Here is a 72089-nt window from a genome sequence, read left to right on the forward strand (position 1 = left end):
CATAGCGTGAGACTCCATAGCGTGAGACTCCATAGTGTGAGACTCCATAGCGTGAGACCCCATAGCGTGAGACTCCATAGCGTGAGACTCCATAGCGTGAGACTCCATAGTGTGAGACTCCATAGTGTGAGACCCCATAGCGTGAGACTCCATAGCGTGAGACTCCATAGCGTGAGACTCCATAGTGTGAGACTCCATAGCGTGAGACCCCATAGTGTGAGACCCCATAGCGTGAGACTCCATAGCGTGAGACTCCATAGCGTGAGACTCCATAGTGTGAGACTCCATAGCGTGAGACTCCATAGCGTGAGACTCCATAGTGTGAGACTCCATAGCGTGAGACTCCATAGTGTGAGACCCCATAGCGTGAGACTCCATAGCGTGAGACTCCATAGCGTGAGACTCCATAGCGTGAGACTCCATAGCGTGAGACTCCATAGCGTGAGACCCCATAGTGTGAGACTCCATAGCGTGAGACTCCATAGCGTGAGACTCCATAGCGTGAGACTCCATAGCGTGAGACTCCATAGCGTGAGACCCCATAGTGTGAGACCCCATAGCGTGAGACTCCATAGCGTGAGACTCCATAGTGTGAGACTCCATAGTGTGAGACTCCATAGCGTGAGACTCCATAGTGTGAGACTCCATAGCGTGAGACTCCATAGTGTGAGACCCCATAGCGTGAGACTCCATAGCGTGAGACTCCATAGCGTGAGACTCCATAGCGTGAGACTCCATAGTGTGAGACTCCATAGCGTGAGACCCCATAGTGTGAGACCCCATTGTGAGACCCCATTGTGTGAGACTCCATAGTGCGAGACCCCATAGTGTGAGACCCCATAGTGTGAGACCCCATAGTGTGAGACTCCATAGTGTGAGACCCCATAGTGTGAGACCCCATTGTGAGACCCCATTGTGTGAGACTCCATAGTGCGAGACCCCATAGTGTGAGACCCCATTGTGAGACCCCATTGTGTGAGACTCCATAGTGCGAGACCCCATAGTGTGAGACCCCATAGTGTGAGACCCCATAGCGTGAGACTCCATAGTGTGAGATCCCATATTGTGAGACCTCATAGTGTGAGACTCCATAGTGTGAGACTCCATAGCGTGAGACTCCATAGCGTGAGACTCCATAGCGTGAGATCCCATAGTGTGAGACCCCATAGTGTGAGACCCCATAGCGTGAGACTCCATAGTGTGAGATCCCATATTGTGAGACCTCATAGTGTGAGACTCCATAGTGTGAGACCCCATTGTTGGAGACCCCATAGCGTGAGACCCCATAGCGTGAGACTCCATAGCGTGAGACTCCATAGCGTGAGACTCCATAGCGTGAGACTCCATAGCATGAGACCCCATTGTGTGAGACTCCATAGTGCGAGACCCCATAGTGTGAGACCCCATAGTGTGAGACCCCATAGCGTGAGACTCCATAGTGTGAGATCCCATATTGTGAGACCTCATAGTGTGAGACTCCATAGTGTGAGACCCCATTGTTGGAGACCCCATAGCGTGAGACCCCATAGCGTGAGACTCCATAGCGTGAGACTCCATAGCGTGAGACTCCATAGCGTGAGACTCCATAGTGTGAGACTCCATAGTGTGAGACTCCATAGCGTGAGACTCCATAGTGTGAGACTCCATAGCGTGAGACTCCATAGCGTGAGACTCCATAGCGTGAGACTCCATAGTGTGAGACTCCATAGCGTGAGACTCCATAGTGTGAGACTCCATAGCGTGAGACTCCATAGCGTGAGACTCCATAGCGTGAGACTCCATAGTGTGAGACTCCATAGTGTGAGACTCCATAGCGTGAGACTCCATAGCGTGAGACTCCATAGCGTGAGACTCCATAGCGTGAGACTCCATAGTGTGAGACCCCATAGCGTGAGACCCCATAGCGTGAGACTCCATAGCGTGAGACTCCATAGCGTGAGACTCCATAGCGTGAGACTCCATAGTGTGAGACTCCATAGTGTGAGACTCCATAGCGTGAGACTCCATAGCGTGAGACTCCATAGCGTGAGACTCCATAGCGTGAGACTCCATAGTGTGAGACTCCATAGCGTGAGACCCCATAGTGTGAGACCCCATAGTGTGAGACCCCATAGCGTGAGACTCCATAGTGTGAGATCCCATATTGTGAGACCTCATAGTGTGAGACTCCATAGTGTGAGACCCCATTGTTGGAGACCCCATAGCGTGAGACCCCATAGCGTGAGACTCCATAGCGTGAGACTCCATAGCGTGAGACTCCATAGCGTGAGACTCCATAGTGTGAGACTCCATAGTGTGAGACTCCATAGCGTGAGACTCCATAGCGTGAGACTCCATAGTGTGAGACCCCATAGTGTGAGACCCCATTGTGAGACCCCATTGTGTGAGACTCCATAGTGCGAGACCCCATAGTGTGAGACCCCATAGTGTGAGACCCCATAGTGTGAGACCCCATAGTGTGAGACCCCATTGTGAGACCCCATTGTGTGAGACTCCATAGTGCGAGACCCCATAGTGCGAGACCCCATAGTGCGAGACCCCACAGTGCGAGACGCCACAGTGCGAGACCCCATAGTGTGCGACTCCATAGTGTGAGACCCCATAGTGTGAGACCCCATTGTGAGACCCCATTGTGTGAGACTCCATAGTGCGAGACCCCATAGTGCGAGACCCCACAGTGCGAGACGCCACAGTGCGAGACCCCATAGTGTGCGACCCCATAGTGTGCGACCCCATAGTGTGAGACCCCATAGTGTGAGACTCCATAGTGTGAGACTCCATAATGTGAGACCCCATAGTGTGAGTGTCCATAGTGTGAGACCCCATAGTGTGAGACCCCCATAGTGTGAGACTCCATAGTGTGAGACCCCATAGTGTGAGACCCCAAAGTGTGAGACCCCATAGTGTGAGACCCCATAGGGTGAGACTCCATAGTGCGAGACCCCATAGTGTGAGACTCCATAGTGCAAGACCCCATAGTGCGAGACCCCACAGTGCGAGACTCCACAGTGCGAGACCCCATAGTGTGCGACCCCATAGTGTGAGACCCCATAGTGTGAGACCCCATAATGTGAGACTCCATAGTGTGAGACTCCATAGTGTGAAACCCCATAGTGTGAGACCCCATAGTGTGAGACCCCATTGTGTGAGACCCCAGTGTGAGACCCCATAGTGTGAGACCCCAGTGTGAGACTGCAAAGTGCGAGACCCCATAGTTCGAGACTCCATTGTGCGAGACGCCAGAGTGTGAGACCCCATAGTGTGAGACTCCATATTGTGAGACGCCATAGTGTGAGTCCCCATAATGTGAGGCCCCATAGTGTGAGACTCCATATTGTGAGACCCCATAGTGTGAGACTCCATAGTGTGAGACCCCGTAGTGTGAGACCTCGTAGTGTGAGACTCCATAGCGTGAGATCCGATATTGTGAGACTCCATAGCGTGAGATCCGATATTGTGAGACTCCATAGCGTGAGACCCCATAGTGTGAGCCTCCATAGTGTGAGACCCCATAGCGTGAGACCCCATAGTGTGAGACCCCATAGTGTGAGACTCCATAGTGTGAGACCCCATAGTGTGAGACTCCATAGTGTGAGACCCCATAGTGTGATAGCCCATAGTGTGAGACCCCATAGTGTGAGACCCCATAGTGTGAGACTCCATAGTGTGAGACCCCATAGCGTGAGACCCCATAGCGTGAGACCCCACAGTGTGAGACCCCATAGTGTGAGACCCCATAGCGTGAGACCCCATAGTGTGAGACCCCATAGTGTGAGACTCCATAGTGTGAGACCCCATAGTGTGATAGCCCATAGTGTGAGACCCCATAGTGTGAGACCCCATAGTGTGAGACTCCATAGTGTGAGACCCCATAGTGTGAGACTCCATAGTGTGAGACCCCATAGTTTGAAAACCCATAGTGTGAGACTCCATAGTGTGAGACCCCATAGCGTGAGACCCCATAGTGTGAGCCTCCATAGTGTGAGACCCCATAGCGTGAGACCCCATAGTGTGAGACCCCATAGTGTGAGACTCCATAGTGTGAGACCCCATAGTGTGATAGCCCATAGTGTGAGACCCCATAGTGTGAGACCCCATAGTGTGAGACTCCATAGTGTGAGACCCCATAGCGTGAGACCCCATAGTGTGAGACCCCATAGCGTGAGACCCCATAGTGTGAGACCCCATAGTGTGAGACTCCATAGTGTGAGACCCCATAGTGTGATAGCCCATAGTGTGAGACCCCATAGTGTGAGACCCCATAGTGTGAGACTCCATAGTGTGAGACCCCATAGTGTGAGACTCCATAGTGTGAGACCCCATAGTTTGAAAACCCATAGTGTGAGACTCCATAGTGTGAGACCCCATAGTGTGAGACCCCATAGTGTGAGACCCCATATTGTCAGCATCCATAGTGTGAGACCCCATAGTGTGAGGCCCCATAGTGTGAGGCCCCATAGTGTGAGTCCCCATAGTGTGAGACCCCATAGTGTGAGGCCCCATAGTGTGAGTCCCCATAGTGTGAGTCCCCATAGTGTGAGACCCCATAGTGTGAGACCCCATAATGTGAGACTCCATAGTGTGAGACTCCATAGGGTGAGACCCCATAGTGTGAGATCCGATAGTGTGACACCCCATAGTGTGAGACTCCAAATTGTGAGGCCCCATAGTGTGAGACTCCATAGGGTGAGACCCCATAGTGTGAGATCCGATAGTGTGACACCCCATAGTGTGAGACTCCAAATTGTGAGGCCCCATAGTGTGAGACCCCATAGTGTGAGACCCCATAGTGTGAGACCCCATAGTGTGAGACCCCAGTGTGAGACTTCATAGTGCGAGAAACCATAGTGTGAGACCCCACAGTTCGAGACCCCATAGCGTGAGACCCCATAGTGTGAGACGCTAGAGTGTGAGACCCCATATTGTGAGACTCCATAGTGTGAGATCCCATAGTTTGGGACCCCATAGCGTGAGACCCCATAGTGTGAGACCCCATAGTGTGAGACCTCATAGTGTGAGACCCCATAGCGTGAGACTCCATAGCGAGGGACCCCATAGTGTGAGACCCCACAGTGTGAGACCATATAGTGTGAGAACCTATAGTGCGAGACCCCATCGTGCAAGACTCCATAATGCGAGACCCCAGACTGCCAGTCCCCATAGTGTGAGACTCCATAATGTGAGACCCCAAAATTTGAGATTCCATAGTGTGAGACTCCATAGTGCGAGACCCCAGAGTGTGAGACCCCATAGTGCGAGACCCCATATTGCGAGACCCCAGTGTGAGACTCCATAGTGCGAGACCCCATAGCCTGAGACTCCATGATGTGAGACCCCATAGTGTGAGACCCCATAATGTGAGGCGCCAGAGCGTGAGACCCCAAAGTGTGAGACCCCATAGTGTGAGACCCCATAGTGTAAGACCCCATAGTGTGAGTCCCCATAGTTTGAGACCCCATAGTGTGAGACTCCAGATTGTGAGACTTCATAGTGTGAGACCCCATACTGTGTGACCCCATAGTGTGAGACCCCATAGTGTGAGACTCCATAGTGTGAGTCTCCATAGTGTGAGTCTCCATAGTGTGAGACCCCATAGTGTGAGACTCCATAGTGTGAGACCCCATAGTTTGAGAATCCATTGTGTGAGACCCCATAGTGTGAGACTCCATAATGTGAGACTCCATAGTGTGAGACCCCATAGTGTGAGACCCCATAGTGTGAGACTCCATACTGTGAGACTCCATAGTGTGAGACCCCAGAGTGTGAGACCCCATAGTGTGAGACCCCATAGTGTGAGACTCCATAGTTTGAGACTCCATAGTGTGAGACCCCATATTGTGAGACCCCATTGTGTGAGACTCCATAGTGTGAGATCCCATAGTGTGAGACCCAATAGTGTGAGTCCCCATAGTGTGAGTCCCCATAGTGTGAGACCCCATAGTGTGAGACCCCATAGTGTGAGACCCCATAGTGTGAGACTCCATAGTGTGAGACTCCATAGTGTGAGATCTCATAGTCTGAGACTCCATAGTGTGAGACCCCATAATGTGAGACCCAATAGTGTGAGACACCATAGTGTGAGGGCGCACAGCATGAGACTCCATAGTGTTAGACCCAAATGTGTGAGACTCCATAGTGTGAGATTCCATAGTGTGAGACCCCATAGTGTGAGACCCCATAGTGTGAGACTGCATAGAGTGAGACTCCATATTGTGAGGCCCCATAGTTTGAGACCCCATATTGTGAGACCCCATTGTGTGAGACTCTATTTTGTGCGGCCCTATAGTGTGAGACTCCATAGTGTGAGACTCAGTAGCATGAGACCACATAGTGTGAGACCCCATAGTGTGAGACCCCATAGTGTGAGACCCCATAGTGTGAGACCCCAGTGTGAGACTCGATAGAGCGAGGCCCCATAGTGCGAGACTCCTTTGTGTGAGACGCCAGAGTGTGAGACCCCATAGTGTGACAGCCCATAGTCTGAGACCCCATAGTGTGAGTTTCCATAGTGTGAGACTCCGTACTGTGAGACCCCATAGTGTGAGGCCCCATAGTGTGAGACCCCACAGTGTGAGTTTACATAGTGTGAGACTCCGTACTGTGAGACCCCATAGTGTGAGACCCCATAGTGTGAGACCTCATAGTGTGAGACTCCATAGTGTGAGACCCCATAGTGTGAGACCCAATAGTGTGAGTCCCCATAGTGTGAGAGCGCATAGCATGAGACTCCATAGTGTGAGACCCCATTGTGTGAGACTCCATAGTGTGAGATTCCATAGTGTGAGACCCCATAGTGTGAGACCCCATCATGTGAGACTCCATAGAGTGAGACTCCATAGTGTGAGACCCCATAGTGTGAGACCCCATAGTGTGAGACCCCATAGTGTGAGACTCCATAGTGTGAGACTCCATTGTGTGAGACCCCATATTGTGAGACCCCATAGTGTGAGACCCCATAGTGTGAGACTCCATAGTGTGAGACCGCAGAGTGTGAGACCCCATAGTGTGAGGTCCCATAGTGTGAGACCCCATAGGGTGAGACCCCATAGTGTGAGACTCCATAGTGCGAGATCCCATAGTGCAAGACCCTATAGTGCGAGACACCATAGTGCAAGACCCCGTAATGTGAGACGCCAGAGTGTGAGACCCCATAGTGAGAGACTCCATATTGTGAGACCCCATGGATTGAGACCCCATAGTGTGAGACCCGAGAGTGTGATTCTCGATAGTGTGAGACCCATAGTGTGAGAATCCATAGTGTGAGACTCCATAGTGTGAGACCCCATAGTATGAGAACCCATAGTGTGAGACCCCAGTGTGAGACTCCATAGAGCGAGACTCCATAGTGCGAGACTCCATTGTGCGAGGCGCCAGAGTGTGAGACCCCATAGTGTGAGAGCCCATAGTGTGAGACTCCATAGTGTGAGACCCCATAGTGTGAGACCCCATAATGTGAGACTCCATAGTCTGAGACTCCATAGTGCGAGAACCCATAGTGTGAGGCCCCATAGTCTGAGACCCCATAGTGTGAGATCCCAGTGTGAGACTCCTTAGTGCGAGACCCCATATTCTGAGACTCCGTAGTGTGAGACCCCATAGTGTGAGGCCCCATAGTTTGAGACCCCATAGTGTGAGACGCCAGAGCGTGAGACCCCATATTGTGAGACCCCCCAGTGTGAGACCCCTTAGTGTGAGTCCCTATAGTCTGAGTCCCTATAGTGTGAGACCCCCCAGTGTGAGACCCCCCAGTGTGAGACCCCTTAGTGTGAGTCCCTATAGTCTGAGTCCCTATAGTGTGAGACCCCATAGTGTGAGACCCCATTGTATGAGACTCCATAGTGTGAGGTCCCATAGTGTGAGACCCAATAGTGTGAGACCTCATAATGTGAGACCGCATAGCGTGAGACTCCATAGCGTGAGACCCCAGAGTGTGAGACCCCATAGTGTGAGTTTCCATAGTGTGAGACTCCGTAGTGTGAGTCCCCATAGTGTGAGACCCCATAGTGTGAAACCCCATAGTGTGAGACCCCATAGTGTGAGACCCCATAGTGTGAGACTCCATAGTGTGAGACTCCATAGTGTGAGATCTCATAGTGTGAGACTCCATAGTGTGAGACCCCATAATGTGAGACCCAATAGTGTGAGACACCATAGTGTGAGGGCGCACAGCATGAGACTCCATAGTGTGAGACCGAAATGTGTGAGACTCCATAGTGTGAGATTCCATAGTGTGAGACCCCATAGTGTGAGACCCCATAGTGTGAGACCCCATAGTGTGAGAACCCATAGTGTGAGACCTCATAGTGTGAGACCCCATAGTGTGAGACCCCATAGTGTGAGACCCCATAGTGTGAGACCCCATAGTGTGAGACCCCATAGTGTGAGACTCCATAGTCGGAGACTGCATAGTGTGAGAGTCCATTGTGTGAGACCCCATAGTGTGAGACCCCATAGTGTGAGACCCCATAGTGTGAGACCCCATAGTGTGAGACTCCATAGTGTGAGACCCCAGAGTGTGAGACCCTATAGTGTGATGCCCCATAGTGTGAGACCCCATAGTGTGAGACGCCAGTGTGAGACTCCATAGTGCGAGACCCCATAGTGCGAGACCCTATGGTGCGAGACCCCATAGTGTGAGACTTCATATTGAGAGACTCTATAGTGTGAGACTCCATATTGTGAGACCCCATAGTTTGAGACCCCATAGTGTGAGACCCCATTGAGTGAGACTCCATTTTGTGCGACCCCATAGTGTGAGACTCCATAGTGTGAGACTCGATCGCATGAGACGCCATAGTGTGAGACCCCATAGTGTGAGACTCCATCGTGTGAGACCCCAGATTGTGAGACACCAGATTGTGTGACCCCATAGTGTGAGACCCCATAGTGTGAGACTCCATAGAGTGAGACTCCATAGTCAGAGACTGCATAGTGTGAGACTCCATTGTGTGAGACCCCATAGTGTGAGACCCCATAGTGTGAGACTCCATAGTGTGAGACTCCATTGTGTGAGACCCCATAGTGTGAGACCCCATAGTGTGAGACCCCATAGTGTGAGACTCCATAGTGTGAGACCCCAGAGTGTGAGACCCTATAGTGTGATGCCCCATAGTGTGAGACCCCATAGTGTGAGACCCCAGTGTGAGACTCCATAGTGCGAGACCCCATAGTGTGAGACCCCATAGTGTGAGACTCCATAGTGTGAGACTCCATTGTGTGAGACCCCATAGTGTGAGACCCCATAGTGTGAGACTCCATAGTGTGAGACCCCAGAGTGTGAGACCCTATAGTGTGATGCCCCATAGTGTGAGACCCCATAGTGTGAGACCCCAGTGTGAGACTCCATAGTGCGAGACCCCATAGTGCGAGACCCTATGGTGCGAGACTCCATAGTGCGAGACCCCATAGTGCGAGACCCTATGGTGCGAGAACCCAGAGTGTGAGACTCCATATTGAGAGACTCCATAGTGTGAGACTCCATATTGTGAGACCCCATAGTTTGAGACCCCATAGTGTGAGACCCCATTGTGTGAGACTCCATTTTGTGCGACCCCATAGTGTGAGACTCCATAGTGTGAGACTCCATAGTGTGAGACTCCATAGTGTGAGACCACATAGTGTAAGACCCCATAGTGTGAGACCCCATAGTGATAGACCCCATAGTGTGAGACCCCAGTGTGAGACTCGATAGAGCGAGACCCCATAGTGCGAGACTCCATTGTTTGAGACGCCAGAGTGTGAGACCCCATAGTGTGACAGCCCATAGTCTGAGACCCCATAGTGTGAGTTTCCATAGTGTGAGACTCCGTACTGTGAGACCCCATAGTGTGAGGCCCCATAGTGTGAGACCCCATAGTGTGAGACCCCATAGTGTGAGACCCCATAGTGTGAGACCCCATAGTGTGAGTTTCCATAGTGAAAGACTCCGTACTGTGAGACCCCATAGTGTGAGACCCCATAGTGTGAGACCTCATAGTGTGAGACTCCATAGTGTGAGAACCCATAGTGTGAGACCCAATAGTGTGAGACCCCATAGTGTGAGAGCGCATAGCATGAGATCCCATATTGTGAGACACCATTGTGTGAGACTCCATAGTGTGAGATTCCATAGTGTGAGACCCCATAGTGTGAGACCCCATAGTGTGAGACCCCATCGTGTGAGACTCCATAGAGTGAGACTCCATAGAGTGAGACCCCATAGTGTGAGACCCCTTAGTGTGAGACCGCAGAGTGTGAGACCCCATAGTGTGAGACCCCATAGGGTGAGACCCCATAGTGTGAGACCCCATATTGCGAGACCCCATAGTGCGAGACCCTATAGTGCGAGACACCATAGTGCAAGACCCCATAATGTGAGACGCCAGAGTGTGAGACCCCATAGTGAGAGACTCCATATTGAGAGACTCCATAGTGTGAGACTCCATGTTGTGAGACCCCATAGATTGAGACTCCATAGTGTGAGACCCCAGAGTGTGAGTCTCGATAGTGTGAGACCCATAGTGTGAGACTCCATAGTGTGAGACCCCATAGTATGAGACCCCATAGTGTGAGACCCCAGTGTGTGACTCCATAGAGCGAGACCGCATAGTGCGAGACTCCATTGTGCGAGACGCCAGAGTGTGAGACCCCATAGTGTGAGAGCCCATAGTGTGAGACTCCATAGTGTGAGACCCCATAGTGTGAGACCCCATAATGTGAGACTCCATATTGTGAGACCCCGTAGTGTGAGACCCCATATTTTGAAACCCCATAGTGTGAGACCCCATAGTGTGAGACTCCATAGTGTGACACCCCATAGTGTGAGACTCCATAGTGTGAGACCCCAGATTGTGAGACACCAGATTGTGTGACCCCATAATGCGAGACCCCATAGTGTGAGACCCCATAGTGTGAGACTCCATAATGCGAGACCCCATAGTGTGAGACCCCATAGTGTGAGACTCCATAATGTGAGACCCCATAGTGTGAAACCCCATAGTGTGAGACCCCATAGTGTGAGACCCCATAGGGTGAGACTCCATAGTTGAGTCCCCGTAGTGTGAGACCCCATAGTGTGAGACAGCATAGGGTGAGACTCTATAGTGTGAAACCCCATAGTGTGAGACCCCATAGGGTGAGACTCTATAGTGTGAAACCCCATAGCGTGAGACCCCATAGTGCGAGACTCCATAATGCGAGACCCCATAGTGTGAGACCCCATAGTGTGAGACTCCATAATGTGAGACCCCATAGTGTGAAACCCCATAGTGTGAGACCCCATAGTGTGAGACCCCATAGGGTGAGACTCCATAGTTGAGTCCCCGTAGTGTGAGACCCCATATTGTGAGACAGCATAGCATGAGACCCCATTGTGTGAGACCCCATAGTGTGAGACCCCATAGGGTGAGACCCCATAGGGTGAGACCCCATAGTGTGAGACCCCATAGGGTGAGACCCCATGTCGTGAGGCTCCATAGCGAGAGACCCCATAGTGTGAGACCCCATTCTGTGAGACCCCATACTGTGAGACCCTACCTTGGGAGACCCCATCGTGTGAGACCCCAAATTGTGAGACTCCATAGTGTGAGACTCCATAGTGCGAGACCCCATAGTGTGAGGCCCCATAGTGTGAGACCCCATAGTGTGAGACCCCAGTGTGAGACTCCTTAATGCGAGACCCCATATTCTGAGACTCCATAGTGTGAGACCCCATAGTGTGAGACCCCATATTGTGAGACCCCACAGTGTGAGACCCCATAGTTTGAGACCCCATAGTGTGAGATGCCAGAGCGTGAGACCCCATATTGTGAGACTCCACAGTGTGAGACCCCATAGTGTGAATCCCTATGGTGTGAGTCCCTATAGTGTGAGACCCCATAGTGTGAGCCCCCATAGTGTGAGACTCCATAATGTGAGACCCCATAGTGTGAGACCCCATAGTGTGAGACCCCATAGTGTGAGACCCCATAGTGTGAGACCCAATAGTGTGAGACCCCATAGTGTGAGAGCGCACAGCATGAGACTCCATAGTGTCAGACCCCATTGTGTGAGACTCCATAGTGTGAGATTCCATAGTGTGAGATCCCACAGTGTGAGATCCCATAGTGTGAGACTCCATAGTGCGAGACCCCATAGTTCGAGACCCCATAGTGCGAGACCCCATAGTGTGAGACCCCATAATGTGAGCCACCATAGTGTGAGACCCCGTAGTCTGAGTCCCCATAGTGTGAGACCCCATCGTGTGAGACTCCGTAGTGTGAGACCCAATAGCGTGAGGCCCCACAGTGTGAGACCCCACAGTGTGAGACCCCACAGTGTGAGACCCCATATCGTGAGACTCCATAGCGAGAGACCCCATAGCGAGAGACCCCATATTGTGAGACCCCATTCTGTGAGACCCCATACTGTGAGACCCTATATTGTGAGACCCCATAGTGCGAGACTCCATAGTGCGAGATTCCATAGTGCGAGACCCCATAGTGTGAGACCCCATAGTGCGAGACCCCATAGTGTGAGACCCCATAGTGTGAGACTCCATAGTGTGAGACTCCATAGTGTGGGACTCCATAGTGTGAGACCCCATAGTGCGAGACCCCATAGTGTGAGACCCCATAGTGTGAGACTCCATAGTGTGAGACTCCATAGTGTGGGACTCCATAGTGTGGGACTCCATAGAGTGAGACTCCATAGTTAGGGACTGTGGTGTATGTAACCTGTTCCACCTTAAGAGAACTACCTTAAGAGATGTACTACTTTCTCTTGGCTACTGTATACTGTAATACCGGTGGTGACCACACCGGTATATAAGTGTTGTGTAGGGATTTGCTGGGCAGTTCAGCCCTGACCTCCGAATAGTAAAGACCTGTTAAAAGTTATTCTTGTTGTCTGTGTCCAGTGATTGATCATAAGCATAACTGGGACACACAGACTCAACAGTGGCGACGAGTCCGATCTTACCGTGCGGCAGTTTTACATCCAAGGCAGCTTCGTCCTCAGAACGGGCGTCGAGAAGAGGCATCCGCCCTCATCATCCTGCTGAGCACCATTGCACGGGAGGCATCGAGAACCCGGGTTAAAAGAAAAATTCTGACCACGAAGCCCTCCATCAGCGATAGGCAGTGATCATCCCTTCTACCACGGTGTGGGTAAGCCGATCAGCGACACGAGCAGAAAGTCGGCCGCGTTGGCTGTGGAGTAGGGGAGGGAAAACGGAGGAATAAGGGCGGAGAACTCGACCACGGCCGGTAAAAAGGGCCGGGCTGCAATCGAGGCCGAGAGGCGCAGCGACTGGGGCAGCTTAAGGCACGAGAGCCGCGGAGAACTCAAACGCAGCCGGTGTAAAGGACCGGGCTGCAAGCGGGGCTGCGAGGCAAAGCAGCGTCGGGGAATTGAGAACCGCTGGGGAGGCGAGAACGGCAGCAGCACGGCAATCGCCATTGCAGCCAGCGGGGGAAGAAGGCAAATGCGGGAATCCGCCATTGTAGTCGGCGGGGGAAGAAGACGAGCGCGGGAAAGACCGCCAAGCGCGGGAAGCCACCATTTTAGTAGGCGGGGGAAGAAGACAAGCGCGGGAAGCCGCCATTTTGAGAAAAAGAAAAATTTAAAAACTTGCAAGGATGCCTAAACATGGGAACATTAATACCTTTGATAGCGATATCGAAGATTGGACCACGTATGTAGAACGCATGGAAGTTTATTGTAAAGCAAATAAGGTACCAGATGTTGAGAAAGCACTAACCTTATTAAGCTCAATGGGTGCGAAGACATACGGGCTATTGAAGCACCTTCTATCACCAAATAAACTGGCGGATCAGACTTTCACGAATATTGTTACTGTCCTGAAAAATCATTTAAACCCCATGCCGCTGATGATAGCGGAACGATTTAAATTTTACAGAAGAACGCAGCTGAAAGACGAAAGCAACGCTGAATTTTTAATTGAACTGCGTAAGCTATCGAAGTACTGTCAGTTTGGAACAGGACTAGCAGATGCGCTGAGAGATAAATTTGTGTGTGGATTGTTAAAAGAAGGAACACAAAAGCGACTGCTTGAGGAGAATGATCTTACGCTTGATAAAGCTGTCACTATTGCAGCATCGCAAGAAGCCGCAGCGAGAGGCACGGCGGAAATGCAGCTACGGTCACCGGAACTCAGCACCAATCAAATGGTCTTGGGTACAGTAAAATGTTATCGTTGTGGAAAGACAATGCACGATCAGAACCAGTGCTGGTTCAAAAATCAGGAATGCAGAAAATGTGGCAGGCTTGGTCACATAGCTAAAGTATGCCGGTCAGGAAAGAAGACCAGCAACAAAAAGTCACCGCAGGAAAAGTACAGAAAGGTACACAAGGTGACAGAGAACAGTTCGAACGAACAGAAGTCAGATTCAGACTCCAGCAGTAATGAACTGGGTAGTCTAAGAGTACACAATGTTGGTAACGAAGCAGACCTCCAAACAATTTGGGTCACACTTCAGATAGCAGGAGTCCAAGTGAAGATGGAATTGGACACTGGATCGGCATTGACGGTCATGAATAAGCAAGATTACAAAAGGTTATTCCCACATATTCCCCTACGGGATACGGAGATTGTATTGAAAACATACACGGGGCAAAGAGTATACCCCATCGGGAAGATAGAGGTAAAGGTGGTCCACAAGGGCAAAGAAAGCCGAGGAATGGACTTATATGTGCTACCTGAGGGAGGTCCACCACTACTGGGACGGGAGTGGATTAGGAAAATAAATATGGACTGGCATTCCTTAAAAGCACTAACGGTAGATTCCGGTAAAAAAGATGTCAAACCTAAACGATTGTCCAGAATATTGGACGATGCTAAAGAGGTGTTTCAACAGGGACTGGGAACACTGAGAGGAATTACGGCAAACATCAAGGTTGAAGAGCATGCAAACCCGAAATTTTTCAAAGCCAGACCGGTACCTTATGCGATACGACCTGCTGTGGAAGCTGAGCTGGAAGGGCTAGAACGTTCAGGAGTACTGTCTAAGGTAGACTGGAGTGAGTTGGCCACGCCCATTGTTCCCGTCATGAAGCGTTCATCGAGCAACAAGCCGGGGGAACCGGGGAAGGTTCGCATCTGTGGAGATTTCAAGATCACTGTTAATCCGGTGCTTCACACGGTGCAGTATCCGCTTCCGCGGATTGAGGATATCTTTGCTTCGTTGTCTGGCGGGAAACACTTCACCAAGATAGACCTGGCGCAGGCGCACTTACAGATGGAAGTTGAGGAAGAGTTACGCCAGTATCTCACGATCAACACGCATAGAGGCTTGTACCGGTATAATAGACTGGTTTTTGGAGTGGCATCGGCTCCAGCAATTTGGCAGAGGGCCATGGAGCAGGTATTACAGGGAATTCCAGGCACACAATGTTACCTGGACGATATTCTGATTACAGGAGATGATGATGAGGAACACCTTGCAAATTTGGAACTGGTGCTCACCAGATTGAAAGAATATGGACTTTGAGTTAATCGCCAGAAATGTGAGTTCTTTCAGAAGCGGATCTCGTACTGTGGTCATGTCATTGACCAGGAGGGGCTTCATAAGTCTCCTGACAAGATCGAAGCTGTTGTGAAGGCTCCCGCTCCGGATAATGTATCCCAGTTGAGGTCGTTCCTAGGGTTGATTAACTATTACCATAAGTTTCTGCCAAATTTATCCACGGTGCTGCACCCGCTGAACGCTCTTTTGCAGAAGGGAGCACCATGGAAGTGGAGCGAGGACTGTAAGAGGGCCTTTCGCAAAAGCAAGGCATTGATCACCTCAGGAAGTGTTGGCTCACTTCAACCCAACGCTGCCTATTCGTTTGGCTTGTGATGCTTCTCCATATGGTATTGGGGCAGTACTCTCACACAAGTTGCCAAATGGCCTGGAGAGGCCAGTTGCGTTCGCATCCAGATCATTGACCTCCGCTGAGCGCAACTATGCTCAGATAGATAGGGAGGCTCTCAGCCTTGTGTGGGGAGTAAAGAAGTTTAATCATTACCTGCAGGGCCAAAAGTTCACGCTTCTGACAGACCACCAGCCGTTGGTATCCATTTTTAACCCTAAGAAGGGTGTTTCGGTGATGACAGCACAGAGACTCCAGAGATGGTCCCTTTTCCTAGGGGCACATCAATATCAGATTGAATTCAAAGGTACAAAGCAGCATGGTAATGCTGATGGGCTGTCGCGCCTGCCACTACCTACAGAGGAGGAGGCACCGACGGTTGACCCTGTTGAGTTATTTCACTCGACCATCATCGAATGTTTACCAGTCACCAATGCAAGTATTGAAAGAGAAACCAGGAATGACCCGACACTGTCCCGGGTCTACGAAGTGACAGTGAAGGGATGGCCAGCATATGGTGATCCACTGTTACCGGCATTCTCAGCAAGACGAGAACAGCTGTCCGTCTGTCAAGGAACATTGATGTATGGAACAAAGGTGATTATTCCTCCTAAGTTAAGAGAGAGAGTTCTAAAGGAACTGCATGAAGGTCATCTGGGGGGAGTCAAGATGAAAAGCCTTGCTAGGGCTTATGTGTGGTGGCCGGGTATCGACCAACAGATAGAGGATCTGACGAAAAGCTGATCAGGGTGCCAAAAAGTGCAAAATGCACCTCCGATTGCACCGCTGCATCCATGGGAATGGCCTTCAACCCCATGGCAACGTGTACATATTGACTTTGCTGGTCCATTCATGGACTCCATGTTTTTAATTGCGGTGGACGCACATTCTAAATGGCCAGAAGTGATTAAGATGACTACCACTACCTCGGAAAAGATGATCGCGGTGCTGAGAACGATATTTGCAAGAAATGGATTGCCAGAACAAATATGTTCAGACAACGGACCGCAGTTCGTGTCAGAAGAATTCCAGAAATTCATGAAGAAGAATGGGGTGAAACATTATACCTCTGCCCCATATCATCCGGCTACAAACGGGTTGGCCGCGAGATTTGTACAAACATTCAAAAAAGCAATAAAGGCCATGAGCGAAGATCAGATTCCACTACAACACAAGGTGGACAAATTCCTACTGGCATATCGAAACGCCACTCATGCAGTGACAAACCAAAGTCCTGCCATGATGTTCTATAACAGGAGGTTGCGGTCCAGGTTGGACTTGTTAAAACCAAATGTGCGGAGGGAAGTTGAAAACAAACAGTTCCAGCATATAAATAACAAGACCACTCGGAGTTTCGAAATAGGACAACCAGTGTTAGCCCGGGACTATAAAAACGAGAAATGGCAATCTGGAACAATTCGGGCCAGACAAGGACCCCTGATGTACATGGTAGATATTGGTGAAAATGTAATACGGCGTCATGCTGACCAACTGGTAGAATCGAGAACAAGGGTCGAACCCATGGTTACGGCAGAGACAACCGTGGAAGAAGTTAGTGAACCTGAAGCATCTACCTCAGAAGTGAATGTACCTGATGATGATGTCCAATCCATAAGAGACCAACTAGATGAGTCACCCCAGCAACGAGAATCAGAGACCCCTGAAAGGCGTTATCCAACTCGAATCAGGAGGCCTCCTCAGAGACTGAATCTTTGAACTGTTTTGCATGAAGTTGTATATATATATATATATGTTATTATGTTATGTTAAATGGGGATATAACTGTTAAGCTAAAAAGGGAGGATTGTGGTGTATGTAACCTGTTCCACCTTAAGAGAACTACCTTAAGAGATGTACTACTTTCTCTTGGCTGCTGTATACTGTAATACCGGTGGTGACCACACCGGTATATAAGTGTTGTGTAGGGATTTGCTGGGCAGTTCAGCCCTGACCTCCGAATAGTAAAGACCTGTTAAAAGTTATTCTTGTTGTCTGTGTCCAGTGATTGATCATAAGCATAACTGGGACACACAGACTCAACAGGGACCCCATAGTGTGAGACCCCATAGTGTGAGACCCCATAGTGTGAGACCCCATAGTGTGAGACCCCATAGTTTGAGACCCCGTAGTGTGAGACCCCATAGTTTGAGACCCCGTAGTGTGAGACCCCATAGTATGAGACCCCATAGTGTGAGACCCCATAGTGTGAGACCCCATAGTGTGAGACCCCATAGTGTGAGACCCCATAGTATGAGACCCCATAGTGTGAGACCCCATAGTTTGAGACTCCATAGTTTGAGACTTCATATTGTGAGACTTCATAGTATGAGACCCCTTAGTTTGAGACTCTATAGTGTGAGACCCCATACTGTGAGACCCCATAGTGTGAGGATACTCTCTGTAGTTTGTGGATACTCTCTCTGGTTTGGGGAATCTCTCTGTGGTCTGATGGTGGCCTTGCTGCCTGAATGGAATAATATTGAAATATTTTTGCCTTCAGTCCAAATCCTGAAGAACAAGGCGTTTACACGAGGGACGGGAAACATTAAAACCTGCACTCAATTGCTATTGACGTCGGTGGAATTATTCACTGCTGACTGTGAAACAACTCTGTTAGGATATTTCCAGCTCATTTAACCCCGATCGACCTTTCCCTCCTGTCAGAGAATTGAGTCATTATTGAGCCTGCCCCAGAATTAATTGCAGCTCCTTGTTTCTCGTGTTTTTGTGATGTTCGTTGCCAAATTTGTGATAAATAGTTGAAAAGGAGGAAACAGCCCCTACATAATGCATAGCGCTGTCACATAAACATCCTGGCATCTGTGCTCTGACATATATGTTCATGGCTTCCTGTGCCCTTCATTACGTTGCATGATCTAGCATCCCATTGGACGCAGTCTTCCTAGCCATTGATCACCTGAGGGCTGACTGCCATATCTATTGGTGGTTGCTTCATAAAACTTCTGGTCCTCAAAGTATTCATGAATGCCTGGGTCCAACTAGCAACTGACCACATAGTCTATCTCATTAAATACAGAGGACTTCTCCCTGGTGTCCCAGCCAATATTTATCCCTCAACCAACATCATAAAAACAGATGACCTGGTCTACTAGCTCATTGCTGTTTGTGGGAGCTTGCTGTGCGCAAAGTGGCTGCCGCGTTTCCAACGTCACAACAGTGACTAGACTACAAAAAGTACTTCATTGGCTGTAAAGCGCTTTGGGACGCCCTGAGGTTGCAACAGACGCTATATAAATGCAAGTTCTTTCTTTTAATAAAATAAAATGACTCACGTTGATTGCACGATTTAATTTGGCAAATAGTGATGTAGAACACCAATGGGAAACATTTAAAGCGGCGTTCAACAGAGTTCAGGACCAATATATTCCACTAAAAAGCAAGGACAAGCTAAACACTATTGAGACACCATGGATGAATAAAGCCATAAGGGAAATGGGATGGCAGGAATGGCGTATGAAGAGAGATTGGGTCGATTAGGCTTATATTCGCTAGAGTTTAGAAGAATAAGAAGGGATCTCATTGAAACTTATAAAATTTTAACAGGACTAAACAGACTAGATGCAGGAAGGATGTTCCCGATGGTGGGGGAGTCCAGAACCAGGGGTCACAGTCTAAGGATAAGGGGTAAGCCATTTAGGACAGAGATGAGGAGGAATTTCTTCACCCAGAGAGTGGTGAACCTGTGGAATTCTCTACCACAGAAGGCAGTTGAGGCCAACTTATTAAATGGCCCAGAAGTTCAGGTCGGGGGCTTCCCGCGGGTGCAAGCCCCCGACCTGCACTTACCTAGCGCGCCTGCCGTTGTGCTGTGGGCCCGCGTGGGATTCCGATCCTGGGCCTCCTCCAGTTGCCGGCGTGCAGTGCTTGCGTATCCCAGGGGCGAAGGTAGTTCGCAGCGTCCCCTGGGATCACGTGGGCCATGGAGAGCCAATCATAGCAGAGAATCTCTATTCATCGATTTGACAGGAAGACTTGTCAAATCTATGAATACAGTTCGGCCTGAAAACCTAACTAAAACTTCAAATAATTTTTTTTTTTAAATCACAATTTTAAAATAACTATAAATTACATAAAATAACTATTTTAAACAATAATTTAAATTTTTGAAAAAATTGATTAGTTTTTAATGGGGCTAAAAATAAACTTACCTTTCTTTAAAGTATTTAAAAATAATAAACCTGTGGAAAAATGTTTTAATTTTACTTAATTCACCACTTACCTTGTTAAAAGCAGGCCTTGCGACTGCTTTTTAAACGCGCAGCTGCTGGAGACTTACCCTCCCGGAGAAAGCTATAAAAAAAATTGGAAGTTCCAGGCGTACGCGCTGCCTCTCCGGTGCACGCGTTTGACCTGTGAACCCCTTCCTGCAAGGGAACGGAAGTTCCGGTTTCCAGCGCATGCGCAGTGCATGCACGAAACCAGCACTTTCATTGGCCCTACGCATGAGTACCCAGTGCGTGCTCACCCGTGGGGATCTGAAGTTCTTATATTCAAGAAGGAGTTAGATATATTTCTTAAGACTAAAGGGATCAAGGGATATGGGGAGAAAGCAGGGATAGGGTACTGAATTTGGATGATCAGCCATGATCTCATTAAATGGCGGAGCAGGCTCGAAGGGCCGAATGGCCTACTCCTGCTCCTATCTTCTATGTTTCTATGTTTCTAAAATTTGAGGGTAAGGAAAGAGGCATACATTAAGTACATGGACAGCAGGGGAGAGCTTGATAAGGGAAAATATGAAGAGATTAGCAGAGAAGTCAAAAAACAATTAGGAAGGCAAAGAGGAACTATGAAATTAAATTATCAAGGAACATAAAACAAAATAGTAAAATATTTTATAGGCACATCAATAAAAAAAGGAATGTCGACATGGGAATATGGCCACTAAGGGATGGACAGGATAATACCACAGGCAGTGATAAAAAGATGGCAGAAATATTAAATAATGACTTTGCTTCAGTATTTACCAGGGAGGTAGAACACGTGGAGATGACATTGGATTAATAATGAAATAACTGCACTTAAAATTAAAGGAGGAGATATATTAAATAAACTAATCAAACTCAAAGAGGAAAAAACCCTGGTCCGGATGGATTACATCCGCACATTTTAAAAGGGAAGAGATAGCAGAGGCATTACTACACATATTTAATAATTCGTTAGAAAAAGGTGTAGTGCCAGAGGACTGGCGGATAGCTAACATAATGCATATATTTAAGAAGGGAGATAGAACATGTCCAGGGAACTATAGGCCAGTCAGCTTAACATCAGTGATAGGAAAAATAATGGAATCCCTACTAAAGGAGAAAATAGAATAACATCTAGAAACCAAAAATATAATAATGAATAGTCAGCATGGATTTCAGAAGGGAAAGTCTTGCTCCACTAACCTTATTGAATTTTTTGAAGAGGTAACAGAGAGAGTAGACAAGGGTAATGCAGTAGAAGTAATTAATCTAGATTTTCAAAAGGCCTTCGATAAGGTACCACATAATAGACTAATGAATGAGGTCAGAGAATGCAGAGTCAGAATGGATTGCTGGCTGGCTTCAAGACAGAAAGCAGAGAGTAGGAGTAAAGGGTGGCTATTCACAGTGGCAGAAGGTGGGTAGTGGTGTTTCACAAGGATCAGTGCTGGGACCACTGTTGTTCACAATTTACATTAATGATTTACACTTTGAAATCCAAAACACAATTTCTAAAGCTGCAGATGACACCAAATTGGTCGGGGGAGGGGAAGTGGCAGTTAAAATACTGAGGAGGACTGCAACAAATTACAGTAAGACATTAATAAACTTGCAGAATAGGCATATAATTGGCAAATAAAATTCAACACAGATAAATGTGAGGTTGTAGGAGTCTACGTACTCCTAGCAAAAAATACTGAACTCGGAGAGGTTCAACAGAAAAGGTTTAATTGTTGAGGCTGCATGCTGAACACCAAATGGAGTCAGAGCCTACACAAAGTACGACTGCCTTTCATCAGTGCACAGCTTCGACTCCTCCTCCCCCGCTCTGGGCTTAACTATGTTGCAGATCGAGTTTCTTAAAGGTGTGATCCTTCTTAAAGGCATGACGCCTGATTTATAGTCTACGGACCGGAAAGCGGATTGTGTCCGTTCTGTGATCGGTACGCCACAAGGTATTACATTTTGGTAGAAAAAATAGGGAGGTCACTTATCACTTGGAGGGTGCGAGTCTAGGTGGGGTAGAGGAACAAAAGGATCTCGGAGTACAAATACACAAATCACTAAAAGTAACGACACAGGTTAACAAGGCCATATAAAAGCAAAGCAGAGGTATAGAATTGAAAAGTAGTGAAATTATGCTAAACTTGTATTGAACCTTGGTTAGACCACACTTGGAGTACTGCATACAGTTCTAGTTGCCATATTATAAAAAGGGTATAGAGGCACTGGAGAGGGTGCAGAGAAGATTTACAAGGATGATATCATAAAAATACGAGGGTATACATATCAGGAAAGGATGAACAGGCTGGGTCTCTTTTCTCTTGGCTGAGGGGTGACCTAATAGAGGTCTTTAAAATGATGAAAGGTTTTGATAGAGTAGACACAGCGAGAATGTTTCCACTTGTGGGGAAGAGCAAAACTAGAGGCCATCCATATAAGATAGTCAGTAATAAATCTAATAGGGAATTCAGAAGAAACTTCTTTACCCAGAGAGTGGTGAGAATGTGGAACTCGCTACCACAGGGAGTGGTTGAAGTGAATAGTATGGATGCACTTAAGGGGAGGCTAGACAAGTATATGAGGGAGAAGGGAATAGAGGGTTATGCTGATAGATTTAGATGAGGAAAGATGGGAGGAGGCTCGAGTGGAGCATAAACACCGGCATGGACTGGTTGGGCCGAATGGCCTGTTTCTGTGCCGTATATCCTATGTAATTCTACGTGATTTTCCGCACCCAGTTTTCTCCTGACTGCAGTTGGGGTTGAGTCCGTGGCTCGGCAGGACCTGGCTCACTTGCCCATGCTTGATGTGAGAGCTGAGACCGGGGGGGGGTTCCTGGATTTTCCGTAGCACTGCCCACCCCATTTTCCGTTGTCATATCCAATGGCTGAGGAGATGTGCGCCAATCTTTTTGGAGGGGATGTGGCTACACGCTAATGAGTTCTGATCTTACCAACCTGGTTGAACTCTTTGAGGAGGTTACTAGGCTGATGGATGAAGCTGGACTTTGTATATCTGGACTTTCAAAAAGCTTTTGGCAAGGTGTCGCACTGTAGTTTGCTATATAAGATGGAGTCCCTGTGGTATTGGAGGGTAGATTCTGGGTTGGCTAGTTCTTGTAGACAGACAGTTATCATTAATGGTGTAGGCTACATATAAAGTCCTGTTACTAGTGGAAGTCCACAGGGATCGCTGTTAGGGAGGTTGCTCTTCACCACCATGAGGGTAGACGAGGAGAAATGTTTTTACACAGTGAGTTGTTGTGATCTTGAATGCGCTGCCTGAAAGGGCGGTGGAAGCAGATTCAATAGTAACTTTCAAAAGGGAATTGGATATATACTTGAAAAGGAATACTTTTCAGGACTATGGAGGAAGAGCAGGGGAGTGGGACTAATTGGAGAGCTCTTTCAATGAGCCAGCACAGGGATGGTGGGATGAATAGCCTCCTTCTGTGCTGTAAGATTCTAGGTCAATGATGAATGATCTGGATGAGGGTGTTGGGAGTACTACTTGCAAGTTCTCAGGTAACATCTGGATCTGTGATGGTGTCAGAAGCCTTGAGGAGAGAAAAGGATTACAGTCTGCTCTAGATGTGATGGGGAAATAGGCCCACAACTGGCGATGAATGTAGATAAATGGAGAATTATGCACGTGGGAAGGCTCTTAAAATGCAAGCTAGGTGTCTTAGAGCAGCTACCAGAAGCGTGAACCATGGCTAGTTTTGTCCCATCCCTACCCCAGGCTTGCTCAGACTCATTGGAGGTCGCCAATCTTAGCTCAACACTGGTTAACTGATCCACCAGAGGAAACCTCCATCCCTGGCTTTTTTGTTTCAATACAGAAACCGGGTTCATAGAATCATAGAAATTTATGGCACAGGAGGAGGCCATTCGGCCCATCGTGTCTGTGCCGGCCGAAAAAAGAGCTACCCAGCCTAATTCCACTGTCCAGCTCTTGGTCCGTGGCCCTGTAGGTTACGGCACTTCAAGTGAATATCCAAGTACTTTTTAAATGCGATGAGGGTTTCTGCCTCGACCACACTTTCAGGCCATGAGTTCCAGACCCCCACCACCCTCTGGGTGAAAAACATTCTCCTCAACTCCCCTCTAATCCTCCGACCAATTACTTTAAATCTATGCTCCCTGGTTGTTGACCGCTCTGCTAAGGGGAAATAATAGGTTCTTCCTATCCACTCAATCTAGGCCCCTCATAAGTTTATACACCTCAATTAAGTCTTTCCTCAGCCTCCTCTGTTCCAAAGAAAACAACCCCAGCCTATCCAATCTTTCCTCATAGCTAAAATTCTCCAGTCCTGGCAACATCCTCGTAAATCTCCTCTGTACCCTCTCTAGTGCAATCACATCTTTCCTGTAATGTGGTGACCAGAACTGCACGCAGTACTCTAGCTGTAGCCTAACTAGTGTTTTATATGGTTGAAAGGCCAAGTCAGGCAGTCTAGGGTAACAAAAGAGGAGGTAAAGGAGGACTAGATGTGAGGTGAGGCCAAGCTTGAATTTTAAAAGCCTGTTGGAGGCTGAGATGTCTAATGGGAGTGAGGAGTTCTTGGAAAGATTGAGTTAGAGGAGGAGATAGGTACAGTTGTTCTTGATTTCAATGCAGTGAGAATACGGGGCAGAGGATGGTGTGTCTGGAGATTAGGAGATACGAGAGAGGAAAGTTTCGAGCAGCAAGGCAGGAGCGACTAAATACAGACACGAACGGCTGTGACGGAAAAGAAAGGAAGAACTTACACTTATAGAGCGCGTTCCACAACCTCAAAGGCCTTTCAGACAGTGCATTCCAGATCAACAACAACAACTTGTATTTATATAGCACCTTTAACATAGTAAAACGTCCCAAGGCGCTGCACAGGAGAATTTTAAGACAAAAAATTTGACACCGATCCACATAAGGATAAATTAGGGCAGGTGACCAAAAGCTTGGTCAAAGAGGTAGGTTTTAAGGAGCGTCTTAAAGGAGGAAAGACAGGCAGCGAGGCGGAGAGGTTTAGACAGGGAATTCCAGAGCTTAGGGCCTAAGCAACAGAAGGCACGGCCACCAATAGCGGAGCGATTATAATCAGGGATGCTCAAGAGGCCAGAATTAGAGGAGCGCAGATATCTCGGGGAGTTGTGGGGCTGAAGGAGATTACAGAGATAGGAAGGGGCGAGGCCATGGAGGGATTTGAAAACAAGGATGAGAATTTTGAAATCGAGGCGTTGCTTAACCGGGAGTCAATGTAGGTCAGCGAGCACAGGGGTGATGGGCGAACGGGACTTGGTGCGAGTTAGGACACGGGCAGCTGAGTTTTGGATGACCTCAAATTTACGTAGGGTGGAATGTGGGAGGCCTGCCAGGAGTGTGTTGGAATAGTCAAGTCCAGAGGTAACAAAGGCATGGATGAGGGTTTCAGCAGCGGATGAGCTGAGGCAAGGGCGGAGACGGGCGATGTTATGGAGATGGAAGTAGGCGGTCTTTGTTATGCTGCGGATATGTGGTCGGAAGCTCATTTCAGGGTCAAATATGACACCAAGGTTGCGAACAGTGTGGTTCAGCCTCAGACAGATGTTAGGGAGAGGGATGGTGTAGTGTATGTACCTTTAAGAGCCCCTGTGTACTGTAATACCGGTAGTGACCACTCGGGTATATAAGCCTGTATAGCGTCTTGTATCTTTTAGTTCACCTCCAGACTTTGTTCAGTAAACACCTGTTAAACCAACTCCTGCATTCCGTGTCTCCATTAACACATGGATACAACAGTGGCGACGAATTGGAAACGGACTTACCTGCAATTCGGCAGCACCTCAAGGAGATCGATTCCTCAGACGAAGGTCGAAGAAAAAAACCCCAAAAAACTGTGGTTTCACCAGCTAGCCGGGCTGGTGGCAGGTACTGCACTAATCCTTCCTGGGCGGCGGGCTGGGGCTCGATCGGATGGCTCTGCAGCGGGGCCGAGCAGCGAGTCGGAAGGCTGAGGCAAACAGAGACGGAGGGTGGAGCACTCGGGAGACGGCCGGCGCTGCAAAGCAGGTCGGCGTTCGGATCAAGCAGAGGGAGGGAAAAGTCCCAGAGAGTCCGGCGGGAACAAGTCTCCAACTGTTAAAAATATATGTCCAAATAAAAACCGCGGAGAACAGCGTTGTCAGCAGCGGCAGCGGCGGGAAAGCGCGGGAAGCGCCATTTTGACTCGCAGGGAAGAAGGGAAAGCGCGGGAGGCGCCATTTTTGATTTTCAGGATGCCTAAGACTGGCAATATTACTGCTTTCGATAGTGATATAGAGGATTGGACCACATATGTGGAAAGAGTGGAGGTATATTGCACAGCGAATGAAGTAGAGGATGATAAAAAGGCATCGGTACTTCTAAATCTTATGGGCGCAAGGACATACGGGCTGTTACGAAACTTAATCACTCCAGCCAAACCGATGGACAAGAATTTTAAGGAGATTGTTGATACCCTACAGGAGCACTTAAACCCAACACCGCTGCTGATAGCGGAACGATTCAAATTCTTCAGGAGGAATCAGCACAAGAATGAAAGTAACGCTGATTACCTCACCGAATTAAGAAAGCTGTCAAAGCACTGCCAATTCGGGGCAGGACTGGCAGATTCTCTACGAGACAAATTCGTCTGCGGTCTCCTAAGCGAAGGAACACAGAAAAGGCTACTTTCTGAGAAAAATTTGACACTGGACAAGGCTTTCAGTGTGGCTGTATCATATGAAGCAGCAGCAAGAGGAGCTGCAGAGATACAGCAAAAGCCACAGGACTTCGGCACCCATGAAATGACACGGGGTTTCGAGAGATGTTATCGCTGCGGCAGATCCACCCATGACCAGAGGGACTGCTGGTTCAAGGACAAAGCATGCAGGCAATGCGGAAAGATGAGACACATTGCACGTGTATGCCGATCTGGAAAAAAATCCACTGACAGAAAAAAAATCGATAAGGAAAAGTACAGAAAGGTACAAATGATGACGGACAGTAGCTCCGAAGACCAGAAGAGCGATAGCGACTCCGGAAACAAGAGACTAAGCTGTCTCAAATTACATAATGTAATTGCCAAAGAAGATAGCCAGACCATTTGGGTTACCCTCACGATAGCGGGGTCTCCAGTTAAAATGGAGCTAGATACAGGATCAGCTCTGACCGTCATAAGTCGACGGGATTATGAGCGGCTATTTCCGCATGTACCTTTGAAAGACACATCCATTATCTTGAAGACATATACGGGGCAGAAAGTATACCCCAGAGGGAAAATAAGGGTGCCTGTTGTATACAACGGCAAGGAAATACAGAAGTTGTATTTATACGTTCTGTAAGATGGTGGTCCACCATTGTTGGGACGGGAATGGATCAGGAAGATACGTTTAGACTGGCACTCCATTCAGGCATTGACGGTGACCAGTAAGAAAAAAAATGATGATGACGTCATACCTGAACGATTAAAAGACATCTTGGCTAACGCCAAAGAAGTGTTTCAACAGGAACTAGGAACCTTGAAAGGCGTCACCGCCTCAATAAAAGTGGAAGATGCGGCAATTCCCAAGTTTTTTAAGGCAAGGCCGGTGCCATACGCAATTCGTCCAGCAGTCGAGGCAGAGCTGGAGAATTTGGAAAAAGCAGGCGTATTATCCAAGGTAAATTGGAGCGAGTGCGCAACACCCATCATCCCGGTCATGAAGAAAACGTTGAATAATGATAAATCTGAAGAACAGAGAAAAATTCGCATCTGTGGGGACTTCAAGGTAACTGTAAACCCGGTCCTTCACATGGTACAGTATCCTCTTCTGAGGATAGAAGATATTTTCGCCTCACTATCCGGAGGGAAACGTTTCACCAAAATTGACTTGGCACAGGCATATCTACAGATGGAGGTTGAAGAGGCCTCTAAAAAGTATTTCACGATAAACACAGACAAAGGCCTGTACCAGTACAATCGACTGGTTTTCGGAGTGGCATCAGCTCCGGCTATCTGGCAAAGAGCTATGGAGCAAGTCCTGCAAGGGATTCCGGGGACTCAATGCTACCTAGACGACATCCTTGTAACAGGAGAAAATGACAACGAGCACCTTGCCAATTTGGAGCAGGTGCTCACTAGGCTGAGAGAACGGGGCCTACGAGCAAATCGCCCCAAGTGCGAATTTTTCCAGAAACAAATATCATATTGTGGCCATATAATTAACGAAGAAGGGTTGCATAAGTCACCTGAAAAAATTGAAGCGGTCATAAAAGCCCCAGCACCTGAAAATGTCTCACAATTAAGGTCGTTCCTGGGATTGATAAATGACTATCATAAATTTTTACCGAACTTGTCAACTGTTCTGCACCCTCTTAACGCACTGCTACAAACGGGAGTAGTTTGGAAATGGAGCGAAGACTGTAAACGTGCCTTCCATAAATGCAAAGGCTTGATCACGTCCAAGGAAGTTTTGGCTCATTACAACCTATCACTGCCAATCAGACTGGCGTGCGATGCATCCCCTTACGGCGTAGGAGCGGTATTATCGCATAGATTCCCTGATGGCTCGGAGCGGCTGATAGCTTTTGCGTCACGCTCATTGAACTCAGCTGAGCGTAACGATGCCCAGATTGACAGGGAAGCACTCAGCCTGGTGTGGGGAGTGAAGAAATTCAACCATTACCTACACGGACAAAAATTTACCTTGTTGACTGACCATCAACCCCTCATCTCCGTATTCAACCCTAAAAAGGGCGTTCCCATTATGACAGTGCAAAGGCTACAGAGGTGGTCCCTTTTCCTAGGGGCACACCAATATGACATAGAATACAAAGGAACAAAACAGCATGGGAATGCTGATGGTTTATCGCGCCTACTGTTGCCAACGGTAGAAGAGGCACCTACAGTGGACCCAGTGGAGATGTTCCACTCAACCATAGTGGAATGTCTACCAGTAACAAATTCTACCATTGAAAAGGAAACGAGAAATGACCCGACTCTCTCACGAGTCTACGATTTAACGGTGAAGGGATGGCCAGCACATGGCGAACCACTGTTGCCAGCATTCTCGCAAAGAAGAGAACAGCTGTCAGTGTGCCGAGGAACCTTGATGTGTGGATCCAGAGTGGTGATTCCACCCAAACTCCAGGATAAAGTGCTAAAGGAGCTTCACGAGGGGCATCTGGGTGGAGTGAAAATGAAGAACCTAACCAGAGCGTTTGTGTGGTGGCCAGGTATCGATGGAGACATCGAAGAAATGACCAAGAGCTGTCTAGGATGCCAGAAGGTCCAAAACGCCCCACCACAAGCCCCTCTACATCCATGGGAGTGGCCCTCATCTCCATGGCAAAGGGTACAAATCAAGTTTGCTGGTCCATTTATGGACTCAATGTTCTTAATCACGGTTGATGCACACTCCAAGTGGCCGGAGGTAATAAAGATGCCCTCCACCACCACGGAAAAAACCATCACAGTATTAAGGACCATATTTGCCAGGAATGGGCTGCCTGAACAGATCTGTTCTGATAATGGACCGCAATTTGTGTCCGAAGAATTCAGGAAGTTCTTAAAAAACAATGGGGTTAAGCACTACACGTCCGCCCCATACCATCCCGCCACCAATGGATTAGCTGAAAGGTTTGTCCAGACCTTCAAGAAGGCCATAAAGGCCATGGGTAATGAAGACATAAATCTACAACATAAGGTAGATAACTTCTTGTTTGCGTACAGGAATGCAACATATGTGGTTACAAACCAAACTCCCGCCATGATGTTTTTCAATAGAAGACTAAGATGCCGGCTGGATTTGATCAAGCCAAACATCAGAAGGGACGTAGAGAACCGGCAATTTCAAGGCATGAATGAAAGGCCAACTAGAACCTTCCAGATAGGTCAACAAGTTTTGGCCCGGGACTACCGTACTGAGAAATGGCAGCCTGGAACTATTTGCACACGACTAGGACCGCTGATGTATACCGTGGACATTGGAGAAAGCATAATAAGGTGCCATGCTGACCAGATCATAGAGTCATCCGAAAAGGGACAACCTACACCACAACTCTATACGTCTAATGATGAAGCAGAGATACCCATAGTATCTACCTCCAATCTGGTGATACTGGAACCAGATGAACCCGACACTGGCATTCAAGCCGAATCGACCTCGCCAAAAGAACCTACTACACCACCGAAAACTACTACACCACCGAGGTGTTATCCGGACCGAGTCAGGAAGCCTCCAGAGAGACTGACTTATAATTGATTAACTGCAGCAAATGTGTAGATTATTGTTCTTATAAACATGTTAATTAATGATTACTTAAAATGTTATGTACTAATTATCTAAAAGGGGAGGAATTGTAGTGTATGTACCTTTAAGAGCCCCTGTGTACTGTAATACCGGTAGTGACCACTCGGGTATATAAGCCTGTATAGCGTCTTGTATCTTTTAGTTCACCTCCAGACTTTATTCAGTAAACACCTGTTAAACCAACTCCTGCATTCCGTGTCTCCATTAACACACGGATACAACAGATGGAGTCAGTGGCTAGGGAATGGAGTTTGTGGTGGGGACCAAAAACAATCATAGCAACTCACTGCGTAAAAAAAATTCTCCTCATCTCAAAGACAAAGTGCTTTAAGCCAATGAAGTACATCTGAAGCATCGTCACTGTTGTAATGTAGCAGCCAATTTTCACACGGCAAGATCCCACAAACAGCAATGTGATAATGACCAGATAATCTGTTTTTTCATGATGTTGGTTGAGGGATAAATATTTGCCCCAAGACACCAGTGAGAACTCCTCTGCTCTTCTATCAAAATGCTGCCATGGGATCTTTTACATCCACCTGAGAGGGCAGACGGGGCCTCAGTTTAACGTCTCATCCGAAAGACGGCACCTCCGACAGTGCCGCGCTCCCTCAGTACTGCCCCTCCGACAGTGCAGCGCTCTCTCAGTACCGCCCCTCCGACAGTGTAGCGCTCCCTCAGTACTGCCCCTCCGACAGTGCAACACTCCCTCAGTACTGCCCCTCCGACAGTGCAGCGCTCTCTCAGTACCGCCTCTCCGACAGTGCAACACTCCCTCAGTACTGCCCCTCTGACAGTGCCGCGCTCCCTCAGTACTGCCCCTCCGACAGTGCAGCGCTCTCTCAGTACCGCCTCTCCGACAGTGCAACACTCCCTCAGTACTGCCCCTCTGACAGTGCAGCGCTCCCTCAGTACTGCCCCTCCGACAGTGCAGGGCTCCCTCAGCACTGCACCGGAATGTCAATCTAGATTTTGTGCTCAAGTCTCTGGAGTGGGGACTTGAACTCACAACCTTCACGACTCTGAGGTAAGAGTACTTACCCAATGAGGTGGTGCAATGAAGGTTCACTAGATTGATATCTGGGATGAGAGGGTTGTCCTATGATGAGAGATTGTGTAGAATGGGCCGATACTCTCTGGAGTTTAGAAGAATGAGAGGTGATCTCATTGAAACATACAAGATTCTGAGGGGGATTGACAGGGTAGATGCTGAGAGGTTGTTTTCCCTGGCTGGAGAATCTAGAACTAGGGGGCATAGTCTCAGGATCAGGGGTAGGCCATTTAAGGCCGAGTTGAGGAGGAATTTCTTCACTCAGAGGGTTGTGAATCTTTGGAATTCTCTGCCCCAGAGGGCTGTGAATGCTGAGTCATTGAGTATATTCAAGGCTGAGATCAATAGATTTTTGAACTCTAGGGGAATCAAGGGATATGGAGATCGGGTGGGAAAGTGGAGTTGAGGTCGATGATCGGCCATGATCTTATTGAATGGTGGAGCAGGCTCGAGGGGCCGAATGGCCAACTCCTGCTCTTACTTCTTATGTTCTTATGAGCCACGACTGACCCAGAGGGAGAGATTGGACAGTGGAGCTGAGAGGAGGACGGGCTGCGGCCTAGGGTTGTGAGATATCAAGAAGATGGAGGAAAGAGAAAACAGTCATGAGAAAACAGTCAGCCTGGAATCTGAGACCCGGGCTTGATCAATTAAGCTCCACTAAACCGATTACGCCGCCTCCTTTTTCCCACAAAACTCCCATCTGTCACTTGTTAGTTTGGATGGTCTCTGTAGATTAGCCGTGGTAGATTCCCATTCGATCCATCTTCCTTTGGGTTTGTAGGATCCTGCCCCCTCAGTCTCCTGCACCTTTAATGGATTTTATTGTGACAGAGACTAAGCAATAGGCCAAGTAAATATCTAAAGAGGACACTGGCATCACGATTAAAAAGGGTTCGGCAAATCTTTATTCATCTGTAAGCAAAGACAGAGCATCGTGAGACAACTGGTGTTGGAAAAGTGTCGCTGGGCAATGGCGGGAAATGTTAACCATGATAAAGTTGATGCTCGGCTCCCACTAACTGTCCCGGCAAAACTTCTAAATCCAAATCCTTAGTCAGACCTTTCCTTTCCGAAGCTGACTCTGTTGAATTCAGTTAATAAAAAACTGGTAGTAAATCAGTAAAAGTGACCATGAAGCTGTCGAATTGTTACAAGAACCCAACTGGATCCTGAGTGTCGGGCAATCTCTGCAGAATATCCGTGGGAGATTCCCATTCCATCCTCCTCCCTTTGGGTTGTTGCTGTCACTGTTGCTTCGCTAAGAACATAAGAATTAGGAGCAGGAGTCGGCCACTCGGCCCCTCGAGCCTGCTCCGCCATTCAATAAGATCATGGCTGATCATCGACCTCAACTCCACTTTCCCGCCCGATCTCCATGACCCTCTAAAGGTGATTCCTCTAAAGTTCAAAAATCTATCTAGCTCAGCCTTGAATACACTCAATGACTCAGCATCCACAGCCCTTTGGGGTCGAGAATTCCAAAGATTGACAACCCTCTGAGTGAAGAAATTCCTCCTCATCTCAGTCTTAAATGGCCGACCCCTTATCCTGAGACTATGCGTCCTAGTTCTAGAGTCTCCAGCCAGGGGAAACAACCTCTCAGCATCTACCCTGTCAATCCCACTCTTAGTTTCTCAGCTATTTCAACACAGGCCAGGATTAGAACTCAAGGCCTTCCTGGTTAGCTATTGAATAAGAGCACCAACCCATCAGGCAAGCTCTGGTGAACTCCTTTTCATCAGAGAAGAGGGCTCAGGTGATGAAATGGCAGGCAGGGATATTATTCAGGTGTTTTAAACTCCATGAAGCAGAGATAATTTTGGAATAGTGGACACAGCTCTTTTTAAAAATCATTCTCGGGATGTGGACCTCGCAGACATTTACTGCCCTTCCATATTTACCAGTTTGATGGCTTGCTAGACCACTTCGGAGGGCACGTCGGTGCGGGGCTGGAGTTACATATAGGCCAGACCGGGTAAGGACGGCAGGTTTCCTTTCCTAAAGGGACATTAGTCAACCAGTCGGGGTTTTTTTGCAACAGTCCGAAGGCTTCATGGTCACTTTTACTGACACCAGTTTTTTTATTAACTGAATTCAAATTCTCAATCTGATCTAGAACGTGATGGGATTTGAACTCTCGTCCTCTGGATTACTGGTCCAGTAACATAGCCACGACACTACCGTACCCGAATTAAATTAAACGTGACCAAACTTCAAGAGAGCAGCGGAAGAGAGTGCAGGCTGAGCGGAAATTTATGTAAATAATAATCATTGAACTAATGAATTCAGCTTTCTTGACATTCCACTAGACTCCTACACCCTTTTTCCCAGGAACTGTTTCTAAGATATCATTAGTGAACAATTGTATAAAGAATTCCTAGCAAAACGTGACATGACCATTGGGGAAACAGCTATAATTCAGTGTGGAATGGGCAGAACATTGTGTTATTGAAATGCCATTTAAAAATACTCAAGAGGAAATGTCTCATGGTTCTATTTTTCCACTGCGTGGGGAGCAGGGAGCAGGCAGATTTTGTGTTCTGTCACCCGGTGTCCAGACAGGAACTGCTGGTTTGCTCTTCCGCCCTTAAATAATGTGCAATTGTGAGGCTGAGGATGAAGGCGACACCCTCCCTGCTCTGTGCTCGGGAAGCAGGGAACTCGCAGCCGACCTTTTCAAAAACAGGGACCGCAGTCTTGTCCAGCTCTCTGATTCGAGCTTCTGCTTCTTCACCGAAAAGGGATTGAGAAATCTCCTCCCGCCCCACCCTCACACCTCACCCCTCTCAGCTTGTGGGGTAAAGTCACAGTGTGGTAAGAAAAAGAAAGAAAGGCTTGCATTTCTACAGCGCCTTTCTCAACCTCAGGACGTCTCAAAGCGCTTTACCAGTGAAGTACTTTTGAAGTGTAGTCGCTGTTGTAATGTCGGAAACACGGCAGCCAATTTACACACAGCAAGCTCCCACAAACAGCAATCTGATAATCTGTTTCAGTGATGTTGATTGAGAGATAAATATTGGCCAGGACACCATGGATAACTCCCCTGCTCATCTTCGAAATAGCACCGTGGGATCTTTTACATCCACCTGAGAGAGCAGACGGGGCCTCGGTTTAATGTCTCATCTGAAAGTGCAGCATCTCCGACAGTGCAGCACTCCCTCAGTACTGCACTGTAGTGTCAGCCTAGACCATTGTGCTTAAGTCTTCTGGAGTGGGACTTGAACCCACAACCTTTATGACTCAGAGGCAAGAGTGCTGCCCACTGAGCCACAGCTATCCCTGGTTGAGGGATAAATATTGGCCAGAACACCAGGAGAACTCCCGTGCTCTTAATCGAAACAGTGCTGTGGGATCCGTTACACCCACCCGAGAGAGCAGACGGGGCCTCGGTTTAACGTCTCATCTGAACGATACAAGGGGATCGGTTTATCACAGACAGGGCTGTTGAATGGTGTGAAAGGTGAAATGGGGCTCAGGAGGTGGGAAAGAAAGAAAGAACTTGCATTTCTATCGCACCTTTCACGACCTCAGGACATCCTGAAGCGCAAACCATTACATGCCAATGTTAAACCCAACCAGACCAACGTCCTCAGAAACACGGGTCTGTACAGGAACAGCACTGCACAGAGCCATGGCTCAGTGGGCAGCACTCTCGTCTCTGTGTCAGAAGATTGTGGGTTTAAGTCCCACTCCACAGCACATAATCCAGTGCAGTACCTCAGCAGTACTTGAGGGAGTGCTGCACTGTTGGAAGTGCTGTCTTTCGGATAAGACGTTAAACCGAGGACGTAAGAGGCCCCACGGCCACTACTTCGAAGGAGAGCAGGGGATTTATTGCTGGCACAGCCCTCACTTTCACTCCCTTAAGTCCAAGGGACGCAGACTTGAATGGATATGGCGGAAAACTGGTTTAGCCATTCACCGCCAGATCGGGCCGGACCACATGAGCATTGTCGGATCCTGCTCTTGTCTGCCGAAATTCCTCACTATTCCAGAATCATTCTGGAATGCAAAGATAAACCCCGGCTCCTATTCTCCGCTGCTAACCGTCTTCTTAAACTCCTCCACCCTCACCTCCGATAACAAGTGTCAGGAGCTCATGGACTTCTTTGTCTTGAAGATTGAGACCATCCGTTCAGCTGCCTCTGCCACTTCCCTTCCTTCCCCAGGCCCACCGGGCCAAACTTCCCCTAAGGTTCCCCGCATAACTCACATCTTTCTCCAGTTTCTCTCCGATCTCTCCTCATGACCTCTCCGCGCTCATCTTGTCCATGAGACCCACCTCCTGCTCCCTCGACCCTATTCCCACCAAACTGCTGACCACCCAACTTCCTTTTCTGTCTCCCATGTTAGCTGATATTGTTAACGGTTCTCTCTCCTCAGGTACTGTCCCCCTCTCCTTCAAATCTGCCGTCATCAACCCTCTCCTCAAAGGACCACCCATTGACCCCTCCATCCTTGCATCTACTACCCCATCTCCAACCTCCCTTTTCTCTCCAAAGTCCTTGAATGTGTTGTCACCTCCCAAATCCGTGCCCATCTTTCCCGCAACTCCATGTTTGAATCCCTCCAATCAGGTTTCTGCTCCTGCCACAGTACCGAAACGGCTCTCATCAAAGTCACAAATGACATCCTTTGTGAGTGTGACAAAGGTAAACTATCCCTCCTCATCCTTCTTGACTTATCTTTGACACAGTTGACCATTCCATCCTTCTCCAATGCCTCTCCACTGTCGTCCAGCTGGGTGGGACTGCACTCGCCTGGTTCCATTCTTATCTATCTAATCGTAGCCAGAGAATCACCTGCAATGGCTTCTCTTCCCACTCCCACATCGTTACCTCTGGTGTTCCCCAAGGATCTATCATTTGCCTCCTCCTGTTTCTCATCTACATGCTGCCCCTTGGCGACATCATCCGAAAACACAGCGTCAGTTTCCACATGTACGCTGACGACACCCAGCTCTATCTCACCACCACCTCTCTCGACCCCTCCACGGTCTCTAAATTGTCAGACTGCTTCTCTGACATACAGTTCTGGATGAGCAGAAATTTTCCCAATTAAATATTGGGAAAACCGAAGCCATTGTTTTCGGTCCCTGCCACAAACTCCGTTTCCGAGTCACTGACTCCATCCCTCTCCCTAACATCTGCCTGAGGCTGAACCACACTGTTCGCAACCTTGGTGTCATATTTGATCCTGAAATGAGCTTCCGACCACATTTCCGCAGCATAACAAAGACCGCCTACTTCCACCTCTGTAACATCGCCTGTCTCCGCCCCTGCCTCAGCTCATCTGCTGCTGAAACCCTCATCCATGCCTTTGTTACCCCTGGACTTGACTATTCCAACACACTCCTGGCTGGCCTCCCACAATCCACCCTACGTAAACTTGAGGTCATCCAAAACTCGGCTGCCCGTGTCCTAACTCGCACCAAGTCCCGTTCGCCCATCTCCCCTGTGCTCGCTGACCTACAATGGCTCGAAATCAAAATTCTCATCCTTGTTTACAAATCCCTCCATGGCCTCGCCCTTCCCTCCATCTGTAATATCCTCCAGCCCCACAACCCCCCGAGATATCTACACTCCTCTAATTCTGCCCTCTTGAGCATCCCTGATTATAATCGCTCAACCTTTGGTGGCCGTGCCTTCTGTTGCCTGGGCTCTAAGCTCTGGAATTCCCTGCCTAAACCTCTCCACCTCGCTACTTCTCTTTCCTCCTTTAAGACGCTCCTTAAACCTACCTCTTTGACCAAGCTTTTGGCCATTTGCCCTAACATCTGCTTATATGGCTCAGTGTCAAATTTTCTTTTGTCTTATAACACTCCTTGTGAAGCACCTTGGGACGTTTTACTACGTTAAAGGCGCTATGTAAATACAAGCTGTTGTTGTTGGTGTCCTGGTCAATATTTATCCCTCAACCAACATCACTAAAACAGATGATCTGGTCATTATCACATTGCTGTTTGTGTGATCTTGCTGTGCGCAAATTGGCTGCCGCATTTCCTACATTACAACAGTGACTACACTTCAAAAAGTACTTCATTGGCTGTAAAGCGCTTTCTTTGGGATGTCCTGAGGTCGTGGAAGGTGCTGTAGAAATGAAAGCCTTTCTTTCACACCTCGTGACCCCCATTTCACCTTGCAGTCACTTCAATAGCCTTGTCTATGATAGACTGATCCCCTCCCAATCTGCCCATCTTTAGCTCGGCTTACATTGCCATCCTCTGGCCTCCGTGAAGCACCTTGGGAGTTCTTTTCTCTGCATTCAAAGTGCTGTATAAATGCAAGGTGTCGATTGCTCCCTTTAAAGTGATAAAGTTTTATTGCTGTCACATCCTACCACGAACACAATGGGACGTGTGATGTAGGGGAGCAAAGGTCAGCTGTGGAATGTTGCTGTACGGAAATTGGAAAGTGCAATTAGACCCAACCTTCCGGCTCCTGATGACTGGGCCAGGTCAGCTCTGCAGGGAGTCCACGTGTGTGTGTGTGGGGGGTGGGGGCGGCCGGGTAAGGGCAGGATTAGGCGCAGCTGTAATTCTCACACTCGGTCACACTCACTGCTCCCGATCACACGCGGAGAGCCTGAGGCAGGGTGCGGATTGGTGCTGGAGAGAAGTTCAACACCAGATGCTTATGGGGAACACATTCCCAGCCTAGGCTCAGCATCAGGGAAAAGGACCCGAGATTGAATCAAAAATTGAATCATAGAATCATAGAATGGTTACAGCACGGAAGAAGGCCATTCGGCCCGTCGAGCCCGTGCCGGCTCTCTGCAAGAGCACTTCAGCTAGTCCCACTCCCCCGCCCTTTCCCTGTAGCCCTGCAAATTTCTTTCCTTCAGGTACTTCTCCAACTCCCTTTTGAAAGCGACGATTGAGTCTGCCTCCATCACCCTTTCAGGCAGCGCATTCCAGATCCTAACCACTCGCTGCGTAAAAAAGTTTTTCCTCATGTCACCTTTGGTCCTTCTGTCAATCACCTTGAATCTGTGTCCGCTGGTTCTTGACCCTTCCACCAATGGGAACAGTTTCTCTCTATCTACTCTGTCCAGACCCCTCATGATTTTGAACACCTCTATCAAATCTCCTCTCAACCTTCTCCGCTCCAAGGAGAACAACCCCAGCTTCTCCAGTCTATCCACGTAACTGAAGTCCCTCATCCCTGGAATCATTCTTGTAAAGCTTTTCTGCACCCTCTCTAAGGCCTTCACATCCTTCCTAAAGTGCAGTGCCCAGAATTGGACACAATGTTCCAGTTGGGGCCGAACCAGTGTTTTATAAAGATTCATCATAATTTCCACACTTCTGTACTCTATACCTCTATTTATGAAGCCCAGGATCCCATATGCTTTTTTAACTGCTTTCTCAACCTGCCCTGCCACCTTCAACGATTTGTGCACATATACCTCCAGGTCTCTCTGTTCGTGCACCCACTTTAGGATTGTACCCTTTAGTTTATATTTCCTCTCCTCATTCTTTCTACCAAAATGTATCACTTCACACTTTTCTGCGTCAAATTTCATCTGCCACGTGTCCGCCCATTTCACCAGCCTGTCTCTGTCTCCCTGACATAGTTCCTGAGAAGCACACAGAAAGAGTTAAATAAATAGAATAATATCAATGTGTTTAATGTGCTCAAAATTAAATCTGTCTTTGCATTTCATTGAAGACTTTTGTTCAAGGTTCCTGATTGGTTCGTTGTAGGCTCATGTTTGAGTCATATGATTGGTTCGTTGTTTCGTACAAAGCAGCCAATCAGGTGCTCAGGAAACCCTTTCTGCTGCCATTGGAATTCCCCACTTCAAAGTGTGTAGCCAGGCTAGGGGCTGAGACATGACTAAACCCCTTCCGTCAGATTCCTGACTGCAGCCATCTCCTTCGTCACAGCCCTGAGCGGTCCCTCACTCCCCGCACCTCCGACTGTTAGTCCCTGGAAATCCACGAGTGGGCCTCAGCCCCCCGTGTTCCCACTCGCTCCCGAGTCCCCACCCTGCCTCAGATTCCTCCTCACACTCACTCCCCACCCTCCCAGCCCCCTCCTCACACTCACTCCCCACCCTGGCTCAGCCCCCTCCTCACACTCACTCCCCACCCTGCCTCAGCCCCCTCCTCACACTCACTGCCCACCCTCCCAGCCCCCTCCTCACACTCTCTCCCCACCCTCCCAGCCCCCTCCTCACACTCACTCCCCACCCTGGCTCAGCCCCCTCCTCACACTCACTCCCCACCCTGCCTCAGCCCCCTCCTCACACTCACTGCCCACCCTCCCAGCCCCCTCCTCACACTCTCTCCCCACCCTCCCAGCCCCCTCCTCACACTCACTGCCCACCCTGCCTCAGCCCCCTCCTCACACTCACTGCCCACCCTCCCAGCCCCCTCCTCACACTCTCTCCCCACCCTCCCAGCCCCCTCCTCACACTCACTCCCCACCCTGCCTCAGCCCCCTCCTCACACTCACTGCCCACCCTCCCAGCCCCCTCCTCACACTCTCTCCCCACCCTCCCAGCCCCCTCCTCACACTCACTCCCCCCCTCCCAGCCCCCTCTTCACACTCACTCCCCACCCTCCCAGCCCCCTCGTCACACTCACTCCCCACCCTCCCAGCCCCCTCCTCACACTCACTCCCCACCCTCCCAGCCCCCTCGTCACACTCACTCCCCACCCTCCCAGCCCCCTCCTCACACTCACTGAAATCAAATCAAATCAAATCAACTTTTATTGTCAGTTAGTGCACAAGTGCAGTACAACGAAATGTAGGCTTGCGGCTCCCGATAGTGTACATTTAGATTAAGACATTTAAACATTCAACATACATTTGGCTTGTAATACATTAACATAAACATAACCATAATAAAGTGCATTGGCAGATGTGCAGGCTTTAGAGTTTATTTGTGGAGTTCAGTAGGATGACAGCCCTGGGAAAGAAGCTGTTCCTAAATCTGGTCGTACGGGTGCGAATGCATCTGTAGCATCTCCCAGATGGCAGGAGGGTGAACAGACTGTGGCTGGGGTGGGTAGGGTCTTTGATGATGGACCGTGCCCTCCGTAAACAGCGTTTCTGGTATATGTGCTCTATGGTCGGTAGCCGGGTGCCGGTAATGCGTTGGGCAGTTTTCACTACCCGCTGCAGGGCTTTCCGGTCATAGTAGCTACAGCTGCCATACCATACTGTGATACAGTTTGTCAGGATGCTCTCTATTGTGCAGCGGTAAAAGTTAGAGAGGATCAGGGGTGACAGGTTACATCCCTTCAGCCTCCTTAGGAAATATAGGCGCTGCTGGGCCTTCTTCACCAGACAGGAGGTATTGAGGGACCAGGAGAGGTCTTCCGTGATGTGGACTCCGAGGAACTTAAAGCTGTCCACCCTTTCCACCACAGCCCCATTGATGTGGATGGGGGTGTGACTTCCGCCTTTAGAATTCCTGAAGTCCACAACGATTTCTTTGGTTTTCTTGATGTTAAGGGCCAGGTTGTTATCGGCGCACCACTTCACGAGATGCTGGACCTCCTCCCTGTAGGCTGACTCATCGTTGTTGGTGATCTGGCCTACTACCGTGGTATCATCCGCAATCTGGTCGTATGGGTGCGACTGCATCTGTAGCGTCTCCCAGATGGCAGGAGGGCGAACAGACTGTGGCTGGGGTGGGTAGGGTCTTTGATGATGGACCGTGACCTCCGTAAACGGCCCACCCTGCCTCAGACCCCTCCTCACACTTACTCCCCACCCTGCCTCAGACCCCTCCTCACACTCACTGCCCACCCTCCCAGCCCCCTCCTCACACTCACTCCCCACCCTCCCAGCCCCCTCCTCACACTCGCTCCCCACCCTGTCTCAGACCCCTCCTCACACTCACTCCCCACCCTGCCTCAGACCCCTCCTCACACTCACTGCCCACCCTCCCAGCCCCCTCCTCACACTCGCTCCACACCCTGCCTCAGACCCCTCCTCACACTCACTCCCCACCCTCCCAGCCCCCTCCTCACACTCACTCCCCACCCTCCCAGCCCCCTCCTCACACTCACTGCCCACCCTCCCAGCCCCCTCCTCACACTCACTCCCCACCCTCCCAGCCCCCTCCTCACACTCACTCCCCACCCTCCCAGCCCCCTCCTCACACTCACTCCCCACCCTCCCAGCCCCCTCCTCACACTCAATTCAATTCAATTCAATTCAAATCGCTTTATTGGCATGACAAGGTACATCTTATGTTGCCAAAGCATCGAAAAACATTCATGGTTGTACACAAAAATACAGATCTATCCATACAGTGTATAAACAGGTATATCCCTGAGTCTATAAATATACATTCATGTAATTTGTATATACTCTTTTCTTATATTTAGTGGTTGTCCCTCTGTTTATGGCAAGCTGTAACATAGTGTGCCGCTAAGGTTACAGAATTTCTCTCTTCCCCTAGTAGGTATGGGAGTTTTTGGTCGTCATTCAAATTTCTGAATTCCGGGCATATTTTTGTGAATTTTGGGTAGAAATTCTCCCTTATGCCCTGATATTTTCTACAAGCTGTGAGGAAGTGCATCTCTGTCTCCACCACTCCCTGACTGCACTGAGAGCGTAACCTGTCCTCTCTTGGTAGCCGGGTCTGCCTGTGTCTACCTTTTTCGATCGCCAGGCTATGTTCACTAAGTCTGTACATTGTCAAGGTTTTTCTCAGTTTGCTATCCTTTACCATGGTCAGGTAATCAGCCATGTTCACTCCCCGGCCTCCCAGCCCCCTCCTCACACTCACTCCCCACCCTCCCAGCCCCCTCCTCACACTCACTCCCCACCCTGGCTCAGCCCCCTCCTCACACTCACTCCCCACCCTCCCGGCCTTGCAAAGGCCAGTAAATTAGAATCAAAATTCCCGGGAACAAGGAACAGTTACATTTGCCGAGTTCTATTGAAATCGAACAACAAGATGCAACTTTTGCTTACTGTTGTGAACCTGCTAACTCCATAGCAACGGCTGTGACAGGAAGCGGTGACTGAATCTGCGAGTGCCATTGTGTGCTGCGGCCTACACAATGGCACCGGGCTGATCCGAATCCGCCAATACTTGTGTAAACAATGAAGGGTTGGCTAATTGAGGCTTCCAGTTACATAACACTTCCCACCTCAGCCGTCAACACCTCCTCATTGCCGATTTCGCCATGAATGAACAGAATGGAGCAGATTCAGTGAGGCAATGTGGAGGATGTGGGAACGCAGGTCAGAGGCGGACCCTTAGCCTCGTCGCTCCGACCTGCGTTCCTGTCCGGTGAGGCTTGGCTCGGGAGCACGTGCAGTTCAACCCCATCGACCTACCCACTCCCCATATCCTTCAACCCCACTGACCCACCCTCTCCCCATATCCCCAAACCTATCCACCCAGCTTCTCACCATATCCTTCAACCCCATCTACCCTTTTCACCTTTCCCTCAACCCCGCCTAGCCAACGCCTCTATATCTCCGAACCATAGGACCATCTTTCTGGGGGAAGGGGGCGTGAAAGCGGGCACTTCCTTGGGTTGGCAGAGGATGGCCTCATGGCTTTGCCCCAACCTATCTCTGTAACTACCTCCGGTCCTACCACCACCCCCACCCACCCACCCCCCCTAGAACAATCCATTCAACTGACTCTGACCTCTCCTGCATCTCTCCATCCCTTTGCTCCACAATTGGCAGCCGTGCCTTCAGTCACCACGGTCCCAGACTCTAGAATTCCATCGCTAAACCCCTCCATCTCTCCCTCTCTTCCTTTAAGAAGCTCCTTAAAACCCACCCGCGTGAGCCAGCACCCTTCCTAACCCTTCTTTGGCTCAGCTTCCATTTTCTCTTCCTATCGCCTACGAGAAATGCTATGGGACATTCCTCCTTTGTTAAAGCCACCCAATTAAAATCCTAGAACCCCCTCAACTGCAACAGAATTGGCTTCCCGGGAATGCGAGCTACATGTGGGAGTGCCCGCAACCACTGACGTTATCGATGAGATTAGTAAGCTTTGCTTTTGCAAACTGCTCACCTCAACACAAGAACGAACAGGCCCGATATCTCAGGTCGTGAGCTGTTTGATTCAGATCTCCTTCCTCCCTCTCCTGAAGGCGTTAGCTCGTCTTGGGCATGACTCACGCCACAACTATTAGCCATCCTCCGTTACTTGTTCCCCCCCGAATGCTTACTGTTCCTGTGTGAGCTACAGCAAGTGTTGACAAGACAGCCTCAATTCATTTTTTTTTTGAGTTCACTGGCTTAAGAACAAAGGATTTGCCCCTAATTGAGTATCAGTTGGCCCTACTTGTGCATCCTGCTCTCACAGGCCATCGGGATGCCTGGAATGGGGGAAAGGGGAAGCGTCGAGTTGGCACGGTGAGGTGAAGATATGGCCTTGGAGGGAGTGCAGCGTAGATTTACCAGAATGATACCCGGACTCCAAGGGTTAAATTACGAGGAGAGATTACACAAACTAGGGTTTGTGCATTTAGAAGGTTGATTTATCGAAGTTTTCAAGAAATTAAGGGGAACAGATGGGTTAGAGAGAGAGAAACTATTTCTGCAGATTGGGGATTCTAGGACGAGGGAACATAGTCTAAAAGTTAGAACCAGGCTTTTCAGGAGTGAAATTAGGAAACACTTCTACACACAAAGGGTGGTAGAAATTTGGAACTCTCTTCCACATCAACAGTGGATGCTGGGTCAATAGTTAATTTTAAACCTGAGATGTAACTGAACTGACCAGGGGGCAAGCAACCTTAGAACTGGTCCTGTGTAACGAGACAGGATTAATTAAAAATGTCCTAGTAAAGGATCCCCTTGGAATGAGTGACCATAACATCGTTGAATTCCATATTCAATTAGAGGGTGAGAAGTTTGGATCTCAAACAAGCGCGCTAAGCTTGAATAAAGGAGACTATGAAGGTATGAGAGCGGAATTGAGTAGAGTGGATTGGGAAAATAGATTAAAGGGTAAGACGATACATGATCAGTGGTGTACATTTAAGGAGTTATTTTACAACTTCCAAAAAAAAAATATTCCACTGAGAAGAAAAGGGTGTAAAAGAAAAGACAGCCATCCGTGGCTAAGTAAAGAAATTAAGGATAGTATTCGACTAAAAACAAAGGCATATAAGGTAGCCAAATCTAGTGGGAGGATAGAGGATTGGGAAAACTTTAAAAGACAGCAAAAAATAACAAAAAGATTGATTAAGAAAGGGAAGATAGATTATGAAAGAAAATGAGCAAAAAATATAAAAACAGATAGTAAGAGTTTTTATAGTTATATAAAAAGAAAAAGGGTGGCTAAAGTAAATGTTGGTCCCTTAGAGGATGAGACCGGGAAATTAATGGTGGGAAATATGGAGATGGCAAAAACACTGAATGAATATTTTGTATCAGTCTTTACAGTAGAAGACACTAAGAATATCCCAACACTGGGCAAACAGGGGGCTATAGGGGGGAGGAGCTAAACACGATCAAAATCACTAAGGAAGTGGTACTCGGTAAAATAATGGGACTCAAGGCGGATAAATCACCTGGACCTGATGGCTTACATCCTAGGGTCTTGAGGGAAGTGGCAGTAGGGATTGTGGATGCATTGGTAATAATTTTCCAAAACTCCCTGGACTCAGCAAAGGTCCCGGCAGACTGGAAAACTGCTAATGTAACGCCCTTATTTAAAAAGGGCAGTAGACAGAAGGCTGGAAACTATAGACCGGTTAGCCTAACATCTGTGGTAGGTAAAATATTGGAGTCCATTATTAAGGAGACAGTAACAGGACATTTGGATAATCATAATTTAATAGGACAAAGTCAGCATGGTTTTATGAAGGGGAAGTCATGTTTGACAAATTTGCTGGAGTTCTTTGAGGAAGTAACATATAGGGTGGATAAAGGGGAACCAGTGGACGTAGTGTATTTAGACTTCCAAAAGGCATTTGACAAGGTGCCACGCAAAAGATTATTGCTTAAGATAAAAAATCACGGGATTGGGGGTAATATTCTGGCATGGATAGATGATTGGCTATCTAACAGAAGGCAAAGAGTTGGGATAAATGGTTCATTCTCGGACTGGCAATCAGTAACTAGTGGTGTTCCACAGGGGTCAGTGCTGGGTCCCCAACTCTTTACAATCTATATTAATGATTTGGAGGAGGGGACCGAGTGTAACATATCAAAGTTTGCAGATGATACTAAGATGGGAGGGAAAGTAGTGAGTGAGGAGGACATGAAAAACCTGCAAGGGGACATAGACAGGCTAAGTAAGTGGGCAGAGATTTGGCAGATGGACTACAATACTGGAAAGTGTGAGGTTATGCACTTTGGCAGGAAAAATCGTAGAGCAAGTTATTATCTTAATGGCAAGAAACTGGAAAGTACTGAAGTACAAAGGGATCTGGGGGTCCTGGTGCACGAAACTCAAAAGGTTAGTATGCAGGTGCAGCAAGTGATTAAGAAGGCCAATGGAATGTTGGCTTTCATTGCTAGGGGAATAGAATATAAAAATAGGGAGGTATTGCTTCAGTTGTACAAGGTATTGGTGAGACCGCAGCTGGAATACTGCGTACAGTTTTGGTGTCCATACTTAAGAAAAGACATACTTGCTCTCGAGTCAGTACAAAGAAGGTTCACTCGGTTAATCCCGGGGATGAGGGGATGGACATATGAGGAGAGGTTGAGTAGATTGGGACTCTACTCATTGGAGTTCAGAAGAATGAGAGGCGATCTTATTGAAACATATAAGATGGTGAAGGGGTTGGATCGGGTGGATGCCGGGAGGATGTTCCCAATGATGGGTGAAACTAGAACTAGGGGGCATAGTCTTAGAATAAGGGGCTGCTCTTTCAAAACTGAGATGAGGAGGAACTAATTCACTCAGAGGGTGGTAGGTCCATGGAATATGCTGCCCCAAAAAGCTGTAGAAGCTACATCATTACATAAATTTAAAACAGAAATAGACAGTTTCCTAGAAGTAAAGGGAATAAAGGGTTATGGGGAGTGGGCAGGAATTTGGACATGAGTCTAGGTTCGGATCGGTCATGGCCCTGTGGGTAGCGGAGCGGGCCCAGGGGCCGTGTAGCCTGATCCTGCTCCTATTTCATGTGTCTAATTCTGTTAGATTCAGGAGATGGTTTTGTGATAGTAGATTGGCGGTTAGGATCAGATCAGCCATGATCTTATTGAATGGCGGAGCAGGCTCGAGGGGCCGATTGGCCTACTCCTGCTCCTATTTCTTATGTTCTTATGATAGTTATTTGTTAACCAAAGGTATTAAGAGATATGGGCCAAAGGGGGGGTATCTGGAGTTAGGTCACAGATCAGCCATTAACTCATTGAATGGCGGGACAGGCTCGAGGGGCCGAATGGCCTCCTCCTGCTCCTATGTCCCTCTGGTCCTAAGATATGCATTTCCATTTCTGCAGAAGGTTCTTTGGATCTCCTCCTTGTTAAGTATGTGTATTGTATTGAACAATTAACACAAAGACTTAAACGTATAACTCAAACAGGTCTTTACTGGTTGGAGGTAGGGACTACACGTAGGTCTTTACTTCATGCCCACAGGTGGGAACTGAGGGGAGATCAGTACCCACAGTACTATTTATACCCCTATGGCCAGGAGTGGTACTGCGTATCACTACGCCCTACAAGTAGTGCAGTCCTGTCCATAGGTTCAAAGTAGCACACATATTACATACACAACATTCCTCCCTTCTTAGCTTTACAGTCATCTCCCCATTTAACATAACGTAATAACATATATACATATATAACTTCAGGTTTACATAACAGAATAACATAGATACATAGATAACTTCATGTCAAAACAGATCACAGATTCAGTCTCTGCGGAAAACAGTTCACAGATTCAATCTCTGTGGTGTAGTCGGTTCACGTTGCTGGAGTGACTCATTCAATAGTCCTTCCATGAATTTAACGGCTTGAACTTCCGAACTGATTTGGCTCCGTTCGGAGGGACCACGTGTGTGATCTGGTAGGGGTGATAATGGTTCAGATGGTTATCATCTTCTGCTTCATCTTTTCCTTTTCTGCTTCTTAGAGACTCTCTGGGCTCCCCTGTCAGCTGCCAGCTGTAGCGCCACCATCTCCCTATGTTCCTTAGACTTTAAGTGATTCATCCTGATTTCTGCACTTTGGGAGTTTTCATCACAAGCTGGGCAGACCAGGTCACTATAATATTCAGTGTCACTCAATAGGTCATGGTAATATTCGGTGTCGTCCTGATCTAGGCCAGCGAGAGGGTCTTCTATTTCCTCCATACCCAGCTGGGCGTTAGCCAGCTTTTGTTCCAAGTCCAGACATCTTTCCTGAAGAGACTTCTTCATGAGTACCTCTTCATCCAGCTTTTTCTGGGCTTTCAGCAAGTCGTTTACTAATGACCTCATTTGAGACTTTACTACTTCAACTTCTTTTGGAGATTGATTGATCGGACTATTCAATCCCTCTACCGGAGCAGCTGTTTCAGCGGTCTGTTGTTCTACGTTGACGTGAGTCAGCGTACTTTTGGCATCCAAGGGCTGCTCTGTTGCAGTCATCTCAGTCTGTGTTGCCACCTCAGCTCTTCCAATAACCTTTGAGAGCTCCGAACCCCTTTCGTTTGAATATTGAAGTTCGTGTTCAAGTTTTTCCCATTTCAGAGTCCTGTCCTTCAGCATATGCAGGAGTTGGCTGACCGTTAACTCCTCTGACATCAGACGTTTTGTGTGCTCCTGCTCCATTTTCTCCATCAGCTGCTTCTGTTGTCTTTCCAGATTCTCCAACTCTATATCAAAGAACTCTTTCGTTGCATTCAACTCTTGCTCAAAACGGCGAAGCATTTGTTCTAATTGCTGTTGTAGTTTGAAATGGAGTTGAGTTCGAGCCCGGTGTCCCTCAGAAATGGGCACATCAGTAGACTTGCCAGACTCAGAATCCACAGTTAAACTATGTTGTTGTTGCTCAGTGGAATTCTGTGCTGAAACTTTGTCTTTTGCACCTGAGTTGGGCTTACCATCATCCGTTCCAGAGTCTGGGCTGACTATCTTCACCGAGTTCTCACTCGTTATTGTTTGTAGGAAATGCCAGTCCATATTCATTTTCCTAATCCACTCCCGTCCTAGTAGTGGAGGACCTCCTTCAGATATCACATATAAGTCCATTATTTGACTGTCTTCGCCCTTGTGGACCACTGCAACCTCTATTTTCCCGATGGGGTACACTCTTTGCCCCGTGTATGTTTTCAATATAATCCCCGTATCCTGTAGGGGAATATGTTGGAATAACTTTCCGTAATCTTTCTTATTTATGACCGTCAATGCCGATCCAGTGTCCAATTCCAGTTTTACTTGGACTCCTTCTATCTGAAGAGTGACCCAAATTGTCTGGAGGTCTGCACCCTTACCAGCGTTGAGTACTCTTAAGCTAGCCAGTTCATTACAGCTTAAGCTAGCCAGTTCATTACTGCTAACGTCTGAATCGGACTCCTGTTCGGTCACCTTGTGTACTTTTGCGTATTTTCCTTGCGGTGACTTCTTGTTGCTGGTCTTCTTCCCTGACCTGCATACTCTAGCTATATGTCCAAGCCTACCACAAGTTCTACATTCTTGGTTTTTAAACCAACACTGGTTCTGATCATGCGTTGTCTTTCCACAACGATAACATTTGCCAGAACTCACACCCAATTTGTGTGCACTGAGCTCCGGTGACCGTAGCTGCATTACTGCCGTGCCTCTCGCTGCGGCTTCGTGTGCTGCTGCCATAGTGACCGCCTTCTCAAGCGTCAGCTCATTCTCCTCGAGCAGTTGCTTTTGTGTATCCTGTTTAAATAAACCACACACAAATTTGTCTCGTAGTGCATCTGTCAGTCCCGTTCCAAACTGGCAATATTTCGCTAATTTACGCAATTCCAGCAAATATTCAGCATTGCTTTCATGCTGTAGCTGCCTTCTGTCATAAAATTTAAATCGTTCCGCTAGCATCAGCGGCGTGGGGTTTAGATGATCTTTCAGGACAGTAACAATCTCATCGAACGTCTTATCCGCCGGTTCATCTGGTGATAACAGGTGTTTCAATTGCCCGTATGTCTTCGCACCCATTAAATTTAATAATGTTAGAGCTTTATCTTGGTCACGAATTTTATTGGCCTTACAATAATTTTTTACTCTTTCAACATATATGGCCCAATCTTTGAGGTCACTATCAAAGGTGCTAATATTCCCGTGTTTAGGCATTGTAGATTTGCAATTTCTCAGATTTTATTTTCTTTACTTGGTATCAAAGATGGCGGCTTCCCGCTCTTGCCGTCGTCCTCCGCCCACAAAATGGCGGTTTTCCCGCGCTTGGCGGTCTTCACCCGTCCCCCGACGCCGTCTCCCTTCAGCCCCCGAGTGCGGCCCTTATCTTCGCCGCGATCGCCCGAGTGCGGCCCTTATCAGCGGATGCGATCGCTGGATCGCGAAGTGGCTCCCGACCGAAGCGGCTCTCGGCCCTTATCTTCTGTGCGATCGATAGCCCGCGCTGTGCACCGCGGCTCTCGCACCTTGAGCTTCTGCAGCCGCCGCGCCTTTCAGTCTGAGTGCGGCCCTTATCTGCTCCGACTTCCCCAGCCCTGTCTTTGCAGCCAACGCTGCACGGCTTACCCCACCACCTAGGTTGAACAAGGAAACTGCAGAAAGACTTCTGTCAATCGCTGGAAGCTGTCAGGATGGCTGCTGCGCTCCAGTGCTCAGTCGCTGATGGAGGCTTCAGAGTCCTAAGCCTGTCGCTTCTAGTGGGGTGGCGAGGTTTGAAACCTCTCTTCAACTGCCGCAGGGTAAGAACCTGACTCGTCGCCAGTGTTAAGTATGTGTATTGTATTGAACAATTAACACAAAGACTTAAACGTATAACTCAAACAGGTCTTTACTGGTTGGAGGTAGGGACTACACGTAGGTCTTTACTTCATGCCCACAGGCGGGAACTGAGGGGAGATCAGTACCCACAGTACTATTTATACCCCTATGGCCAGGAGTGGTACTGCGTATCACTACGCCCTACAAGTAGTGCAGTCCTGTCCATAGGTTCAAAGTAGCACACATATTACATACACAACACTCCTGACATAACTTCAGCGCACACCGTGGAGAAACCACGTAAACAGCCATTGCACTGATTCCGACAAAGTTACAGTGGGAGATGGGGGCGGGGGCGGGACAGACCCCTGTGAGGACCCCTGTGGAAACTCTGCCCCATATTCTTGACGTAGGACACGAAGCTTTACACCATCTAACCCATAGCATAGCTGAGCTGGGAGAGAACTTGTCATCGAATCCTTTGGGAAAAGAGATTTCAAGGTGATGTCTTTGAAGTGCTCAGGCTTTTGCAGGGATCATAGACTCATACAGCACAGAAGGAGGCCTTTCGGCCCATCTTGCCAGTGCCGGCTCTTTGCAAGAATCACAGAATCACAGAAACCCCACAGTGCAGATAGAGGCCATTTCGGCCCATCGAGCCTGCACCGACACATATTCTACCCGATCCCCGTAACCCCTACACCAACACATATCCCACCCTATCCCCGTAACCCCACGTATTTAATCCCCCTAACACTAAGGGTCAATTTATCATAGCCAATCAACCTAACCCGCACACCTTTGGACTGTGGGAGGAAACCGGAGCACCCGGAGTAAACCCACGCAAACACGGGGAGAATGTGCAAACTCCACACAGACAGTCGCCCGAGGCCGGATTCGAACCCGGGTCCCTGGCGCTGTGAGGCAACAGTGCTAACCACTATGCCACCGTGCTGCCACCGAGCGATCCAATTAGTCCCACTCCCCCCGCCCCCCGCTCTTTCTCCATAGCCCTGCAAATGTTCCCTTTTGAAGTGTGTATCCAATTCAATTGACAAAATTGGCAAATTGTGACCTGTTCAAGTTAGAGACATTTTCAAATTTGGGACATTCTCAGAGCATCCCAAAACGCTTCACAATGAATGGATTACTTTGGAAGCACAGTCGGTGTTGTATGATTGTAATCGAGGGATATGGAGATCGGGCGGGTAAGTGGAGTTGAGGTCGAAGATCAGCCAAGATCTCATTGAATGGCAGAGCAGGCTCGAGGGGCCGAATGGCCGACTCCCACTCCTGATTCTTATGTTCTTATGTAGGCGCATGCAGCAGTCATTACACACAATGTGAGGTCCGACAAAACAACAATGAGATGAATGACCAGTTAATCTGTTGCAATGGCGTTGTTTGAGGGACATCCTGGGGGTTACCATTGATCAGAAACTGAACTGGACCAGCCATATAAATACTGTGGCTACAAGAACAGGCCAGAGGCTGGGAATTCTGCTGCGAGTGTCTCACCTCCTGACTCCCCAAAGCCTTTCCACCATCTACAAGGCACAAGTCAGGAGTGTGATGGAATACTCTCCACTTGCTTGGATGAGTGCAGCTCCAACAACACTCAAGAAGCTCGACACCATTCAGGATAAAGCAGCCCGCTTGATTGGAACTCCATCCACCTTCAACATTCACTCCCTCCACCACCGGCGCACTGTGGCTGCAGTGTGTACCATCTACAAGATGCACTGCAGCAACTCACCAAAGCTCCTTCAACAGCACCTTCCAAACCCGCGACCTCTACCACTTAGAAGGACAAGGGCAGCAGACGCATGGGAACATCACCACCTACAAGTTCCCCTCCAAGCCACACACCATCCTGACTTGGACCTGTATCGCCGTTCCTTCACTGTCGCTGGGCCAAAATCCTGGAACTCCCTTCCTAACAGCATTGTGGGTGTACCTACACCATATGGACTGCAGCGGTTCAAGAAGGCGGCTCACCACCATCTTCTCAAGGGCAATTAGGGATGGGAACTAAATGCAGGCCTAGCCAGCCAGCGACGCCCACATCCCATCAATGAATTAAAAAAAAATACTGGCCAGGGCACACTGTACTTCTTCAAATAGTGCCATGGTATCTTTTATATCCGAACCAAACAGGCAGACGGGGCCTCAGTTTAACATCTCATCAGAAAGATAATGCAACGTTCCCTCAGCACTGTAGTGTACGATCAGCCTAGATCGTATGCTCCAGCACTGGGAGTAGGCTTGATCCCATAGCCTTCTGATTCGGGGAAGGGTTTCACTCACCCACCGAGCTAAGCTGACAACTAGAAGAAGGCAAATCAGCTGGGAATTTTTCAAAGGGCCATGGATTTGTGAAACTAGTTTTGACGGAAGGCCCTTGAAGTGACAGATGGGCTGAAGAGACAACAAGATGTGCTGCTGTCGAGAGAAGGCATCGAAGGATATGATGAGGAAGGAGGTAGGTGGGGCTAATCTAGGATAGGCTCTTCCTGAAAATTCTTCTGTTTCACATTCTTCTGCTCATGTTACAGCTGGCCTGGGAATGCCCGATGCTGATGTTGGGCTTCCATTCTTCAACTTGCCTCACTGAACACCAAATTCCCCCTTCAAAAAAAAAGGCGGTATTTTAAAGCGCCACATTATTGTGAGTGCCAGGAACTGAAAGGCGGCTGTGTGACTGGAATTGTTTTTGATCAGCTACGCCTCTGTGAATTCCCCCAGTGTCCTAGGCCAACATTCCTCCCTCGACCGAAAACACCAAGAACAGATGCTCTGGTCATTCATCACGTTGCTGTTTGTGGGATCACCCTGTGCATAAAATGGTTTTCCTACATAACAACAATTGGATAATTGGAAACAAAGTCCTTTGGGACCTCCTGAGGATGTAGTAACAACAACAACTTGTATTTCAAGAGCGCCTCTAACATAGTAAAACGTCCCAAGGCGCTTCACAGGAGCGTTATCAGAAAAGATCTGACACTGAGCCACATAAGGAGGTATTAGAACAGGTGACCAAAGCTTGGTCAAAGAGGGAGGTTTTAAGGAGCGACTTAAAGGAGGAGAGGGAGAGGTAGAGAGGTGGAGAGGTTTATGGAAGGAATTCAAGGCAGTTGAAGGTACGGCCCCCAATGGTGATGCGATGCACAGGATGGCAGAATTGGAGGGGTATTTCGGGGGATTGTGGGGCTGGAGGAGGTGACAGAGATAGGGAGGGGTGAGGAGGCCATGGAGGGATTTGAACACAACAATGAGAATTTTGAAATCGAGGCGTTGCTGGACCGGGAGCCAATGTAGGTCAGCGAGCACAGGCGGTGATGGGTGAATGCAACTTGGTGCGAGTTAGGACACGGGGCAGTGAGCACAGGGGGTGATGGGTGAACGGGACTGGGTGTGAGTTAGGACACGGGGCAGTGAGCACAGGGGGTGATGGGTGAATGCAACTTGGTGCGAGTTAGGACACGGGTCAGTGAGCACAGGGAGTGATGGGTGAACGGGACTCGGTGTGAGTTAGGACATGGTGCAGTGAGCACAGGGGGTGATGGGTGAACGGGACTGGGTGTGAGTTAGGACAGGGGGCAGTGAGCACAGGGGATGATGGGTGAACGGGACTCGGTGTGAGTTAGGACACGGGGCAGTGAGCACAGGGGGTGATGGGTGAACGGGACTGGGTGTGAGTTAGGGCACGGTGCAGTGAGCACAGGGGTGATGGGTGAACGGGACTCGGTGTGAGTTAGGACATGGGGCAGTGAGCACAGGGGGTGATGGGTGAACGGGACTGGGTGTGAGTTAGGACACGGGGCAGTGAGCACAGGGGGTGATGGGTGAACGGGACTGGGTGTGAGTTAGGACATGGGGCAGTGAGCACAGGGGGTGATGGGTGAACGGGACTGGGTGTGAGTTAGGACACGGGGCAGTGAGCTCGGGGGGTGATGGGTGAACGGGACTGAGTGTGAGTTAGGACACGGGGCAGTGAGCACAGGGGGTGATGGGTGAACGGGACTGGGTGTGAGTTAGGACACGGGGCAGTGAGCACAGGGGGTGATGGGTGAACGGGACTGGGTGTGAGTTAGGACACGGGGCAGTGAGCACAGGGGGTGATGGGTGAACGGGACTGGGTGTGAGTTAGGACACGGTGCAGTGAGCACAGGGGTGATGGGTGAACGGGACTGGGTGTGAGTTAGGACACAGTGCAGTGAGCACAGGGGGTGATGGGTGAACGGGACTGGGTGTGAGTTAGGACACGGGGCAGCGAGCACAGAGGGTGATGGGTGAACGGGACTGGGTGTGAGTTAGGACACGGGGCAGTGAGCACAGGGGGTGATGGGTGAACGGGACTGGGTGTGAGTTAGGACACGGTGCAGTGAGCACAGGGGTGATGGGTGAACGGGACTGGGTGTGAGTTAGGACACAGTGCAGTGAGCACAGGGGGTGATGGGTGAACGGGTCTGGGTGTGAGTTAGGACACGGGGCAGCGAGCACAGAGGGTGATGGGTGAACGGGACTGGGTGTGAGTTAGGACACGGGGCAGTGAGCACAGGGGGTGATGGGTGAACGGGACTGGGTGTGAGTTAGGACACGGGGCAGTGAGCACAGGGGGTGATGGGTGAACGGGACAGGGTGTGAGTTGGGACACGGGCAGTGAGCACAGGGGGTGATGGGTGAACGGGACTGGGTGTGAGTTACGACACGGTGCAGTGAGCACAAGGGGTGATGGGTGAACGGGACTCGGGGAGGGTAAGGACATGGGGCAGTGAGCACAGGGGGTGATGGGTGAACGGGACTGGGTGTGAGTTAGGACACGGGGCAGTGAGCACAGGGGGTGATGGGTGAACGGGACTGGGTGTGAGTTAGGGCACGGGGCAGTGAGCACAGCGGGTGATGGGTGAACCGGACTCGGTGCGAGTTAGGATACGGGGCAGTGAGCACAGGGGGTGATGGGTGAACGGGACTGGGTGTGAGTTAGGACATGGGGCAGTGAGCACAGGGGCTGATGGGTGAACGGGACTTGGTGCGAGTTAGGACATGGGGCAGTGAGCACAGGTGGTGATGGGTGAACGGGACTGGGTGTGAGTTAGGACACGGGGCAGTGAGCACAGGGGGTGATGGGTGAGCGGGACTGGGTGTGTGTTAGGACACGGGGCAGCGAGCACAGGGGTGATGGGTGAACGGGACTGGATGTGAGTTAGGACACGGGGCAGTGAGCACAGGGGGTGATGGGTGAACGGGACTGGGTGTGAGTTAGGGCACGGGGCAGTGAGCACAGCGGGTGATGGGTGAACCGGACTCGGTGCGAGTTAGGATACGGGGCAGTGAGCACAGGGGGTGATGGGTGAACGGGACTGGGTGTGAGTTAGGACATGGGGCAGTGAGCACAGGGGGTGATGGGTGAACGGGACTTGGTGCGAGTTAGGACACGGGGCAGTGAGCACAGGTGGTGATGGGTGAACGGGACTGGGTGTGAGTTAGGACACGGGGCAGTGAGCACAGGGGGTGATGGGTGAACGGGACTGGGTGTGAGCTAGGACACGTGGCAGTGAGCACAGGGGGTGATGGGTGAACGGGACTGGGTGCGAGTTAGGACACGGGGCAGTGAGCACAGGGGGTGATGGGTGAGCGGGACTGGGTGTGTGTTAGGACACGGGGCAGTGAGCACAGGGGGCGATGGGTAAACGGGACTGGGTGTGAGTTAGGACACGGGGCAGCGAGCACAGGGGTGATGGGTGAACGGGACTGGGTGTGAGTTAGGACACGGGGCAGTGAGCACAGGGGGTGATGGGTGAACGGGGCTGGGTGCGAGTTAGGACACGGGGCAGTGAGCACAGGGGGTGATGGGTGAACGGGGCTGGGTGTGAGTAAGGACACGGGGCAGTGAGCACAGGGGGTGATGGGTGAACGGGACTGGGTGTGATTTAGGACACGGGGCAGTGAGCACAGCGGGTGATGGGTGAACGTGACTTTGTGTGAGTTAGGACACGGGGCAGTGAGCACAGGGGGTGATGGGTGAACGGGGCTGGGTGCGAGTTAGGACACGGGGCAGTGAGCTCGGGGGGTGATGGGTGAACGGGACTGGGTGTGAGTTAAGACACGGGGCAGTGAGCACAGGGGGTGATGGGTGAACGGGACTGGGTGTGAGCCAGGACACGGGGCAGTGAGCACAGGGGGTGATGGGTGAACGGGACTGGGTGTGAGTTAGGACACGGGGCTGTGAGCACAGGGGGTGATGGGTGAATGGGCCTGGGTGCGAGTTAGGACACGGGGCAGAGAGCACAGGGGGTTATGGGTGAACGGGACTGGGTGTGAGTTAGGACACGGGGCAGTGAGCACAGGGGGTGATGGGTGAACGGGACTGGGTGCGAGTTAGGACACGGGGCAGTGAGCACAGGGGGTGATGGGTGAACGGGACTGGGTGCGAGTTAGGACACGGGGCAGTGAGCACAGGGGGTGATGGGTGAACGGGACTGGGTGCGAGTTAGGACACGGGGCAGTGAGCTTGGGGGGTGATGGGTGAACGGGACTTGGTGCGAGTTAGGACACGGGGCAGTGAGCACAGGGGGTGATGGGTGAACGGGACTGGGTGCGAGTTAGGACACGGGGCAGCAGAGTTCTGGGTGAGCTGATGTTTATGGAGGGGGGAAGATGGGAGGCCGGTCAGGAGTGCGTTGGAATTTTTGAGTCTAGAGGTAACAAAAGCACGGGTGAGCGTTTCAGTCGCAGAAGGGCTGAGTCAGGGGCAGAGTCGGGCGATGTTACGGAGGTGGAAGTAGGCGGTCTTGATGATGGCGAGAGTATGTGGTCGGAAGCTCAGCTCAGGGTCAAATAGGACACCGAGATTGCGACGGTCTGGTTAGACACAATATATAAAATGCATGTGCAAGTGCTTTCTTCATGCCTACTTGTGCCAGCTTGATGGATTTCTAATTGATTTTCCAAATTGATTTTTCCAATGCTCTCTGTCGAAACCTGCGAGAATTTTGCTCACTTCCGTCTTACTATGTGGTTTAGTTTTTAATATGCTGCAGGCAGGAATGGTTAGTAGAATTACGTTTAATATCTCTGTACACTCAAGTCAAGCTTCACAGAGCAGTACAGGGCCCCTGTGACCAATGTGTCCTCTAATTTTTTGGGGGGCCGCGCGCCCCTTTAACCGCACGCGCGCTTTTTGCATTTAAAAGCCGGCTGACCAGCTGGGTGGGACCTCGCGAGCGCTGTGGGGCCACGCGGCTGCGCATCGTAACGGGAACGTTGTCTGTGACAATACATCCTTCTTCTTCTTCTTCTTAGGCAGTCCCTCGGAGCCGAGGATGACTTGCTTCCACACTAAAAATGAGTTCGCAGGTGACTGATGATTCCAATGTGGGACCTACAGTCTCTGCCACTGGGGCAGAGGGTGGTTGAAGGGACGGGTGGGTGGGGTGCTTGGGTTGACTTGCACTCCTTGCGCTGTTTGCACTTGGCTTCCGCTTGCTCCCGGCGAAGAGACTCGAGGTGTTCGGTGCCGTCCCGGATGCTTCTCCTCCGCTTTGTGCAGTCTTGGGCCAGGGATTCCCAGGTGTCGGTGGGGATGTTACACTTTTTCAAGGAGGCTTTGAGGGTGCCCTTGAAGCGTTTCCTCTGCCCACCTGGGGCTCTCTTGCCAAGCCGGAGCTCCGAGTAGAGCGCTTGTTTTGGGAGTCTCGTATCGGGCATGCGGACAATGTGACCCGTCCATCGGAGCTGATCGAGCGTGGTCAATACATAGGAACATTAGGAATAGGAGGAGGCCATTCAGCCCCACGAGCCTGCTCAGCCATTCAATTATTTCATGGTGGATCCGCACCTCAGCTCCATATGCCCGCCTTTGCTCACTGTCCCTCGATACCCTTACGCAACAGAAATCTGTCGCTCTCAGTCTTGAAAAGTCCAATTTTCCCCCAGCACCCACTGCCTGTTAGGGGAGGGAGTGGCAGATTTCCAACACCCTTAATACTGTCTGGTCACCACAATACAGAAAGGATATTACAGCCATTGAGAGGATACAGAAGAGAGCGACCAGAGTGACTGAGGGGATGGAAGGATTGGATTATGAGGAGTTATTGTGCAATTTGGGGATGTTCTCACTGGAAAAGAGAAGGTTGTGAGGGGATACAATTGCTGTCTTTAGGATTCAAAAGGGACTAGATAATGTTGACCGTGACAAGCTGTTTCACCTTGTCCAGAACAGGAGAACCAGAGGACACGGCCTGTGCTTGAAGGGGGGTTAAATTAAAAAATAATCGGCGGAAACAATATTTCAGTGAGTGAGTGGTCAATCTATGGAACAGGCTCCCTAGGGAGAGGGTGGGAGCAGTTAGTGTTGATTCATTCAAATGCAAATTACATAGATGTCTTTTTAGAAAATAACATTTTGGGACACAGTGTAGGAGTAATTTGAGACATGACGTGTGGTGAGTGTAGCAGGCTCGGGAGGAAATTAATTTATTCATTCACGGGATGTGGGCGTCCCTGGCAAGGCCAGCATTTATTGCCCATCCCTAATTGCCCCTTGAGAAGGTGGTGGTGTGGCACCTTCTTGAACCACTGCAGTCCGTGTGGTGAAGGTACTCCCACAGTGCTGTTAGGGAGGGAGCTCCAGGATTTTGACCCAGCGACGATGAAGGATCGGCGATATATTTCCAAGTCGGGATGGTGTGTGACTTGGAGGGGAACTTGGAGGTGGTGGTGTTCCCAGGTGCCTGCTGCCCTCGTCCTTCTAGGTGGTAGAGGTCGCGGGTTTGGGAGGTGCTGCCGAAGAAGCCTTGGCGAGTTGCTGCAGTGCATCTTGTATGGTTGCCAAAGCTCTCCACCAATGGAGGGTTTTCCTCGCCTCGTGTCTGGGCCTGTTGTAGGCTCATTGATGGAGATTGATCGCTGTGATTGGTCAACAACTCCATTATCGTTGTATCATGTGACGACTAGGATGGTGGAGGTGAACTAAATTATGAACATCGGAAAATGACGGACAGGTAAAGCCCCGCTGACACGTCCAACCTGTCCCATCGAGTTGTGATGCCTCAGGCGTCACGGTACACAGACTCCCCTCACCACCTGGAGCCATGGAATCTCCTGGGTGAGGCAAGAAAGCAGATCAAAACCCGATCCAATGGGGGGAAAGTAACCTGGATAATTCCTCTCCGCTCCCTTCAGGCGAGCTAAACTAGTCAAGGAGATCAAGTTGATTTACGTTAGAGGACACCTACCTCCTGTACCAGGTGATCTCCGCCCCAGCCAGAAACAGGTCCAGCTCTCGCTTGAAGAAACTCAGCCAATCAACACTTCACCGATGGACCTCAGTCTTCTTTCGTCTCGCACTCCTATGTTGCTACTTCCTCGTGGGTGTCGTGAGCCTTACAACTACCTGGGAATCCCTGGCCCAAGACCGCACAAAGTGGAGGAGAAGCATCCGGGAAGGCGCCGAACACCTCGAGTCTCTTCGCCGGGAGCAAGCGGAAGCCAAGCGCAGGCAGCGCAAGGAGCGCACGTCAACCCAAGCACCCCACCTACCCGCCCCTTCAACCACCGTCTGCCCCACCTGTGACAGAGACTGTAGGTCCCGCATTGGACTCATCCGTCACCTGCAAACTCATTTTTAATGTGGAAGCAAGTCATCCTCGGTTCCGAGGGACTGCCTAAGAGAGACAACTAAATGTTGTTGTGCTGCCATACTTCTCCCCAGCACGTTCTATTCAATTTCTCCTACATTCCTTTTGTATTCAAGTGTCAGCCGTGGCTCAGTGGGCAGCACCCTCTCTCGCCTCAGAGTCAGAAGGTTGGGGGTTCGAGTCCCACTCCAGAGACTTGAGCACAAATTTCTAGGCTGACACTCCAGTGCAGTACCAAGGGAGTGCTGCACTGTCGGAGGTGCCGTCTTCTGGATGAGATGTTAAACCGAGGCCCCGTCTGCCCTCTCAGGTGGGCGTAATAGATCCCCTGACACTATTTCAAAGAAGAGCAGGGGAGTTCTCCCCAGTGTCCTGGACAACATCACTAGAACAGATTATCTGGTCATTATCACACTGCTGTTTGTGGGAGCTTGCTGTGCGCAAATTGGCTGCTGCGTTTCCTACATTACAACAGTGACCACACTTCAAAAGTACTTATACAAAAAGAAAATACTGCAGAAGCTGGAAATCTGAACTAAAAGCAGAAAATGCTGGAAACATTCAGCAGGTCAGGCAGCATCTGTGGAGAAAGAAACAGAGTTAATGTTTCAGGTCGATGACCTTTCGTCAGACGAAAGTATCTCCAGCATTTTTTGTTTTTACTTCAAAAGTACTTCATTGGCTGTAAAGCGCTTTGAGACGTCCGGTGTTTGTAAAATGCAAGTCTTCTTTTTTACTATTTCCGCACACCCCTCCCCCCCTTCTCCTGAAGGTGCTGAGTTGTGGGATTTCTGTTCCACCATTGGTAGAAGCCGCCGTTCACCCCAAGTGGCCGTTCTTCCCGTGAGCTTGAAGAGTGAGGGGCCGAGACTCTGGTGTCTGGGGAGGGCAGAGGGCAGAGGGCAGACCCGTAGCAGGACTTTGACTTGTGAGTTGTACCTGGGGGCTCCCGTCCACTTAAGCCCCCCACCCCCCGCCCCGGTCAGGTCAAATACAACTCTTGCCTGTGGCAAGCTGCCGTGAGTACAATGTAAAACCTACTTAAGGCACCGGGGACTGTAGTAGGGAGAATCGGGGATGCGCAAGAGGCCAGAATTGGAGGAGGGCAGATATCTCAAAGGGCTGGGGGAGTTTACAGAGATAGGGAGGGACGAGGGCCGTGGAGGGATTTGAAAACAAGGATGAGAATTTTAAAATGGCGGCATTGCCAGACTGGTTGCCAATGTAGTTCAGCCAGCACAGGGGGCGATGGGTGAAGGGGACTTGGTGTGAGTTAGGACAGAGTTTGTGGATGAGATGAAGTTTACGGAGGGTGGGCGATGGGAAGCCAGCCAAAGAGAGCGTTGGGGGTTGTCGAGTCCATTCTAACTACAGATTTGACACAATGATCATCTGGAAGTTTCTGAGCTTCAGCCGAGAGTCATTAGGCTGATGCGTGGATCCCCTTGTTGAGCAATCAGTCCGTTCAGCAGCTGCTGAGTGTTCCACTGTAGCATATTCACACCCTGCCCTCGACAGCTCTTCGGAGCTATTGTAACTATTGCTGGAAGAATTTCTCTGGGCAGGTCACCGCCACCTAGCCCGTACCCCAGCGAAGCACGTCATGCCCACTGCTCCTCATACCCACTGCACGTCCACGGCATGAACTCTTTCTCTACCAGAGTTGGGAGGGGATATAAAACCGAAAAAAATCAACATAAAAATATAAATTCTTTCTTTCTTGCTGGGTGTCAGCCGCAGCTCTGTGGGTAGCTCTCTCGCCTTTGGCTCGGAAGGTTGTGGGTTCAAGTCCCACTCCGGAGACTGACTGACTCTCAACAACAACAGCTTGCATTTATAGAAGTTCTGTAGAAGGGTTTCGACCCGAAACATTGACTCTGTTTCTCTCTCTCCACGGATGTTGCCTGGCCTGCTGACCATTTTCTGCTGTTATTTTGCATTTATATAGCACCTTTAACATAGTAAAACGTCCCAAGGCGCTTCACATGGAACGTTAGCAGACAAAATGTGATAATGGCAAAGGGTACCTTGTAAAACAGTGGCGCTCCGTCCCAAGGATTGATGGGTGGGCGCGAGTCACGGGCGACAGGCGATGTTAACCCATCATAACTCCGTCACTGGCACCCGGCTGCCACTGGAGATGGTGGCATTTCGCCAATGCACCCGATACTCAATTTGCAGTGCTGAGGGAGTGCTGCGCTGCCAGAGGTGCCGTCTTTTGGATGCTATCTGTGGGATCTTGCTGTGCGCAAATTGGCTGAGCGTTTTCTACATTACAACGGTGCCTGCATTTCAAAAATTACTTCACTGGCTGTAAAGCGTTTTGGGATGACCTGAGGCCATGAAAGGTGCTGTAGAAATGCGAGTCTTTCTTTTATTACATACTCAGTTGAAAAGTGCAGCGACAGTAGAGACATGGAACATGTACAGCAGGCACCTCAAAGCATTGGAGAGGTACCACCAACGCTGCCTCCGCAAGATCCTGCCAATCCATTGGCAGGGTAGGCGGACCAACGTCAGTGTTCTTGCTCAGGCCAACATCCCCAGCATCGAAGCGCTGACCATGCTCGATCAGCTCCGATGGATGGGTCACATCGTCCGCATGCCCGATACGAGACTCCCAAAACAAACACTCTACTCGGAGCTCCGACACGGCAAGAGAGCCCCAGGTGGGCAGAGGAAATGCTTCAAGGACACCCTCAAAGCCTCCTTGAAAAAGTGTAACATCCCCACCGACACCTGGGAATCCCTGGCCCAAGACCGCACAAAGTGGAGGAGAAGCACCCGGGAAGGCGCCGAACACCTCGAGTCTCTTCGCCGGGAGCAAGCGGAAGCCAAGCGCAGGCAGCGCAAGGAGCGCACGTCAACCCAAGCACCCCACCCACCCGCCCCTTCAACCACCATCTGCCCCACCTGTGACAGAGACTGTAGGTCCTGCATTGGACTCATCAGTCACCCGAGAACTCATTTTTAGTGTGGAAGCAAGTCATCCTCGGCTCCGAGGGACTGCCTAAGAAGAGGAAGATTGACTGCGTGTGATTCTGGTTTTCACCCTTCACCCTCTCGTGTGGGGGTGTCTGAGGCTGGTCAAAGATCCTCCCCCCGCCTCACCCCACCAAATGCCACCCGAAGTGGGACCAGCAATGGCATCGCAGAATGGGAGATGGGGCCGGTCTTGAAGGCTGAGTGTGGTGTTCAGCACACAGCTCAACCGAACCCTTGTCAAAAGCTGTGGTCCAATCATCACAGCCCCGGTACACCTCCTCCTTTAAGTAGGAAAAACGCTTTGTTTAGAAAAACAATGCAAGATTCAATGTGTGTTTGCTCAAGCCTGTATTGTGTGGACTTGTTCTCTTTAATACAGGATGAATGTGAAAACAGACTTAAGTACATTAAAAAAGGGTTAGAAGCTTCAAAGGATATTTCAACGTCAATTCCTCAGTGGATTTTGAAAGGGATTATCAATTATAAGTCAATAAACTCTATCACGTTTTTCTCATTCTGCCGCCTGCGGGCAACAGCTAATATAGTGACGCAAACGCTGTGATAAACTAGGCAGAGGCTTGGCGGCAATCCTGGAGGTGGAGCCCTTAGTGTCAGACATTATAAAATGAGACCCAGTCTGCCCATGGCACTCACTCATCACTCACTCACTCATCACTCACTCACTCATCACTCACTCAACACTCACTCACTCATCACTCACTCACTCACTCATCACTCACTCACTCATCACTCATCACTCACTCACTCATCACTCACTCACTCACTCATCACTCACTCACTCATCACTCACTCACTCATCACTCACTCAACACTCACTCACTCATCACTCACTCATCACTCACTCACTCACTCAACACTCATCACTCACTCACTCATCACTCACTCATTACTCACACACTCATCACTCACTCACTCAACACTCAATCACTCATCACTCACTCACCCATCACTCACTCACACAACACTCACTCATTACTCACCACTCACTCATCACTCACTCATCACTCACTCACTCATCACTCACTCACTCAACACTCACTCATTACTCACCACTCACTCATCACTCACTCATCACTCACTCACTCATCACTCACTCACTCACTCACTCACTCATAACTCACTCAACACTCATCACTCACTCACTCATCACTCACTCATTACTCACCACTCACTCATCACTCACTCATCACTCACTCACTCAACACTCACTCACTCATCACTCACTCACTCACTCATCACTCACTCACTCATCACTCATCACTCACTCACTCATCACTCACTCACTCACTCATCACTCACTCACTCATCACTCACTCACTCATCACTCACTCAACACTCACTCACTCATCACTCACTCATCACTCACTCACTCACTCAACACTCATCACTCACTCACTCATCACTCACTCATTACTCACACACTCATCACTCACTCACTCAACACTCAATCACTCATCACTCACTCACCCATCACTCACTCACACAACACTCACTCATTACTCACCACTCACTCATCACTCACTCATCACTCACTCACTCATCACTCACTCACTCAACACTCACTCATTACTCACCACTCACTCATCACTCACTCATCACTCACTCACTCATCACTCACTCACTCACTCACTCACTCATAACTCACTCAACACTCATCACTCACTCACTCATCACTCACTCATTACTCACCACTCACTCATCACTCACTCATCACTCACTCACTCATCACTCACTCACTCAACACTCACTCACTCATCACTCACTCACTCATCACTCACTCACTCAACACTCACTCATTACTCACCACTCACTCATCACTCGCTCATCACTCACTCATAACTCACTCAACACTCATCACTCACTCATTACTCACCACTCACTCATACCTCACTCATCACTCACTCACTCACTCATTACTCACTCACTCATCACTCACTCATCACTCACTCACTCACTCATAACTCACTCACTCACTTAACACTCACTCATTACTTACCACTCACTCATCACTCACTCATCACTCAACACTCATCACTCACTCACTCATCACTCACTCATTACTCACCACTCACTCATCACTCACTCATCACTCACTCACTCATCACTCACTCACTCAACACTCACTCACTCATCACTCACTCACTCATCACTCACTCACTCAACACTCACTCATTACTCACCACTCACTCATCACTCACTCATCACTCACTCACTCATCACTCACTCACTCACTCATAACTCACTCAACACTCATCACTCAGTCATTACTCACCACTCACTCATAACTCACTCACTCACTCATCACTCACTCATTACTCACTCACTCATCACTCACTCATCACTCACTCACTCACTCATAACTCACTCATCACTCACCACTCACTCACTCATCACTCACTCATCACTCACTCATCACTCACTCATCACTCACCACTCACTCATTACTCACTCACTCATCATTCATTCACATCACTCACTCACCACTCACTCACTTATAACTCACTCATCACTCACCACTCACTCACTCATCACTCACTCACCAGTTACTCACTCATCACTGACTCACCACTCATACACTCATCACTCGCTCATCACTCACTCACTCACTCACCACTCACTCATCACTTGCCCACTCATCACTGACTCATCACTCAATCTCTTGTCACTCACCCACTCATCACTCACTCATTACTCACTCAGTCATCACTCACTCATCACTCACATCACTCACTCATCACTCACCACTCACTCACTCACTCACTCATCACTCACCATTCACTCACTCATCACTCACTCATTACTCACTCAGTCATCACTCACTTATCACTCACTCACTCATCACTCACTCATCACTCACCACTGATTCACTCACTCGCTCATCACTCACTCATCACTCACTCACCACTCACTCATCACTCACTCATCACTCACTCTTCACTCACTCATCACTCATCACTCACTCTTCACTCATTCATCACTCACACATCATTCACTCATTAATCACTCACTTACTCATCACTCACACTCTCATTACTCACTCACTCACTCACCACTCACTCATCACTCACTCATCACTCACTCATCACTCACTCATCACTCACTCATCACTCACTCACTCACTCACTCATCACTCACACATCATTCACTCATTAATCACTCACTTACTCATCACTCACTCACTCATCACTCACACTCTCATCACTCACTCAATCACTCATCACTCACTCAGTCACTCTTCACTCAGTCATCACTGACTCATTCACTCACTCCTCACTGACTCATTCACTCCTCCCTCACTCACTCACGCACCATTCACTGATCACTCGCGCACTCACTCATAACTCACTCAGTCTTCACTCACTCATCCCTCATCACTCACCCCTCACTCATCACTGACTCACTCAATCATTGCTCACTCGCTCAGTCATGCATCACTCATTCATCCCTATTTTATCACTCATCACTGACTCACTCTCTCTCTCATCATTCACTCACTCATTGCTCACTCATCACTCTCTAACTCATCACTCACTCATCACTCACTTACTCATCACACACTCATCACTCACTCCCTCACTCATCACTCACTCACTCACTCATCACTCCCTCACTCATCACTCACTCACTCATCAACACTCAATCATCACTCACTCGCTCACTCATCACTCACTCGCTCATCAATCCCTCACTCGCTTATCACTCACTCACTCATCACTAACTCACTCACTCACTCATCATTCACTCACTCATCCCTAATGCATCACTATTCACTGACTCACTCAAGTCTCACACATCACTCTTCACTCACTCATCACTCACTCATATCACTCACTTATCACTCACTCATCACTCACCAGTCATTCACTCATCACTCACTCATCACTCACTCTTCACTCACTCTTCACTCACTCTTCACTCACTCTTCACTCACTCACTCATCACATCACTTACTCACTCCTCACTCACTCATTAATCACTCACTTACTTTCTTATCACTCACTCACTCACTCATCACTCACTCACTGACTCATTCATTCCTGCCTCACTCACTCACACATCACTCACTGATCACTCACTCACTCACTCATAACTCAATCAGTCTTCACTCACTCGCTCATCCCTCATCACTCACCACTCACTCATCACTGACTCACTCAATCATTACTCACTCGCTCAGTCACGCATCACTCACTCATCCCTAATTTATCACTCATCACTGACTCTCTCTCTCATCATTCACTCACTCATCGCTCACTCGTCACTCTCTCACTCATCACACATTCACTCATCACTCACTCGTCACTCAGTCATCACTCACTCATCACTCACTCACTCACTCCTACCCACTCACACACTCACTGATCACTGACTCACTCACTCACTCATCATTCATCACTCCCTCACTCATCACTCACTCATCATTCATCACTCCCTCACTCATCACTCACTCATCATTCATCACTCCCTCACTCATCACTCACTCATCATTCATCACTCCCTCACTCATCACTCACTCATCATTCATCACTCCCTCACTCATCACTCACTCATCACTCACTCACTTACTCATCACTCACTCATCACTCACTCCCTCACTCATCACTCACTCATGCATCACTCACTCACTCTTCACTCACTCATCACTCACTCACTCCTCACTCATCACTCACTCACTCATCACTCACTCATCATTCATCACTCCCTCACTCATCACTCACTCATCATTCATCACTCCCTCACTCATCACTCACTCATCACTCACACACTCATTACTCACTCACTTACTCATCACTCACTCATCACTCACTCCCTCACTCATCACTCACTCACGCATCACTCACTCACTCTTCACTCACTCACTCACTCATCACTCACTCACTCACTCACTCATCACTCACTCACTCATCACTCACTCAGCACTCACTCACTCACTCATCACTCACTCAGCTAGAGTACTGCGTGCAGTTCTGGTCACCACATTACAGGAAAGATGTGATTGCACTAGAGAGGGTACAGAGGAGATTTACAAGTCTGTTTTCCTTGGAACAGAGGAGTCTGAGGGGAGACCTTGTTGAGGTGTATAAAATTATGAGGGGCCTAGATAAAGTGGATAGAAAAGATCTATTTCCCTTACCAGAGAGGTCAAAAAACAGGGGGCACAAGTAATTGGGGGAAGGTTTAGAGGAGATTTGAGGGGACATTTCTTCATCCAGAGGGCTGTGAGGTGTCTGGAACTCACTGCCTGAAAGGTGGTAAAGGCAGGAACTCTAACTATATTTAAAAAGTACTTGGATGTGCCCTTGGGATGCTGTAACCTGCAGGGTTATGGACCAAGAGCTGGGAAGTGGGATTATGCGATCCATATGCGATCAATGTCTGGCTGGCGAGGTTGAAACAGAAATGCATTTCCTCCTAAAATGCGAAAAATTCAACACATCAAGAAACATATTATTCAACAAGCTAAGCCAAACAACCCCAGATTTCAAGGAATTGGATGATCTGTCAAAATTGAGATTAGTCCTAGGAGAAGGAGACAGACCATACCTTGGGGCCAAATATGTAACAACATGTCACAACCTGAGGACTGTTTAAAATTAAGACTGTTTAAAATTAATATTGAACGTACCAAATGAAGTACAAAGACTGTTTAAAATTAATACTGTTTAAAAGTAATATTGTATGTACCCAACAAATGTCAAATCGATTGACACCTACAGAATGTTGGAAAACTGTACCTTTTTGCTATGTAAGCTTTGGCAATATGGTTCTCTGTAAACTTTCATGCCAATAAAGCATTTTAATTGGAAATTGGAATTGGAATTGGATTAGGCTGGAGAGCTCTTTGTTGGCCGGCGCGGACCTGATGGACTGAAATGGCCTCCTTCCGTGCTGTAACTTTCTATGATTCTATGATTAATCATTCATCACTCCCTCACTCATCGCTCACTCACTTACTCATCACTCACTCACTCCTCACCCGCTCACTCACTCACTCATCACTCACTCATCATTCACTCACTCATCACTCACTTGCTCATCAATCCCTCACTCACTCATCACTCACTCATCACTCACACTCATTCTTCACTTAGACATCACTCACTCATCACTCACTCCCTCATCACTCCCTCACTCATCATTCACTCACTCTCTCATCAACACTCACTCACTCATCACTCAATCATTCACTCACTCATCACTTACTCACTCATCACTCACTCACTCATCACTCACTCGCTCATCAATCCCTCACTCGCTTATCACTCACTCATCACTCACTCATCACTCACTCATCACTCACTCACTCTCTCACTCATCACTGACTCACTCACTCATCACTCACTCTTCACTCATCACTGACTCACTCATCACTGACTCATTCACTCACTAATCACTCATCACTCACTCACTCATCACTCACTCATCATTCACTCACTAACTCATGCACGCATCACTCACTCATCACTCACTCATCACGCACACTCTCATCACTCACTCACTTATCACTCACTCATCACTCACTTACTCACTCATCACTCACTCACTCACTTATCACTCACTCACTCACAGATCACTGACTCACTCATCACTCATTCACTAACTCATCAATGACTCACTCACTCATCCCTCACTCACTAATCATTGACTCACTCACTCGCTCATCACTGACTCACTCACTCATCTCTCACTCATCACTCACTCACTCTCACTCACTCCTCACTCACTCATCACTCACTCACACATCACTCACTCTCTCACTCACTCCTCATTGACTCATTCACTCATCACTCTCATTCACTCATTCACTCATCACTCACTCACTCATCACTGACTCATTCACTCACTAATCACTCACTCATCACTCATTCATCACTCATTCATCACTCACTCATGCACACACTTATCACTGACTCATTCACTCATTAATCACTTACTCATCATTCGCTCACTCATCACTCACTCATCAGTCACTCACTAACTCATGCACGCATCACTCAATCATCACTCACTGATCACTCACTCACTAATTACTCACTCATCACTCACTCACTTACTACTGACTCATTCATTCTCACTCACTCATCACTCACTCTCTCACTCACTCATCACTCATTACTCACTCATTCAATCACACATCACTCACTCATCACTCATTCACTCACTCTCTCATTCATCACTCACTCACTTATTTATCACTCATTCATCACTCACTCACTTACTTATCACTCATTAACCACTCACTCCTCACCCACTCACTCATCACTGACTCACTCACTCATTCATGCATCACTCACTCATTCACTCATCACTTGCTCCTCACTTATCACCCACTCACTCCTCACTCACTCATCACTTACTCACTCACTCATCACTCACTCATCACTCACTCACTCATCACTCAATCATCACTCACTCATCACTCACTCACTCATCACTCAATCATCAATCACTCATCACTCACTCACTCTTCACTCAGTCATCACTCACTCAGTCATCACTCACTCATCACTCATTGATCACTGACTCACTCACTCATCACTCAGTCGTCACTCACTCACTCTCACTCACTCTTCATCACTCACTCACTCATCACTCACTCATTCATTCATCACTCACACATTCACTCACTCACTCATCATTCACTCACTCATCAATTACTCCCTCACGCAAGTCTAACTCATCACTCTTCACTCATCATGCACTCACTCACTCCTCACTCACTCATCACTCACTCATTCACTTATGCATCACGCACTCACTCACTCACTCATCACTCACTCACTCATCGTTGACTCAATCACTCATCACTTACACACACACTCACTCAGGTCTCACTCATCACTCATCTGCTCACTCATCACTCACTCATTCGCTCACCACTCACTCACTCATCACTCACTCCTCATGCATCACTCACTCATCACTCACTCACTTATCCCTCAGCACTCACTCACCCCTCACCCGCTCACTCACTCACTGATCACTCACTCACTCCTCACTGACTCATCACTCACTCACTCATCACTGACTCACTCTACAGTCACTCATTCATTGTCACTCACTTACCACTAACTCAATCCTCACCCGCTCACTCACTCACTCATCAACGACCCACTCACTCACTGAACACTGACTCACTCATCACTCACTCATCACTCACTCACACACTTATCACTGACTCATTCACTCACTAATCACCCACTCATTACTCACTCTTCACTCACTCACCACTCACTCATCACTCACTCTCACTCACTCACTCACTCATCACTCACTCACTCCTCACTCACTCATCACTCACTCACCACTCACTCACAGATCACTGACTCACTCACTCGCTCATCACTGACTCACTCACTCATCACTCAGTCATCACTCACTCATTCTCTCACTCGCTCATCATCACTCACTCACTCCTCACTCACTCACTCATCACTCACTCACTCATGACGCATCACTCAATTCAATTTCAATTCAAATCGCTTTATTGGCATGATAAGGTACATCTTATGTTGCCAAAGCATCAAAATACATTTATGGTTGAACACATAAACGCAGATCTATTCATACAGTGTATAAACAGATATATCCCTGAGTGTATAAATATACATTCGTATAATTTATATATACTTTTTTCTTAGGTTTACTGGTTGTCCCTCTGTTTATGGCAAGCTGTAACATAGTGTGCCGCTAGTGTTACACAGTTTATCTCTTCCCCTAGTAGGTATGGGAGTTTTTGGTCGTCATTCAAATTTCTGAATTCAGGGCATATTTGTGAGAATTTTTGGTAGAAATTCTCCCTGATGCCCTGATATTTTCCACAAGCTGTGAGGAAGTGCATCTCTGTCTCCACCACTCCCTGACTGCAGTGAGAGAATATCCTGTCCTCTCTTGGCAGCCGGGTCTGCCTGTGTCTGCCTTTTTCGATCGCCAGGCTATGTTCACTGGCCTAGAAATTCAGTCGCGCCACTTCTGGGGTGCTAAAGTCGGGCGGGCGCTAAAGTTAGCGCCCGCCGGAAAGTGTAGGCCACTTCGCCGAAATTCAGTAGATTTGGCCAAGGAGTTTGGGCGAGCGCTGAAACTGGCGTTGCACTCCTATCTTTAGGCGCTAAGCCGGCGGTGCAGACTGATAACGCCGAGGCCGGGCGCAGCGCAGGTGCGGTCATGTTTTGATTGACAGCAGACACCCTGACGCCGGCCAGCTCTTAAAGGGGGAAGGGTCGACTTTGTCTGCTGCCACGCCCTGGATAGTGGAGCCCTGCAGCTAGGCCT

This window comes from Somniosus microcephalus, chromosome 12 (genome assembly GCF_052327205.1).
Source record: "Somniosus microcephalus isolate GS21.2 chromosome 12, FLI_Smic_1.0, whole genome shotgun sequence".
In the NCBI taxonomy this organism is placed as follows: Eukaryota; Metazoa; Chordata; class Chondrichthyes; order Squaliformes; family Somniosidae; genus Somniosus; species Somniosus microcephalus.